At 36.1% G+C, this 55,201-nt stretch overlaps 6 protein-coding genes, 1 non-coding gene and 1 pseudogene across 23 annotated transcripts; 6 read left to right on the plus strand and 2 right to left on the minus strand.

Moving 5' to 3' along the window:
* Nucleotides 1-2,229: 2,229 nt before the first annotated feature.
* Nucleotides 2,230-7,357, plus strand: LOC133869824 (scarecrow-like protein 13). Its single transcript, XM_062306902.1, has 2 exons — nt 2,230-2,388; nt 5,250-7,357. The coding sequence occupies exon 2, from the start codon at nt 5,503-5,505 to the stop codon at nt 7,138-7,140; it is 1,638 nt and encodes a 545-aa protein (XP_062162886.1). The 5' UTR covers nt 2,230-2,388; nt 5,250-5,502; the 3' UTR covers nt 7,141-7,357.
* A 2,580-nt stretch (nt 7,358-9,937) lies between these two features.
* LOC133868707 (uncharacterized) lies at nt 9,938-13,445 on the plus strand. 12 transcript variants are annotated; one of them, XR_009900375.1, is made up of 7 exons: nt 9,938-10,258; nt 10,902-11,317; nt 11,434-11,595; nt 11,783-11,944; nt 12,054-12,160; nt 12,291-12,399; nt 13,063-13,093. XR_009900375.1 is itself a non-coding variant. In XM_062305687.1 (5 exons), coding segments are annotated over exons 2-5 (681 nt in total). In that variant the 5' UTR covers nt 9,940-10,258; nt 10,902-10,962; the 3' UTR covers nt 12,293-12,383. The 12 variants fall into 12 exon arrangements, 2 of the variants coding, with proteins under 2 accessions (XP_062161671.1, XP_062161669.1); XR_009900376.1 differs by having other exon boundaries at nt 9,939-10,258; nt 12,054-12,133; nt 13,063-13,090; XR_009900384.1 differs by having other exon boundaries at nt 9,940-10,258; nt 12,057-12,160.
* Nucleotides 13,446-17,937: 4,492 nt separating this feature from the next.
* LOC133868184 (pumilio homolog 18-like) lies at nt 17,938-19,357 on the plus strand. The gene is made up of 4 exons (XM_062305007.1): nt 17,938-17,949; nt 17,994-18,157; nt 18,247-18,496; nt 19,001-19,357. The coding sequence occupies exons 1-4, from the start codon at nt 17,938-17,940 to the stop codon at nt 19,121-19,123; spliced, it is 549 nt and encodes a 182-aa protein (XP_062160991.1). The 3' UTR covers nt 19,124-19,357.
* A 2,327-nt stretch (nt 19,358-21,684) lies between these two features.
* Nucleotides 21,685-21,773, plus strand: LOC133869961 (small nucleolar RNA SNORD96 family). The gene has a single exon (XR_009900590.1). It is a non-coding gene; the product is annotated as a small nucleolar RNA SNORD96 family (small nucleolar RNA).
* Nucleotides 21,774-25,769: 3,996 nt separating this feature from the next.
* LOC133868327 (probable serine/threonine-protein kinase WNK11) lies at nt 25,770-26,706 on the plus strand (annotated as a pseudogene).
* Nucleotides 26,707-27,233: 527 nt separating this feature from the next.
* On the minus strand, nt 27,234-36,691 carry LOC133868326 (pentatricopeptide repeat-containing protein At5g64320, mitochondrial). 3 transcript variants are annotated; one of them, XM_062305175.1, is made up of 3 exons: nt 36,187-36,691; nt 31,585-31,682; nt 27,234-29,566 (listed from the first exon to the last, which is right to left on the minus strand). In XM_062305175.1, exons 1-3 carry the CDS (start codon nt 36,519-36,521, stop codon nt 27,468-27,470), a joined length of 2,532 nt encoding a protein of 843 aa, XP_062161159.1. In that variant the 5' UTR covers nt 36,522-36,691; the 3' UTR covers nt 27,234-27,467. The 3 variants fall into 3 exon arrangements, with proteins under 3 accessions (XP_062161159.1, XP_062161157.1, XP_062161158.1); XM_062305173.1 differs by lacking the exons at nt 31,585-31,682; nt 36,187-36,691 and adding an exon at nt 29,857-29,940 and having other exon boundaries at nt 27,234-29,734; XM_062305174.1 differs by lacking the exons at nt 27,234-29,566; nt 31,585-31,682 and adding an exon at nt 34,447-35,850.
* Nucleotides 36,692-42,158: 5,467 nt separating this feature from the next.
* Nucleotides 42,159-46,586, plus strand: LOC133868360 (uncharacterized). Of its 4 annotated transcripts, none has more exons than XM_062305240.1 (6): nt 42,160-42,407; nt 42,526-42,643; nt 42,767-42,793; nt 42,953-43,175; nt 44,241-45,438; nt 46,031-46,586. In XM_062305240.1, the coding sequence occupies exons 4-6, from the start codon at nt 42,954-42,956 to the stop codon at nt 46,042-46,044; spliced, it is 1,434 nt and encodes a 477-aa protein (XP_062161224.1). In that variant the 5' UTR covers nt 42,160-42,407; nt 42,526-42,643; nt 42,767-42,793; nt 42,953; the 3' UTR covers nt 46,045-46,586. The 4 variants fall into 4 exon arrangements, with proteins under 4 accessions (XP_062161223.1, XP_062161224.1, XP_062161225.1 ...); XM_062305241.1 differs by having other exon boundaries at nt 42,770-42,793; XM_062305239.1 differs by lacking the exon at nt 42,767-42,793 and having other exon boundaries at nt 42,159-42,407; nt 46,081-46,586.
* Nucleotides 46,587-48,686: 2,100 nt separating this feature from the next.
* On the minus strand, nt 48,687-51,754 carry LOC133869448 (inositol transporter 4). Its single transcript, XM_062306453.1, has 5 exons — nt 51,547-51,754; nt 50,729-51,135; nt 50,534-50,641; nt 49,652-50,257; nt 48,687-49,333 (listed from the first exon to the last, which is right to left on the minus strand). Exons 1-5 carry the CDS (start codon nt 51,680-51,682, stop codon nt 48,860-48,862), a joined length of 1,731 nt encoding a protein of 576 aa, XP_062162437.1. The 5' UTR covers nt 51,683-51,754; the 3' UTR covers nt 48,687-48,859.
* Between the last annotated feature and the right edge of the window lie 3,447 nt (nt 51,755-55,201).

Consider the following 55,201-nt stretch of genomic DNA (forward strand, 5'->3'; position numbering starts at 1 on the left):
GTACGTTGGAAAAGTATTTTCTTACAAACAAATATTTCCTGTAACTTTTATTTATTTATTTATTTATTTTTAGTTGTTGTCTTTTTTAAAAATTAATTTGATATAATATAAAACTAATCATGGTTTGTGTTCACGTGGTACTATAAAATGAGATTTGAAAAACTTCTTTTATATATATTTTTGACTTGTTAATATTTGGGGTGCCATGAGTTGAGTCCGAGAATGTTGAAGCTTTTATTCAATAAGCTGATCATAGCTCTTGCCTCTTACCGCGTGCGGCGTGCCTGTGGAAGAAAAAAAAGAAAGAAGAACGTTGAAATTTGTTTATGTTAAAATATTAATTTTAAATAATTAAATATTTTATTTTTTATCCACACTTGAACTTTTTGAAATAATATGTGATTTAACATATATAGTAATCAGAGTAAAGATTCTAATTAAAACTTTTTTTTTTTTTTTTTTGATGAATCAAATAATTTTATATAAGCTCAACAAACTATACTTGCTAGTAAACACTAGCCCAGAAACACCTCAAACAAAGGACAACTACTCAGAACAACCTATACAGCCATTACTACATAACAAAACACCAAAGTGAACAAACCTTATAATGGCAACTTCTGTAAATTTCAATTAATTACAAGTTCTATACATTTATCAAGGTTCTTAAATGATCCCTTAGCCAGGATCCAAATATGAACTTCTTACGTTATCTGTTGAACAATAGCCTCCTCAAATATGAAGTTGTTGTGCACAAAAGCATTCATCTGCTGTTAAAGATGATAAATGCATGCACCTAAGCAAAGTTTGCCAAGACTAGCCTGTAAGCCATTCTCCCAGAGCTTAGCAATGCACCAGGTCACAACCTTTTTCCAAATCAGATGGAACTTCAGTGAAGAGACACATAGAATCAGAGCCCGCCATATCCGCAAACTAAAACTGCATCGAAAGAAAATGTGCTCCTGACTCTCATAACAAGCATGACAAAACAAACAGAGCATATTTTCAGAATACCCCCAACTACTCATACGGTATTTAGTCACTATGGCCTCTTTAAGTACCAACCAAAAAAATAATGAATGTCAATGGATGGCCAGAGAGTGCCAAACCAGCTTCCACCACATAACAACCAGAAGTTTAACCCTCAACTGATCCTAGGTTGTTGCACAAGAATAAACATCATTTGGAGAATGCAAAACAGCCAAATCAACACCTCCAAAAGGAATCTCAGGCCGCCTACATTAAATATCCACGATTGAATTGGATTGAGCAAAGGACCAAAACCAATCCCCACCCTTAATAATAGTAAATAACTTAGTATCAAAGGGAATACCTGAGTTATGCATTACACGGGAGCCATAACAATCCAGCAGACAACCGGCAAGGTACCGCTTATTATGCCAAAAGAAAATCTGAAAACCAATTCCTACTTTGAACCTCAAAAATTGTTTAGTAACATTTTGAAGTTTCAGCAACTTCTTCCAACACCAAGAACAATCATCGGGGATAGGAACCTACCAATTCAAACATCATTTCCATAATTAACCTTTAATACAATTAAGTATTTCATAAAAACTAAATCTCTCTCGTATATATAGATAAAGGTTTTCATATGTCCTAGTTCTGTGCTCTCACCATCCTTCTTTACTTATTCTTCGCTATAACTCAAAGACACCTCTTTAATGTCCATTATCTCATTACTAGAGTTGTACATACCCTTCCTCTAAATACTATACGAGTCTTATCCTTGTGGGAATAAGATTCTCTTTATTTTTATGTAAAATAAATATGATTTATTTTAGATAAACGTCTGGTTTTTATTTTTTATTTTATCTATTTTAGAATAAGAGATGATAAGAAAAAATTTACAGGGTTGAAGAAACCTAATCCAAAGTCCCAGCAAGAATTCAACCAGACTTACGAAACTACCTGGAGGCTAGTTGTCCAAGAAGGTTCTTAAGTGTATATTTTGGTTTCTTCATTTGTGTTTGTTTGTTTGTTTGGTTTTTTTTTTTAAAATTATTTATTTTTATAATTTTTTATTGACTAAGTTGTATTGTATCCGTTAAAAGTCTACAAAGCACAGTGGTCAACGTTAACCGAGTAGAAGAATATTTTACTAACCACAAGTTGTGAATAAAGAAGGGTCACCTTCCCAACAACATAGCAAACTTCGCCAAATTCCAAGCACATCGTGCTGAAAGTGGCAATATTGTCATTAGAAGATCATCTTAGGGCACTTGTTATGTAGATATTGCTATATAACTCATTTACAAACCCCACAGATGCATTTCAGGAGAAGACAGAACGTTAATTCTGTGATGTTCACTGGGGAATCTTCTAGGGGGCAGGAAGAGATATCCCGAGCTCTGAGTTCTTCTTCTTAAGGTATGCTTAAGGACTAAACTACTTATTGATTTATGATTAATATCCCAGAAGAGTTCTGGTTTCAGTATGGGTTTTGGGTAATTCATTAATTTATTGATATTTTAGTGTTCTGGGTGGCTATAGATTGTTCTGGGTCATTGTTGGGTTCTTGTTGATTTGAATTATTGTTATTTGATACTTTGGATTAATTTTGAGGTTTTGGGTATAAGAATTTGTAGAAGGTGGGTTCCCCACACCCCCCCCCCCCCTTCCCCCCCTTATTCTGTTGGTTTGAATTCTAGTTTGGCATCTGAAAATGGAATTTGTATTTATTTCCCCATTTCTTTGTTTCTTTATTTTGGTTGAGATTGAAAATTTAATTCCTTTATTGAAAATCTTGTCATGGCTATTCAAGGATGCTTATTATACCTTAATCATGGAATTTCTAGGCTTTAGTGCGTAGAGAATGCTTGGTTTATTGAGGAGTCTGTTACTGTTTTATTTCTCAGAAAAAATGAAATGTTTTGGTTCACAAATGAGGTCGATCTAGCGATTGATTCATTGTTTGACTCGAATAGGGAAAAAAAAAAATGAAGTCTTTTTTACAAATTTGATTACTTTGAACTTGGTAACTGAAGGATGGTCCTTTCTTTTTTTAGGTGGCATATAGGATTTACTTTCTCTTTCCAAGTAACTCTTTAGCGTATAAAGTGCCTTTTTTCTCTGTAGTTAATGACTTTACATCCTTTTTCACAAGATGGAGGTCTGGCGTAGATTAAGATTGCTATGGTGAATTTAAGATTCCTTTACGGTAAATGCACAAACACACCGACAAACACAGACTATCACACACAAAATAAACAATAATTCATTGTTTATTGTTGAGTGGACAAGGCTAAATTCTTCATCAACACTCATCTGATATTGAGGCGAACAGAGTAGATTTAATTAGAGTGATGGACTCTATTGTTTGGGTTTCAATTCCGCATGTTTCTGAAATAGGTGTATAACATAGAGGTTGTAGGTGCCGTTTATGCTTGTGAGTTTATGATTAGGACCTGCAGGCCTTGTTGCATTGTGTTATAAAAATCCACGCATTTCTATTGGATCTGCACAATTTTTTTTTTTTTTTTTTAATTAAAGCTCTTAAGAAGTACTTTGCATAGTATGTTGGAAACAACTTACTGCAGTTTAAAGGGGAAGGCAGATTTGGGATTGTTAAAGTTTGCGCAGTTGTAGGTTGTGGCTTAGTTGCAGGAAACTTTTATGGAGTACCTCTTACCTTTTCTTTGATCTATTTACTATGTAATATTCTGTTGAGTTGGTGCCAGTTAGTCTTGTGTATAGCAACTGCTTTCCAAATTGTTTGTAGAGATGTACCATAAATCTAAAGCCACATTTTTCTTTTTTTTCTTCAGTATTGTCATCACTTTTCAGTTTTATGCCCATTACAGTGAAAGTCAATCATCTACTGTATCTGAGTCAGTCCCAAATGAAATTTATCCCATTATCTATATTGATTGACCAACTCCTTGGTCAAATGTTTTAGTTGCTCTTAGTGTCTCCTTGGGAAATATAAGACTACATGGCCAAATAGTCAAAAAGAAACAAGAAGGAAAATTCTCATTTTATATTTTTATTGGGTTTTGGTTTTTGTCCTGTTCCTATGCACACAGGACACAAGTTGGGGGTGCAACGCGTCCCCCAATTACTGATATGGCACCCCCAACTTGCATGATTGCATCCTGTGTGCACAGGACACAAGCCTTACTCTTCTTATTGATGTTGGCAGCAAAATTTTAAACAACCTGCTATCAATGTGATCCAATGGCCAAGATTATGAATGGGGACTTAAACTCTTAGGAAGGGCTTGGCCAGGGCAAGATTGTCATGGGGCTGAAAGTTTAGGGCGGGCCTGGACCAGGGCAACTATTGCCTGAGCAGCAAATGAGAACTAAGAGGTCATGGTGCAAGAGCATTTATATATGTGGCCCTTAAATGGATCTATCATGATGATCACTCCTGATGAAGAGTGAAGAAGAATTTGTTGAATGGTCTTTGTAGAAAGTTAGGACAAGAATTATCTTTTAGGAAAATCTGCCCCTACCAAAGTTTGCGACTTGGGCTGGAGAGGCTGGTTATATCTTTTATTATTTTGAGTTGTAAATGCTGAATCAAATTAAAGTTGAACTGTAATCTTGTAGTGTCCTTTCTTAATTCATTCGTTTTTTTTTTTGTTTAAAAAAAAAAAAACTCTTATGATTGTCTTTTCATAGCATTTGCATGGAGTGACTGGAGTCAACTACATCTAGTATGCTGTTGAGGTAACCATACATGATATTGCCTGTTAGGGGACCTTTTACCTATAAAAACTTCATTGAATCAACGTATAGAATGAAGAGAACTATGTGTTGAATGCAAATCTGTCCTACAAGGCCCGTGGATATTGCAATTGAGTCAGTCTTGTACTCTTCAGTAATTCAGATAGGACTTCCACAATCTGTTGGAGGAATAGTGAATAGAAAGTTCATTGAATATGATCTTTTCTCCTCATTTTCTAGGTAGGATTACACAAATGTCAATCTGTTTGATATTATACAGTCAATGAAAACCAGCATCTTCCACTATGTGTATCCTGAATCATTTCTAAATTGGTATTCTTGTGACTTGGGTGTTAATGCACCTTAGTTGTTAGTTTAGGACTCCTTTACACCACAATGCTTGGTTGAGTTAGTTGATTACAGGTGTCATCATTTTCTTTATGGTATTATGACCTTGCTGTTCTTGTGATCCTTGCATGCTCTTGCTCGATCTCATTTTTGTGATCTTTTTTCTTCTACATTGACATTGCAATAATATTTTATCCTTTTTTTTTTTGGCAGATTATATTGGTTTGAAAATTTACTTCTTGCTGATAGCAGAGGTATTCCATGACTGAGGCAATTGCTGACAAACAAATCATCTAGCTGTTTTTTGAGTCTTGATGTGCACTGGATTGCTTTTCAAGACTCACTTTACGATTGCATGCTGTGCTTTGATAAATGAGTGATTTAACCAAGTCCTGGGAACACTTGTAGCGCCACCAGCAATTCTCCTCTTTGTTTCTTGGCTAAGCTAATCATTTCTTATTTATAGATGCAAACATCTCAGGAGCACCATGGTTCAGCCAGATTCCATGAGTTGTACAACCAGCCTTTGCAAGAAATTGATCCCTATTATTTGTCTCAGTTCCAGGTTTTAGAAAACAATGCCTGCCCAGATATTAGCAACCAAGGAACAAGTGTTTCCTTCGAACCCTCTAAGGGACAATACTTCACCCTGGAATCATCCCCAGCAACTGCTGGTTATATTGTCTGTGATTCCCCTTCTGTCAGTAGTGGCTTGTCTAACAGAAGTCCCTTTTCCCCCCAAGTTTCTCCATCGTGCATTTCAGATCCACATCACTCCTCTGATAACACCTATGGATCACCAGCAAGTGGCTCTTCTGTTGCTGATAATGGCAATGAATTGAGGCACTGGCTCAGGGAAGTGGAAGTTTTATTGCTAGGTTCTGAATCAGATACTGTCAACAGCTGCTATAACTGTCTCAATAGTGGGATCCCCCAAGCCACCTCCATGTCGAGGTGGGATTGGAATCAACTAGTCAATTTAGATCTGAGAAGCATGCTCATTTGCAGTGCCGAGGCAGTATCCTGTAATGATGTCTCAACAGCAGTTAATTTAATGGAAGTGTTGGGGAAGAAGGTGTCAGTCTCTGGGGAGCCAATCCAACGATTGGGTGCTTACATGTTGGAGGGGCTTAGAGCAAAGTTAGAGCACTCGGGAACTGTTATCTACAAATCCCTGAAGAAGTGCGAAGAACCAACAAGCTCAGAGCTAATGTCATACATGTCTATCCTTTATCAGATTTGCCCTTATTGGAAGTTTGCTTACATGTCTGCAAATGTTGTCATTGGGGAAGTAATGGCAAATGAGCCCAGAATCCACATCATTGATTTCCAGATTGCGCAGGGCAGTCAGTGGATGCTTCTCATGGAGGCTCTTGCAAATCGGCCTGGTGGGCCCCCCCTTGTCCGCATCACGGGTGTTGACGATTCCCAATCAGCTCATGCTCGAGGTGGAGGACTTCATCTTGTAGGGCAGAAGCTGTCGGAGTTTGCAGAGTCACGCAAAATACGATTTGAATTTCATGCTGTCCCCATGTCTGGTTGTAAGGTTGAACTAGAAAGTCTGATTATTCGACCTGGGGAAGCCCTGGCTGTTAATTTCCCCTACGTGTTGCACCACATGCCAGATGAGAGTGTGAGCACACAGAATCATAGAGATCGACTGTTGAGGCTGGTTAAAAGTTTGTCTCCCAAGGTTGTGACCATTGTAGAGCAAGAATCCAACACCAACACTTCCCCATTTCTCACAAGGTTCAAGGAGACACTGGAATATTATACAGCCATGTTTGAATCAATTGATGTGGCTCGCCCAAGAGATGACAAGCAGCGGATCCGTGCAGAAGAGAACTGTGTGGCTCGCGACATAGTAAACATGATAGCTTGTGAGGATGCTGAGAGGGTGGAACGGCATGAAGTTCTAGGAAAGTGGAGGTCAAGGCTTTCAATGGCAGGGTTTACTCCATATCCGTTGAGTTCCCCTGTGACTCACGTTGTTAAGGATCTGTTGAACCAGTATAATGAGAATTATAGGCTTGAAAAGAGGGATGGGGCTCTCTACCTGTTCTGGAAGAACAGACCTATGGTAACCTCTTCCGCTTGGAGGTGAAAATGGTTGCTCTGCAAAAATCTGTAAATCTTCTTTTTACCCTTCTTTTTATGACTTCTAGAGATTGAGAGGCACTGGTATCTGTAGTTCTGTAGAATTGAGAGTAGCACTCTTTCCAAAAACACCTATTTTAGAGCATATAGCTGAATCTCTATATTCACTGTACATGTCTGCCTAAAATGAAAGAGAAAACAGGTCTAATTCATTCTGCACTTAACATGTTCTCCCCGCTGGGCTGCAATATCTCAGCTAACATCAATTCAATTACGCATCAGCAGTGTCTTCTTACCTTGATCAGATTGTTTTAGGAGTGTGCCATCTGCCATACTTACCGAGTTATCCATGGCAGCACCATAAGAAGATGTCTTTCACCATATAGTTTGAACTGAGTCTACACATAGCTGATCAATTTAAATTTGCACCAATTAATAGATTTGTGGAATTAGCTCAGTGGTACCGTTTAGAATTGTTGCAGCTTGAATGAGTATTGCTATTATCCAGGGGGCTTTTAAGTTAACGGATTAGGATCTCGAACAATTGATTGTCTGAAATACGGTCAATTTGGGCAACCAATTGACAGAGGGCTCCGATAGGTCCACTCGTCCGGGTAGGTGGGCCCTATACTTTGAGCTGTTCAGGCACCTATTTGAAGTAGGTTAGCCCCATTAAAGCTCTCTCTTCATTAGTCACAAATGACTGAATTGCAACCAAGGTGTTAATCTGACTAGGTCCTCTAAGGCCTTCAGGAACAAAGGTTCATTCTTCCTTGAATCCGATATTACAATAAAAATGGACTATAAAACATGTGTTTTACAAGTAAAAGATAAAGTGGGTCCTCCAAGGTCTTCAGGAACAAAGGTTCATTCTTTCTTGGATCCAACATTACAATGAAAATGGACTATAAAACATGTGTTTTACAAGTAAAAGTTGAAGTGTAACTTCACGACTTAGTGAATTCTTATACACAAGGGAACATGTTATCATATGCTGAACTTATTTGTTTAGTAAAAGATTTATAAATCACAGGCAATAATATAAAAAGAAGGTCGTTGTTTAATGACAAGAATATTTATGACAATACATTATAGATATAGTATATGATAATTTAAATTGAATATGTTATAGTTTAACTACATATGGTCTACTTAAGCACTTAACCCTTCTTGACAAGGATGGTGTTGTCCCGAGGGACATATAGTATGATACTTGTGCTCGATGAAACACGCATACCTTCATCGCTAGTGGCCCAACCGGATTAAAATTACAGGTGATCCACACACCAACAATGTCATCATTGTGACCATCACCCATATATGGTTGTGCCGGTCACCTATAAAACTATTAGATCTAAGGCCAAACATTAACATAAATCTTTGGACCATAGGGTCAACCTGTATAATGATAAGCTCATGGTCGTCATTCGCATATAAAGCATCATGTTATACGATGCAATTAACCTTTATGTTTTACATGCATGCTTTTATAAAACTTTAAATAACCCATTAGTCTACATTTAAGCTTTCAAACAATAGGTTATTCATGCAAGACTAACAAGATAACATATGCTTATCCATAAACATAAACTACCCATACATTCTCTAACATCAATCCTACCATATTAAATCTGTAAGTTTAAATCTACAAGCTAAAATGTTAAATCATGAAAATGCAATTAGACAGTAGCTAACATTATGATAATAGGCTAATATCAACAACAAAAACGAATTTAGGATAATGGGTTACAGGTAAGGTTCTATGGAATTTCATTCTCTTTCTCTCTCTCTAGGGTTTTTTGAGACAATGGGTATCTAAAATGAGATGAATGATTGTAATAAATCTTAAATGGACTTGTCATGCATGTACAAAAGGGATGAGGTGTCAAAATTAATTGCATGCTAGCTAGCATCAATCGTTCGATGCATGCATTGATCGATCGTTAGAGTTGATTTGGTATCGATTGGCCGTTCGTCACCTACATCGACCCTTCGATCTTTCCTTCAATCGTTCAATCCATGCAGGTTTCTACTAAGTCCAAATCTCTCACTTCTCTTGCTAAGGATCAACCCTAACTTACCAAGACAATAATTAGAGCATTTTTAATCCTAATTAAGGATCGAGATATTACAACCTATGACTTTAGGACAAGGTTGAAGGAAATTTTTTGAAACGGCAAGGGGGAGGGGCTTGGCCCCATGGATCCATCCCTGATGCCTAATACAAGAAATTCATTACAAAGAGAAAATAATATTAGCATGTCCTATATTCATGTCATTGTGTTGCCATAAATGGTGACTGATAGAAGACCCAAGAGACATGGCAAATCACCCATTTTCTTGTATCTTCTAGCACCATCCACATCCACATCCACATCCACATCCACATCCACATGACTAGCCTCTTAACAAATTTTCTTTGCATGACAGAATAAAAAGCAAAGCACCTTACAGCCATCCAAAATTAACAATTAAGATAAACTAGAAAGGGAGGCTATTTTCTGGATTTTAATTTTACACGACGACGTTTTATTTCTGCTTTTAAAATCTTAATCATTTTTTTGTAAGATTTTCTTATCACGGTATTTATCATCCCTAGAGATAAATAACTTTTTTAATTAACTATATCCTGCTAAATTATATCTTACGATATTAAAATTTTAATTACTTTAATTAAAAAATGATAAACTCTATTTCATAATTATCTTAAAAATTTATTAAAAAAAAGATTTCACAACTAATTACAGAATTATATTGTACTAACGCATTAATAAATTATAAGCACTTATTCATCCCCCCAAACAAAATTATAAGCACTTGATTTTATCGCGTCCAAACACCAGTCGGTAAAACAATTCAAACTGGATCCGATTCCGATTTTGCTGTTGAAAGGAAAAGCACCAAAAATGGCATTATACGGGTAACGGGTCCCCCCTTAAATCCAGACCCAAAATTGGGTGTCGATCAGTGATTAGGCGAAAATCGCTGACGAAACGGTTACAAAGGTCCGCGAAACACAAGCACACACGCACGCACGTTGTGTGTTGTGCGATGACATTCATATGACGATGCAAGTTGCTCGGTCGCCGACAGACAAAAGCCACCACCACTCGGAGGAGTCGGAGGTACAACACTATTCTGTTCCCAATCTCCAAAATATTCATATTGCAGAATGGAGCCATTCTTAAGCTGAAATTGTTCATTATTGCTTGATCAATTTTTGGGAAAAATAAATCAGTCTCTCTCTCTCTCTTTTTTTTTTTTTTTTTTAAAAAAAACAAATTGGTGTGGGTTTTTCCATTTGATTGATGTTTGCGTATGGGTTTGAGCGCGAATGACTTTAGAACTTGGTAGATGGTGAATCGTAGGTAGGTTTTGTTGCAAAAATTGCTTCTTTGATTATGATTTTTGAGAAAATGAGTTGCTTTATGATAATACCCTTGACATTAACGAATTTTTGTTGTTATTTGATGTGTATCTTAAGAATGTTCGTGTTAAATATTGTGGGGAATATTAATTGGTAATGGCCTTGTTTTGCTGAGAAAATGGTTACGGTCAATTGAGGTTGTGTTTTTGGGTTTTCTAGAAATAAATTAAGAAAACGAATCCCTTTTAATTATGTATTTATATTCTTGGGTTTCTATAATCTGTACCATGTTTAACGTTTTGCACGGTGTGAGTTATCTGTTTGGTGTTGGAGATGTTGAATTTTGAAGGTTAGTAAATACTAACATTTTGTGTGTGTGTGTGTGTGTGGGGTTTATGCAGTAGCTGAATGTGAGGTGAGTTTGTCGATCTTTTGAGTGTTCAGTAGGGTTTTGAATTGAGTATGGAAGACGTATCAGAGAGGTCAGAGCTGCGCAGAATGCAAAGGGAGCAAGAAAGAGAAAGGCGCCGAATGCGTGACAGGGAAAGAAGACAGTCAATGACTCTTGAGCAGAGGGAGAAACATCTTGCTAGGCGTCGTAGAAACTATCAATTGAGAAGAATAAGAGCTGAAAGTGCGAGATCAGGCTCTCAAACTGGACAAACAAGTATGGTGACTGGAGGTGAAACCATCACCGGTGATGACCATCCAGCAGTAACTTCTGTTTCAGGACTTAGTGTCAAGTGTAATGGTATTACTCATGTTGGAATTAATCAAGGCGAAGAAAAGCTAGATGTGGAATGCTTAGAGTCTGAGGGTAAGTGTTTATATACTCTTAGCATATGGTTAGTCCTTAGAAAGATATACATAAGGACCTTGCTTTTGCGTGAAAATGATTATGTACTCACAATACTTTTCCAACTACTTCTATAGTTTTGCAAGCTTTGGTCCACAAATCAACTAATTTCCCAGGAAGGTTACGACTAAGTCATATAAGACATCTTGCAAGATCATTAAATAATTCTATAGATGGGCCTGCTGGCAATTACCAAATGGTGGCAACACTCATAACCAAGGAGGATGCTGCTAGTAACTGTAAGTTGTGTAATTTTAACTTCACATTTTGATTATTTAAAGAATTTTAAGTTCATGTGCATATAGTTATGGTAAAGTGCTCTGTTTAGCAGAGTTTTGAGTAAAATGTGAATTGTGGTAGTATTTACTGTGATTAATGTGGTTGTAAAAGAACTTCCTTATATGCAGTTCCTTTTCCATTTGATAGGTTTGCAAGTTGGAGACTCTGATTCTTGTAGATCACCGCAGAGTTTACGTTTAAATCGTGTTAAGCGTCTTGCTCGTACATTAAACAATTCAGCAAATGCTGCTATGAAAGAGGCTACCGGTCAAACCACCGAAGTGGCAAAGAAGGTATGGAATAACCTATGTAAGTTTTCTATAATTGCAACTATGTTACAGACTCAATGATATATTTTTTCAGCAAAACCTTTTTGCTCTCTATGAATTTGCTTCTAAGCATGATAGTTTTACTCCAGCAGAGCAGAAACTGCTGTGGGGAGAGCTGCGGCTGATATGTAATGATGACCCAAAACTTGTATGACCTATTATAGAAGAGGTGATGATAAATGAACTTTCTAGGATGGTATGACCATTAACTGTTTGATATACTTAGACCAATAGTTGATGTTTATGATGGATTTATCAGTTGGTTTTTTTTTAACAAGAAAATTGTGCATGGAAGAGTTCAATAAGCTTTTGGTATCACCTTTCAGGATGAACATCTATCATTGGCTATTGAAGAGAGGGGAAACCTTTAACTTGGTCACATGTGAGAAATGAAGTTTGCTTAGCTTTTCTTAGAAGGTTCAAGACTGAATATACGTAAGTTTATAATAGATTTTCAATTTTTTGTTGGCCATCATGTCTACCGATCACCATCCATGTAATTGGCTTTAAAACAATGAAATGGCGTCGTATCCTTGTTACTTGGTGCATTTGTAGAAGAGAAATGCTACATGTACTTAAACTTTTACAAAAGAAGCCTTACTAAGATGATGTGGAAGTTATTCATTGGTACTCGTAGCATTTCTTTTTGTTAATTGTTTTGATTATCTCCAATGAACAAGCTCCACATCAGTTAGTAAAGCTCTATTTGTAAAAGTTTAAATACATGTAGCATTTCTCCTTGTAGAAAATGACGTCTCGTTGGCATCTTACTTGTCATTGTCCATCGTCTTTTCATTCAATTTGGTTTTCATTTTTCCTTAACAAAAATGTTTTAATTAGATTCTTGGCTACTATTTTATGGAAGATGAAAATTCTTTTCTACTCTTTAAATCATTGTAGAAAACGGATTCAATTTACATGCATGTTGAAATTTAGACAGGCTAGCTCCTCCCACGGGGAAGCAATGTCAGTCAGCCTTTGGTATATATATATATTTAAACAAGGACTGATTTGCGCTGTCATATTAACACGGCGGGATAAAAGTGTGATTTTTAGCGTGCTATTCTCCACACCTGATAAAGAATTCTATTGCTGCAGGACGGAGAAAACGAAAAGGAATTACTTCATGGGCATGGATTAACTGTTGGACAAGGCTGTGTGATGTTTAGAATTACATGACCGTAGGAATAACCAGAGAGACTGAAGCTTGATACTGCCATTCAGCAGCTAGGTGAATTGTGTCGGCGCCTTTTAATTAACAATTCTTTTAGGATTTTCCCAAGCATTGATTACACACATTTACTTGTATGCAAATGTTTAATTGGTTTTCTGGGTTAGTTGTTGCTCGATGATTTTCTGTTGAGTTTAGTTGGTATGAAGATTAAGCTTGAGTACTATTTCGGAAATTCAATTGGTTTTCGGTAAGCAATTAATATATTCCATGTAAACAGTTTTTTTTAATTTATTTATTTTTATTTTTATTTTTATTTTTAATATGAGACTCTAAGGTCAAAAAAATTAGGGACATAAAGACTCTTTAAAAACTATGTCAGAGACTTGAGGTGGAGTTTCATCCAACCATATTGAGTCCCTGATATGAAATACAACTGCCTTTGCTATAACATGAGGGACTCTACAAACCGGTTTGTAAGAATTTCATATAACCCACATATAAGATTGACATGTAAAAAGCACATGTTTTAATAGTTTGTGCTTCACACATTTTTTTTTTTAAATAACATCAATATAAAAAAAAAAAAAAAGATAATTGCACCACTGGTTCCTGGGGTATGCCATAATTACGAATCATTCCTTATGATTTAAAAAGTTCATGAAAGGTCCTCGTGGTAAATTATAATTACAAATTGACCCCTGAAGTCAAATTCTGTTAAAAAATTTGACAGATTCTGTTAAATGCCATGTCAACGCCACATCAAACCAATAAGATGGTGATACGTGTCCATCTGAATAAAAGAAAGAAAGAACTTATTTAAAAAGAAAAAACGAAAAAAGAAAAGAAAAGAAAAACAAAAAAGGAAGGGGTGGCTCGGGGGTGGTGCGCGCCCACCTCTGGACCTTATAGGGGTAGCCCGATGGCCACCCCCAACCTCTAGGGAGGTCGCGACCACCCCCAGAGGTGGCCGGGGGTGGCGCGCGGCCATTCCTTCCTTTTTTGTTTTTTGAATTTGAATTTGAATTTTTTTTAAAAAATAAGTTTATTTATTTATTTTTTAATAAATTTATATTTTTTTATTAAGATGGACACATGTCGCCATCTTAATAAAATGGTAATGTGGCGCTGAAGTGGTATTTAACAGAATATGTCAAAAAAATTAACAGAATTTGACTCCAGGGATCGATTTATAATTATAGTTTACCACAAGGACCTTCCATGAACTTTTTAAACCATATGGAGTGATTTGAAATTATGGCATACCCCAGGGACCAGTGGTGCAATTATCTCAAAAAAACATGTATTTCTCACATATTTAAAGGACACATGCCACTCTTATAAATGGATTGTATGAAATTTTTTACAAATCAATTTGTAAGAAATTTTTGTCCGAGCATAAGTAGCAGAATTTGCCTATCTTTTCACATGAATTGCACGAGAGGAACGAAAGGAGCTCAGTTCTTATCTAATATCATCAATAAAGTGTCCGAATTAATATCAACAGTTTAATTGGCATGAAGAAAATTGTATGATCAATTGCTACTTAAACAATTTTGATACTATTTCAGCAAAATTTTTAATTGGTTTTCAATAAACAATTAATATATTCCACTAATGCAAGGTGGCAGCACGAGCCACCCTCTTTGCTTGGCTTGGCCGAACGAGCCATTATGTCTGTTGCGGATGGTCGCATGAGCCACGATTATTGTCGGAGATGGCCGTTCCTTTCTATTTTTTTTTCTTTTAAAAAAAATAAAAGATTTTTTGATATATTTTTTTTCAACATGTGGTATGAGACGTGGCAAAATTGCTTACATTGCATTAACCAAGCTCGTTGTTAGTAAATATTCCTAATAGTAAGTAAATGAGCAACTTTAAAAGAAGTCTAGAAATATCTTGGAAGCGTCAATCTTAGGAAATTAGGGTTGTACAGATCCCGAGTATGTCGAAAAGAAATTTCGGAGTCAGGTGATCAGTTCCCGTCTGATCTGGAGTAAATGGTTAAAATCACATCTATAAATAAGTGCAAACCACTATATATAAGATAATTTATTATTATTATTATTATTATTATTATAAAGACTTGATCTGAATTCTCTCCAAAAGATTGATTTAGGCATCGGAGTTGGTCCGTCTGACACCCCCGATGAGCTCCTTAATTTGTTGATATTTATTTTTTTACAGGAGTGAACGAAAGATTTTACAAAAGCTTATACCTAAAATTGTCTCAACACTGACGAATGACATGTAAGCAATTTTAGACAAAAAAAAAAAAAAAAAACCCTAAAAATTTAAAAGTTGGATTTAAAAACTGAGGGAAGTGAAATGAAATGGTGCAAAGACTAAAGAATTTTTTACCAAATTTTCTGATAACAATAAAAGCAAAATAGAATTCAGTAAAAGGCCAGGTAACAGTCCAATTAATAAAAGGTAGAAGAAAAATTAATTTCTACTTGGCTTCCGTAAAATCTTGTAGGTTAAAATTCTAAGATAATATTGTACGTACGTACGTATATTAATATTACAATCAGATCAGATGTAATATTAATATACTTGGATTAGGATTAGGATTTCTAATTGTCTCTTTCTAATTAGGTTAACCTTGTTTCTCCATGACTGGCATTACTAATATTCCTAATCCTACCAGTGTAAGTACGTACTTCGCAACCCTAATTAATTATAAAACTATCCAGGATTGTTATAAATAGCGCCCGTAGAAAGCCTACTCTGGTACGTAGCTTCTTTTTTCTTGGGATTCTAATTCCTGTTCTTGCAGTACTTTCTTGTTCCGCAAGCAACTTTCATGGAGTACTCAACAGGCCGTAGTAACGACGTTGAAGGTCTTTCTTTCAGCCTTGAAAATCTTCAAGTTAACACGGCCGGTACACTACTTCAGAGCTCCCGGCAGTCTACGAACGAAAATTCTTTGCGTTCTTCTTCCATTAATTCGCCCTTCACTCAGACCCGACTCTCAGAGGCTCGTGGTCGTCCGTTCTATCCACAAATCATCAATGGAGGTACGTACGTACGACTGATGTATATGAATTCATTATTTCAATTTTCATATATGTACGTATAGCATGTATTAATTCTCACGGCTATTTTTAATTGATTAACAAATCATATAATTGTGCGTTTGAGATTGCGATTTCGAAAATAATAAGTGTGATTTTAAACCAAATCGCATAACATAAATCGTTTGGGAATTGCGTTTTTAAAAATTGTGATTTGAAAACGCAGAAAATCTGTTTTTTCAAATCGCAGGTAAGACGATATTTTTTTAAAAAACGCAAAATTTTAAAGGCTAATTTACGATTTTAAATGTTAAACTGCGATTTTACCAAACGTTTAACTGCGTTTTTAAAAATCACTTTTTTCAAATCGTACATTTTAAAATCGTGATTTAAAATCGTATTTTTTGAAATCGTAAACCCAAACGGACCCTAATTCACATACTTAAACCTTAAAAGTATAACATTGTACGGAGTACCAAAAGCAATAGGATTTTTAGTTGTACTTAGAAACTCTATTTTTTTTATTTTTTATTTTGATAATTTGACAAAAGAGTATCGAATTATATGTCGTTTTGAGATAAGGATACTGTACTAGCAAACGACTGTTAAATTCTGTCAAAATTTCTAAAATACCCTTATGTTTATTTTTTTTAAAAAAAAAAAAAATTAAAAATTCAAGCATGGGTGTTTTAATTTTGCAAATTCCGTTCAAGTCTTTCTTTGGGTTCTCCTTCAAATTCTTCTTTGAGTCAACTTAATACTCCTACATTAATGTATCCGCAAAGAATCGATGGAGGTATATATTGATATGCATTGATATATATATAGATGTATATATTTATAGGTACATAAGTTCATATGTGTGTATATATATATATATATATCAGTAATTTTCTTCTTTGCTCTGTATAAAATATATGATTGTTTTTGTAGGAAATCAAATATTTGGAGATTGGCGTTTCCTTGAGTATCAACGATGGCTCATTGAATCAGAATCTGGTTTAATTGGTGAACCATCCACATCTATTCGGGCCAACCAAAATAGCCCTTTTAGATATAATGCAGCCAGTGCTCATGTGTCAAGAGGAGGGGGACTTAACGTAATGAGTACTGAAAATCTGAACTTGAACTGTGGTGTTGTGGGTCAAAATTCTTTTCCTGGTTGGTACCGAAATTCCAGGCTGTTGACTCCTGATGGCCTAAATCATGAGTACTTGGACAAGTTACAGGATATGTTGTCTTCAAGGAACCAAGAGGTTATAAAAAAGATATTTGAAGGAGTTCTTGAGTTTATATTCTTTGTGATGATTGACAGACATGGCCATCAATTCTTCAATAAGCTAATTGAGGCAGTCAACAACTATCAGTTGCAGCTGATTGTAGCAAAGATAACCTTGCAACCTCAATCGTTTATCAGTGTGCTGCTTACTCCATATGGGTAATTTATTTTAAACTTAAAAACTTCTTTAGATCTTGGTTGTTGCAGTTGTAACTTGTTTTTCTTGCTTACTGTCATTAATTCATTCATTCATTTGGGCAGCTCAAAATCAGTTAATAAGCTCATCAAAAAGATTGGAAAAACGACCTTGATTACTGGGGTGATATCAACTCTATCTACTGGATTCTATAGGTTGATGACAGATCAAACAGGATCTTCAGTTATATTAAGGTGTTTGAATATCGCTGAAAATGGGCAAAATGAGGTAATTCGAATTTAATATATGTTGAATTAGAACTCCCATTTAGACATTAATTAAACTCATTTTTCACATGTTATGTCTTATGATGTCTTCTAATGTACTTATTCTGCAACATTAATGTGACTTGTCTTCTCTGATCAGCTACTATACCTAGCAGCCCTAAGGCACTGTCTCGACCTGGCCGAACATGAAAAGGGATGCATATCTATAAACAAGTTCATCACAAACAGCAGAGGACCAGGCAGAGATAAACTCCTACGCTTAATTGCAGAACATTCGGTGTACCTCTCTCAAGATCCCTCAGGGTATCTTTTTCTTCCCATCCTATATATAATTCTAATTGCTTTTTCACATTTTTGGGGTTAAGTTTGTCTAATTTATTGAGTGTTTGCAGGAACTATGTTCTGCAGCATGTCATAGGACTCCATGATCCTGTCTCTACTGAGAAGATATGCTGTCTTTTGAGGGGCAACTATGTGCTTCTCTCTTCACAGCAAGGTGGTAGTCATGTGGTAGAGAAATGCTTAAACTCTCCTTGGATGGATTATGTGATTCTGGATTTTTTAAAGTGGGACAGACTCTGGCAACTTGCTCGAGATCGATATGGGAACTATGTGATCCAAACAGCATTGAAAGTCACAAAGGTACACTTTTTGAACCGCATACCCTTTGAGATTACCAGATTTTATGCATCCACAGCACTGAGGAAAATATATGCATAATTAACAGTCATCACAAACATTGAATACATTCTTCCTTAAGCATAGAGGTCTTGATTGAAGATCGAGATTCCTTACAATTTGGGGGCCCAAATTGTTGCAATTTCCCACAATTTGGGTGTTCGAGTCTCGTAGTACCTCAAATTGTCCAAAGTAGGTGGGCCTTGTAACTCTCACTATGTAGGCTGCTCAAATTGCAGTGCAATTCGATCAGGCACTTCAAATTGTAGGCTATGCATGTTAATTAATTCCTTGATTGAACTGAAAACTTGTGCATGAGCATTTGTTTCAAATGCAAATTTCAACAACCTTTAGCATGTTACAAGTGAAGTATATATGCTTCCTTAGTGGAATTAATTTCAGCATTAGCTTAATTAATTAGCTTCCATATTAAACCTCTTTTTTTTTTCCCAAATTTCTATCTTCCAGCGTGCAAATATTCCACTTCATCGAAGGCTTCTAGAGAAATTCCAAGGGCATTTGGATGCTCTCCGTTCTGGATATGGAAGGAATGTCATCAATTTGATTGTCAGGGGGGTTCCACTGGACTGATCAGCCCAACCAATTCGGATTGTGAAAATGGTGTTTGTGTTTGACATCCTGAATATATGTTACCTGTTTTCCATGAGTAGCTCCTTTGTTTCTTCTATGAAGTAAAGTACCAAGTGTAATGAATAAGGTGCAGTGTGAGTGTCGTGAATAGAAAATGTAAGGATTATATGATTACTATGTAGGTTATGTTTGTTTACATGTTTTAGGAGGTATGTTTTGTTTGGAAATTTCATGTTTTAGGAGATACGTTTTGTTTGGAAATTTAAGTGTTTTGATTTTATATAAAAGTGAAAACAATTATTGTGTTTTGAGAAGTGCTTTGTGTTTTGGGTTGATTGTTAATGTATTTGACACGAGAACGACAAACAATTTTTTGGTGAAATTGGGCTTGTTTCAATTTCCAAAAGTTGGAAATATTTTCTAAAATACATAGGCCAAAACTAGTACACTTACAATCTTATGATATCAGGCGATGAGGCAAAGACTTAAAGCTAAATCAATTATGAGTCCGTTTGTGTTTATGATTTGAAAATGTGCGATTTGAAAATATAATTTTTAAAAATGCAATTTAGTTTTTAAAATTGTGTTTTAAAATAAAAAAAACTCAATTGCATGCGATTTTAAAATGCAATTTTTTTTTCGTTTTCAAATTGTAATTTTTAAAAACGCAATCCCAAATTATTCATTTTTTGTGATTTGGTTTAAAATCACACTTATTAAATCATGTCTACACAATGCCAAATGCACCGTACATTGTATAGAACCCGTACAATTTGGCCCCATCCAATTTTCCAATGACAAAAAAAATAAACTTTTTTAGTCCATGAAGTTTTAGCTGTTATTGGGGTTCTAAATTGATCTTTAAAGTTTAATCCATTATCAATTCACTCATTCCGTCCTGTATTCATTAATTTTTTTTGACGAAATGCCACATCATATCTAATAGTATGGCGACACGTGTATACATTGCACAATCAACTTCACCGAGTTAGTCACATGCCACGATGGATCACCACTTCATTAATAATGCCACATGATAAAATGTCACGTCAATTAAAAAACAACAATGATGTAAAAAGTATTATAAGGAGAAATATGAATTTTCTAAGATTGAAGATCTTAACCATAATCTTTTTTCATTTTTACCTTCTTGTCATTATATAGAAAAATAATATTATATGAAAGACTCATATTATCCTCTTATCCTCAAATGTGGTATGACTATTAAAATTATCATTTAATCAAAATTTAATAGCGATTTATCCAAAATTCAATGTTTATTTTAAAAGTCATGTCACATTTGTCGTATATAGAATAGAATAATTCATGAACCCGTATTTTGTTAATATTGCACATCAATTTCTGCCGAAAAGATGTTATTAATTAATTTATTGCAGGTACTCTAGCATCACTTAAAATGTTATTTATTTATTATTTTTATATATACAAAGGTGAGCATGTGATTTTAAATCAAAACAGATCTCCAAACTTAACAATGAGGAGATCCACATATATTTGGAGTAGGTGAAATGGACGTGATACATTTTACAATTAAGATTTTTTTTTTGTTATATCGAATGATGAGACATGTTACATATATATTTTTTATACATATTTTTTTTTAAATCAATCATTAAATCTGTAGGACTCACATGTAAATCTTTGTGAGTTCTAAAGATCTAATAATTAATTTTTTTTTTTTAAAAAAAAAAAAGAAAAAAAAGACGTATATATAATACCACATTATTTAAAATTTTAAATAATTTATTAAGTCTTCCATATTTAGTGCCATGTTCGTAGTACTATGAAGGAAAAGATATATTTTCAAAAAAAAAAAAAAAAAAAGGAAGGAAAAGATATGGTTATAAAGGTTTTGGTCCGGTTTAGGCCCATATTTGGTTAGAAGAATTTGGGCCTCCTTCCAAGATGGACGCTTTGCGGGCAACGCCCATTAGCCGAGTTGATGACGTGTAACCTTAAAAATAAAACCCTAATTTTCCTTGGCAGCTACCAAGCAGCCCCAATAAAACTATTCGCCATTATCAGCCGTCTGATCCACGCCCAACGACACAGATCAAACCCAATAACCCTATAAATAACCCTCATAAACCCCAAACAAACACAATTTGGGGCTTAGGGTTTCTCTCTCCTCTTCGCCGTTATCTAGGTTTCCCTTCGTTCTCTGTTCTATGTCTTAGATAGCAGTATCTGTGAACTTTGTTTTGAAATGGGTTATAAATTTTAAGCTTCGATTCTGCTTTCTTTTAACATGTTTTGGATCGGTTAGAGTATATGTGACAGGGGATTATTGATCCAATCCCTTACTTCATGAGGAGCAAACTTTGCTGTGTTTGCATATTCCGAAGTTAATGTCACAAAGAAAATCCTGTCGACGTTGACGGTTCTCCCAATGGGAGCTCCTCCGTTGACGGGTGGTGCTCATATTCCATCGCTTGTTGTAGCAGCGTCGCTGCCATTACCATTCTGGAATTGCCATGAGACCTACATTCATTGAATCTTGCAATAACACGTTTGATTTGTTTTTGTTTTTGTTTTAAGTATCGCCGGTGATGATATCAAACACCAAATTACCATCTTTCGGGACTGAATGGCTTTAAAGCCTTGCTGTGATTTTGCAATTCTGAGGCGTTGATTCAAAAAAATATCACCTTTGCAATTTTGCTTTTGTTATTGCACTGTGTTGTCTTTGTTTTGATTTTAACTGTGTTTTTGGGTTGGTGTTTAATGTTTTATTTCTTTTAAAGAGCAAGCATAAAGGCAAAAAAAGATTTGCCTTTTTTGCTTTCTAATTTCAAAGCCCTTAAGCTGATCTGAAAGGCGGGCTGCCAGGCTCTCTGTTCTGGCTGGTAGGCTCTGCCAGAACGGAGGACCTGGCAGACCTCCGTTTAGGCAGTCCAAATTTCATTGAGATTTCTCCAGCTTAATTTCTGAGAACCCAATCCATTTGCAGGTTTCCCAGGAGGCTACAAATAAAGTTTTGAGTAATCGAATTTCTTTCTGGATTAGTTTAGGCCTCAGAAAAATTCTTTTGTAAATCAAAATGATCTATTGGACTTGTTCGACATTTATTATTGGCTTAGATAGTGTTATCTAAGCTTGACGCACATGGCTGAAATCCCATTTTCGTCAATCAATTTTCTTTTAGCAGCAAGTTTCCACATCGTTCCCTAATGAATGAATGTCCCAAGATTTTGCACGCATCTTGTTCTATGCATTGAACGTTTTGTGGTTTAAAGCCAATCAGTTTCGTGCTGCTCATCTGTTCTACATCAAAAAAATGTGGGATTTATGTTGCCAAGAGAAACATAGCTCAGAACAAACTTCTTGTAGTTTAGGGACGACATAAAATCCAATTACAAGTCGTTTTTGGCTGAATGACATGTAGCTTGTATGAATGAGATTTACATATGCTATAATATAACCAATAATTTCCGTCGTGAGCCCAATCATTTTTTATTTTTGGTGATTACTTCCGGTGTTCTTTGTGAATTATGGTAATTATCTCGTATTGCAAATCTTGATCCTCTTTAAATTATGCATAAGGCCATTTAATGTATCAAGTCTAAGCACTAAAGCACTATCAATTAATTATCTAAAAGATACGGGTAATAATTATTTTATATAGAGATTACATAAGAGAAATAGACTTGAAATGGAATACGCAAATACAAGATAGCTGCTAATAGAACTACTGGTCTTTAATGAGATAATATTTCCTTTATTTTGAATTAACTTTTTATTCGGATTTAAATTGGTGTAACCACATTGACTTATTTTGTATTTTTTGCTAGAATAATACTAAGATGAGCCCATCTCGCCCTCCTCCAAAAAAAAAAAAAAAGTGTTGGGTTGGGGTGGCCACGCATGCCCCCTCCCTAAGGCGCATTGGTAGGTTTTTGCCTACAACCTCTATAGATAGATGTCCCACTTGCCATTAAAGGAGAGGGCATGGGTCACTTTGTCACACTCCATCCACTGATGAAGGTGTGATCCACAATCCACTCATACACGACCTCAATGGGCATGGGTGGGTGGGGCAATCCTCTTCTCTCCCGTGGGGCAATCCTCTTCTCTCCCTGCCCTCACTGCAAAGGAGCAGAAAAGATAAAATGATAAAATCATCATTCTCTTTTCGTATGGGTGGCAACTCACCCATCCATTAAGGGCATAAGTGGATGGAACAACCCCACACCCTCTGTGGAGTAGTGGGTGGCCATCTCACCCCGTGAGTGTTTACTATTATTTTCGGTTTTTTCAGTCGTGTCATTTGTCAAGTTGAGATGACATTTTCTATTATCAATGAAGTACAAATGTTCAAAAAGTTACATTTTGTTCACTGATATTTTTTCTTGTGTAATATTTATAAAGTGTATAATATCAACATCACATATAAACATGTGGTTTAATTAATTAAGAGAATTGTTAAATAAGTGTGTTTTGATTGGTGGAACTCACGGAATCAGTCCATTAATTTCTTTATTTAGTCAACACATGAATCAATAATTTGAATTTTTCCTCTCAGTATTTGACAGCATAATAATTTATATAATAGGCTTCGTCCAAATAACTCTCTTGAAACACATGTTATTTTAATATCACGTATATCTGAGAGAGGAGAGGAAAAAGTCTTGAGAGCTTGGTTTTCGCCTGGAGGGAGTGGTTTTCTTGCCTCCCCTCTCAGTGGTGATTTCCCTCTTACTCCTCGTGAGTAGAGAGTTTTTTATTCCCCCTGAGTTGGTTCAGTGGGGTTAGTTTTTCTCCTAACCTTTATGGTTGTGGAGTTTTTGTTCCTCCCGGCTAGATTCGGCGGAGGCTGGTCTTCCCCTAGCCTTTCTGGGCTATGGTGGCTTTTATGTGTTGTTATTTGTTTGTTTTTTTTTGTTTGGCAGGATTTCTCATCTCAAGTTGTCTTCTTTGGGGGATTGGCCGAGCGTTCGTGTCGTCGGCGGGATTTTTTTGGCCCTTTTTTTTTTTTTTTTTTTTTTTTTTTTTTTTTTTTTTTTTTTTTTCCAGATTTTGGAAGCTAGATCTGCTCTTCCTCGTCCTCTTCTGACTGACACGCACCCCCCCAGCCGCGTTCTCCGTCGCCTTCCGACCCTGCCGCCGCTAGATCAGGTCCTGTCGGTCGCCGGTGACCGGCGCGTGGTACCCACGCTCCAGTAGGCTCTCCGCTGTTTGGTGCGCGTGTGGGACACGTGCCGCTTTTTTTTGGCCGATCTCTGCGGTTTTCGGTTGTCTAGCTTCGGTCCTCCGTCTGGGTGGCGCCGGTGTCGGCGCGTGTTCCTCACGCGCCGCCGTCCGGCTTCTTGGCCCTTTTCCTCCACTGCCAGCAGCTTGTTTTTGGGTGGTCTCTACTTCAGTGTTGTGTGTTTTTTTTCTCTTTTTTTGAGTCACAGTCTGTTTGTGTTGGGTTCAATTTTTACGGGAATATTTGTTGGCTAATTGTTAGATCTGGTCTATTTTCTTTAGAAAGTGAGCGTCAATGTAAAGAGGCTCAAATGGCTTTCGTGTAAAAGTTGTATTTCTGCTTATTGTTTTTGGGTGGTCTCTACTTCAGTGTTGTGTGTTTTTTTTCTCTTTTTTTGAGTCACAGTCTGTTTGTGTTGGGTTCAATTTTTACGGGAATATTTGTTGGCTAATTGTTAGATCTGGTCTATTTTCTTTAGAAAGTGAGCGTCAATGTAAAGAGGCTCAAATGGCTTTCGTGTAAAAGTTGTATTTCTGCTTAGGCAGCTGTTTATTAAGCCAGATCCTTCTGGTTTAGAGAATAGGGGGCTTGTCCCTTATTTTCAAGTTATAAGCCTTGGGTTGTTCACCATATCAATGATAGATTACCGTTTCCGTTCAAAAAAAAAAAAAATAACTCTCTTATATAACATAATAATAATAACATTATTGTTATTATTATTATCAATACTTATTTCAATTTTCTTGGTTTGTTAATACCTTACGGTATTTATTTTAACTTTAATATATCAATTAAACAAATTAACCAAAGGTACAGCATATCGGATATTTCCCCTTCTTCTTCTTTTTATTTTTTTTTTTTAAGAATAATTTTCATTTTCCCTATATTCATTTCTTGTTCTTCATATCTATTGACTGCTGATGCATATTAGTCTCATAGTCTGAACTTTTTTCCGAAACCTTTTTAAGATTATCTACAAGCGAAAATTCCAAATTGTGAGGGAATCGAGTTCATATCAAAATAAGATAATCATCTAATATGGTTTACTAGAATCAGTAAGAATCTCCTCACTCCTCCAACTGCCCGGCCAGTCAAATTCCATTTAAGAATATGTATCCAAAACCAATTACAATTTCTGCTGAATGAAGACCTTTTTCCTATAAGAATTGGTTCAAATCTTTCTATACATAAACTCTCTTAGCTATTCTATTCTTCTTCTCGTTGATCTCCTCAATATGTTTTATCAGAATAGTTTATATCTAAAGGAAGCTCGCACTGCGTACTTCTTAGTAATTTGTTCCGCCTCTGTTTTCATTTGATCGTCATCGACCCTTTTCCTCGTTTTCTTTGTTTCCTCGTCCGTTGTCTCACTTTTTGATCTCCTCCGTTGCCTTCTCATCTGGGGTTTCTTGTCGATTTTCTTATAGGTTTGGCAGCATGTTAATTTTTGACCATCAAATTAGCATGTCTTATCTGAACCCAGACCTGTCTGACAAGGACGTTGAGCCATTCGTTGAGATTTCTCCGAGAGGACGGTACAGTAGGTACGGTGACCTGCTCGATGCCGAAGCGGTGAAGAAGGTGTATCAAGCTTTTGATCAAGAAGAGGGTAGAGAGGTAGCTTGGAATTAGGTTTCCTTGAAAAGGTTTCTGTATGACGAGGCAATGATGGACAGATTCTGCTTGGAGGTTTGTTTGTTGAGAACTTTGGAGAACGAAAACATCATCACCTCGTTCAGTTCGTGGACCGATCATAAGCACAAGACGTTGAACTTCATCACTAAGGTTTGCACGTCCGGCACTGAGGGAATATAGGAGGAAGCACCAGCACGTCTCGATTAAGGCCTTAAAGAAATGGTTGAAACAGATACTGAGGGGTTTGGAGTATCTCCATTCGCATGAGCCATGCATAATTCATAGGGATCTTAACTGTAGTAACGTGTTTATCAATGGCAATCTTGGCCAGGTTAAGATTGGAGATTTAGGGTTAGCGGCAAAAGTGGGGATGAGCCAAATGACACATTTGATGCTGGGGACGCTGGAGTTCATGGATCCGGAGCTGTACGACGAGAACTACACGGAGATGGTGGATATTTACGCATTTGGGATGTGCGTGCTTGAGCTGGTGACACTAGAAATATCATACAGTTAATGTGACAGTGTGGCCAAGATATACAAGAAGATGTCCTCTGGGGTGAAGTCCCGGGCACTGAACAAGGTGAAAGATTTGGAGGTGAAAGGGTTCATTGAGAAGTGCCTTGCGCCAGAGTCTGAAAGATCGTCTGCCTCTGAACTTCACAACGAGCCCTTCTTTAATGGACTTGATGATGAAGAAAAATATGATACTGGTTTCGGTTTCGATTTTTCTTTTTGAATCGTTTTTGCTTTCAGAAATATGTAGGTATAAACTGGTTAGCTTTTTTCCCTTGTGCAGTTCATGCATTGTAAATAAAGGATCCATAGTTTCTTTGAAGTAACAAAGTTGCAAAGTACCACACACTGCCCAAATTAAACCTCAACCCTCCTAGGCCGCACATATTGGATTTTACTCCAGGCTCCAGTGCTGCACGAAGCCGCTGACGCCGAGTTGGCTCCTACGGCGCTAGCTATGCCCTGCTTGGTCTCCTAGCACAGTGGAGGTTCCGGAGCACGCCATGAGCAACTCTAGTGAACCGCCCTACCTTACTTCAACAGAAAGCAAAGTACATGGCAAGACTTGGAAATTTGCTTAAGCTGCTTTTCATTTCATTTCGTCGATTGGATCGGAATGTACAGAATGAAATTTCACCACCTCTTTTTGGGGTGAGTCTGGAATGCTGTTTCCCACAAATAACATTACAAACAAAATCACCACCTTCTGCCATTTCTGATTACCATTAGTACAATTGCCCCCGGAGAGCACACATTTACATCCAAAGAATTGAAGTGACTAGTGACCACCAATCTGAAAGGGGGTCCAAATAGCTCAAAGGATGTGCAATCCAAAATATCCAAAAGCAAGAATCAAAGGTTAATCAGCGTATATTTGTATGAGAATAGAAGATAAGTGTAGATGTCAACTAAAACTCTTTCTGAAGCTTAACTCAAGAGGACAAACGAAGAGATAATTTTCTGAGCAAAACTACCTTCTAGAAGCTAAAACTGCATTAAGGAAAAGATCTGACTCTCCTTGTCACTTTCTTTAACAAAATTGGTGGCCAATAAATACCAAGTTGTGTTGTTAGGTATGAAACCATTCTCCACACCCTTATGTAGAAGTAAACAGGCATTATCAAACATGTCCTCTTTGCAGTACCAACTGATTAAAGTGTTATAAGTAATAGCATCAGGACAGATTCCTTCAATTTGTAATCTGTCAAAGAGATTTAAAGCCTCCCGAAGATGGCCCATCTTGCATAAACCATTTATCAGGCTGTTATAAGTGACTATGTCTGGTGTCAAACCTCGATGAATCATATCCCTTAGAAACTCGAGAGCATTATGTACTTTTCCAACTTTACAAAGACCATTGATCAAAATATTGCAAGAGATATTATTGATATTCAGTCCCTTACTCATCATTTCTTCAAACAATCCCAATCCTTTCTCAACTGCTCCAGTTTTACAGAGTGCATTTATTAGGCCATTATAGGTGATTGTGTCAAGGGGACATCCTCTAAATAACATTTCATTTACAAGCTTAAGTGCTTCTTGGATCGCACCTCTCCTCAGGAAAGCATGAATCAAAGTGTTATAAGTTACAGTGTTGGCAATTACACCCTCCAGGAACATATCACGATAGACTCCCAATGCCTTTTCCATCTTATTGACCTTGCACAGTCCAAATATTACAGAATTAAATGTAAATACATCGGGCTTACATCCTTTCCGAGACATTTCACCAACCATTTCCAAAGCTTCATTAACTTTTTCATTCTTGCACAAAGCACATATAAGGCAATTGTATCCCACAGTATTCAGGCTAAGCCCCTTAGCTGACATCTCATTTAAAACATCACCAGCTTCCTCTAGTTGGTCTTCTTTGCAGAATCCATCTATCAATATTGTGTATGTTACCACATTAGGCTCACAACCCCTTGCCACCATCTCATTAACCAATTCACAAGCTGAAGTCAAACAACCCTTCTTGCAAAGTCCACGAACCAGTATGTTAAACGTAAAAACATCAGGTACACAGCCGGTTTGTAGCATGAAATTATAAATAACAGCCTTGGCTTCATCAAACCGTCCGCTGGTCACATACCCATTAATTAAGGTATTGAAGAGCACAACATTTGGAGCAGGCACTTTGTTCAACAATGCCCTTGCTTCATCAACTTTCCCCATTCTACACAACCCATGCATTAAAAATCCATAAGTTATATTATCAGGAGAGAAACCCCTAAGAAGCATCCGATCGACCAACTTTGCTGCCTCATGAATCCGATTGAGCTTAACAAAGCCAATGATAACATCATTGAAGGTCTGAACATCAGGTGTACAACCCATAAGAAACATTTCGTCCAAAAGTTTCAATGCTTCCGTCACTCTATTATTCTTAGAGAGTGCATGTATCAGAGTCTGATAGACCACCGAATTGGGCACGCACCCATGCTTCATCATGTCTCTAAGGAGAGAGCACGCAGAATCCACCTCATTAACCATACAAAGTGCTTTCATCACCACCCCAAATGTGTGAACAGCGGGAGAAACACCCTTACTCAACATGTCATAGAAAACATTAGGTGCAAATTTAGGACAATTCCCAGCCACCAATATCTCCAATACAACATTATAAGATCTAAAAGTTGGTTCACAAGAATAAACATTCCTCATATCCAGAAGCAACCTAGTTGCTTGCCCTGGCAAACCAGCTCTTCCATAATATTTCATAATCAGGAGGAAAAGGGACTCTCTGAAAACAATCCTTTCTTCTTTCATCTGCATCAACAACCTATCTATAACCTTAAACTCCCCAGCCTCCCCAAGCTTATCTATCAATGCATTATACACATCAAACGAATGGCAGTAGCCCTCCTGGGCACCCGCCCATTCAAATATCTCCATAGACGTGGGCACGTCAAGTGGGAGCTTAAGCAATTTACATAGCTGATATGGGCTAATTTGAATAAGCGACTTCCTAAGCTCTTTGAGGTCGAAAGGTTTAATTAACCTTTCCCACTCAGTCTCGGACTCTGACCCATTATTATCATTCAAGACTGTATCACTAAAATCTCCACTAACCCCACTTGAGGAAATTGCAAAATGGTGACCTTTTAACAAAGACTCTAGCTTTTTGCGCCCATGGGTTGAAAGCTTTGGTATTTTCAACATTACTCTATATGGGTAGCTCAGAATTTCCACAAACTAACCCAGCAATCAGAGTTTTGGAGTATCTCTGAAGCAAAATGGTCATGACCCTTCTGCAGATTTGGGTTGTTTTTCAGAAACAAAAAGAATGGTTTTCAATAATTTGAGCTGAAATGAACATGGTACCATAGAGATAGGATATACTGAAACTCTAAGAAGAAGTAGTAACATGTACCTGGGGTTAAAGAATGAGGAAACCATGGATTGAAACTCTCGGTGGAAGAAATTTGAACAATCAGCAACACGGCTTCAAATTTTCAATGCAAGTGAGTAGTAATCGAACTATCGAAAGGCACTCGGGTACGAATAACTAGTATCGGATCGAGTCGTTTCCGTGGTTCCGGGCCGGGTTAGTACCTAGCTGTGTCATATGGGTCGCGCTCTTGGGCCATGGTTATATTTTGACATCAGAAATAACGCTGTGGGCCTGTGGCAGAGCATGCTATGATTTTTTTTTTATTTTTTATTTTTTTTTAAAATGGAGCATGTTATGATTTTAATCGTTCGTGATGTATACATGTTGTATACTTGTATTACTTTGTTGAACTTCTAATGTGATCGATCTCAATTCTTTTTATTTAAATAAATAAAAATAAATGCAACTTGAGGAAGAATGGTGTGTTTATGATAAAAGTGACGTGCTCATTCCCTGTTGCATTTATCATGCTAAGTGTCAACCGCTAAACAATTAAATTTGATTATAGTTGACATGACAGTACTACAGAGACTATCATGTGAGTCAGTTTGTAAACTCACGTGACAATTACCACAAAATTACTAAACAGTTAGATTTAATTGTAGTTTACGTGGCAATATCACGTAAATTGTCACTTCAGTTTATGAGTTGGACTGGCTAACTTTTCATTACAATTATCGGCCTCAATCCAGATTTTGATGAAGGAACTAGGATTTTCAATAGGTTTGGCAATTCGGGTTATCGTGTCGAATTTGGGTCAACTCGTTTGACCCACCAACCTGATTATGCCAAACTGAACCCAACACCACCTAACTTTTTTAAGGATTTTTTGAAAATGGGTTTTGAATTTAACAAACCCAATTAAATTTTTGGTTTTTCCTAGTATTCCCACGATTTTTTTTTTTTTTTTTTTTGGTATTACCTTGTTAATTAATGTATTGCAACTCTTTTCTTTTCTTTTTTTTTTTTTTCTTTTTTTTTTGATAAGTGTTGCAACTCTTATCTTGCCTAAAACAAAAAAGAAAAATGAGTATTACAAACTTTTGATATATTTTTTTTTAAAAAAATAAATTATCGGGTTGACCTTTCGTGACCCGAAAACCAAAAGAATTGTAAACAGGTTGACAGGTCAACCCGCTAACTCATTTAACCTAAACCCTAATTCTATAACTTCATGTCGAATTCGCAAATCATGTAAAAATTGCCAACCCTAATTTTCAGTAACCGCCTTTAGAACTGAAGAAAGAATTGTAACGCTATTTTGCATAATCTAATGAAAAGAACTGAATGACGAGTAGAATACAACCTAATTCCCAACCAATTGGCAAGTGGTTAATATTTTCATTACTATACTTGAACACAAATCGCATCAATAAATCCAAATCACAAGAATCTTCTGTTTCCCAGCAGCAGATTCGACTATACATACATTCTTAATAGGGACCTAAGAGATGACATTCTTGACACCATTGCAGTTTCACCATCAAGTTGTGAAGACTAACATACAGGGCATGGTAGGAAAATCCAGATTTCCTACCAAGTAGTTAAGTTATGCATTTGAGACACACTGAACTTTCTGCGATTCCAGCACGCTCCTTGCAGCTTCTATGACCACTTGTCCGCTAACATAATGCTGCCGGCAAACAGGCATGTAGACATCAGCCCCGCCAATCAGTTCTGTTTGTGTCTCCTCTGTTTTCCTTAAGGTGAAGAAAGCACGTCTACGACAAAGTTCGCAACGAGCGGTTAATTTGGTCACAGAATCAGCAAGGGGAATTATGTCTAGAACAGAACCGAAGCTCCTCCTGCCAACAATATTCACATCCACCATTGTAATTCTCTTGACCCAAAAAAGAAAAAATCGATATGAATGGTGGAAGATTATAATTAGAGAAAAAGAGGAAAAAAAAAAAAAGAGCCATAAGCATAAGAAAGCTTCATGCAGATGGTGGCCTATACAAAGAAAGAGTACCTCAAATAGTCACCATCTAGTCCAGCAACTATCACTGTTTTGCCATCATGATCAGCAGCTTCACGACAGAAATCATAAAGGTCCTCAAAGAATTGAGCTTCATCAATACCAATCACATCTAACTGTCACCATATACAGGTCATGTCTTAGTAGTACACTCCAAGTGTACATGAAAAACTGAAGAAAGTAAAATGAACTAATCTTACCAAGAAAAAACACACGACTATGTCATTTCAAATTGAGATGTTTCTCAGCCACACAAACCACTAACTCATTACTGAGTCGGTGCCCATATACAAACAAAAATCAGTTTTGTTTTCATACAGCTAACAATTTTGTACTATATCACAAGAAAGTACAACTCTTCATAACACATAGCATCGTCAAATTGTGCCATTAAAAAGTACCTGATCATATGCATCAAGACCAATTTTTCGTCTGAATGATGACAAATCTGGTAAGGCCCAACATGGTAATTTCAACCCATCATGTGTCACAATCGAATCCAAACCATATCTTGCATCCTTATTTGATTTTACTATTGCCACACTTCTGCATTGCAGACATGCAAAAAAGAGTTAACAATTCATAACAATAATTCCAAAAGTACTTTTTGTTAAGTAAAGATAGTAGTTGAATATTTGCTGCCCTGAACTGGTATCAAGAAGCTGGGAAATTTTATTCCAACAGTATTTTTTTGTGTTTCGGAAGTTCACATGTGTGTGCAATGAGATGCTTCACATTCTTGAAATATCTCATGAAGCAATTTTGGTATTAACAGCTCCCCAAGTTGCAAATTGGCTAAATCCTAAGTTTTACAGAATATGGAAGACATCCAAAAAGAATACTGATCTCTTTCTAATGTTCAAAAAGCCAAATTCCAATATCCATATAGGATCCTAAGGTGCTCAAGAAAATAACTAAGAGGAGAAAAGGGATATTAGGCTTATGGTTCTGGCCCTGAAACAATATATACAGCATATAGTTGTTGTGTCCAAATGTAGTACAACTGTTAACAATAACAATAAACAACAACAATAAGAATAATAATGACAATAATAACAATAATAAAAGTCATAGTACTAACAACGACAATAACAACATTGAAGATGATGATATATAGAGTAATAGGTTATCATGGCAACATAATTAGGAAAAGTTTCATACTAATATCCTCACATAAATGTAAAGAAATCAAGTTGAGATGCATAATGTCCAACATAGTTTGGGAGATTACAAATTCGACGAAAAACAGATTCTGAGAGAAAATTGTGATAAGGATCTTTCAAACAATGTCTTTGGAGGTGTAGAAGGATAAAGCAGTTTTGGGAGGAGGGGACCATGAAGTTTCAAGATGGATGAGGACCGAGGAGGGAAGGTTCAAAAAGTGGGGGTGGGGAAGTGATTCTGCACTTTGCTTAAAATAACATGGGATTTGATGAGCTTCTGCTTCAATTTGAGGTTTCTTTTATATCATTATTATTCTTTTCTTCTTTGGGAACTTGAGGCGGGGGGGAAGGAGAAATAAATCCAGGAATAAACTGGATTTCTGATCTAAGCCACTAGTCTTTAGAAATCATATTATAGCATAAAAAATAAAAAAATGAACTTGTCACTGATCAAAATTGTCTATGTACCATCCCAGCAGTAGTGTTAGACAAACCAAAACTTGACCTTTATACATCATCACAAAGCCTGAACAGCCTAAGCACATAGATACATAAACAAGGTTCAATATGCATTATTCAAACTTCAATTTTAGCACCATCCTATCTTGAAGAACCACAATTGCACATAATCTCTACAGCATAAACAATCCATCAAAGTTCAACACCTGATACAGATAAGAATAGACAATGATCAATCCAAATGAGTTTCAAATATTGAATTGAATAAAAAGCACTAATTTTTCCTCTGCAAGTGAAAGGTAGGCCAAAAACTATGAATGGAAATATTTCTGCCTGCTTTATAACTTGATATTAATAGTTCTAGGCACACACGCAAATTAACTCAAATATTCAAACATGTTAAAGGTAGCCAAGAAATGAGATTGCAAACTCATTTCTGTCTCTCTTGCTTTTAATTTGTGATTTATAGTTCAAGACACACATGAAAATAAACTCACAGATCTGAAAATGCTTGTGGCTTGTTGCTTACCAGTCCTCTAGCAAGTAGAAACTTTTAACCAAGAAATTGTTGCCTTGAAAGCCTACTAGATAATGTAAGGGCTCTAGGGACTGACTCTAAAATATATATTTTTAGTAGAGACTTCAATTGTCATGGAAAGGTGCATCAAAAGAAGCATGGAAAGTGCACAGATGAACTCCGCATGCATGAGAAGCAACCATTATTGGGTCACTAAGCAGGTTCACCTATATGCTTGGACTAGCAAACATTTTAGACGTATTGCTGCTCTACATTGGGTTCATAAATGAAACTAAATGATTTTCTTTGGCACACATCAAAACTTTCTTTTAAATCACTGAAGAATGTAAGATATATAAATGATTGCAATGCCTAATTAGGTAATGTTCGGCACGTAAGATGACTGGTATGCATTCTGCCTTACCTATTAATGGGTCTTCCAGATTCTTCAATTTCCAGAAAACAGTAAGGTTTAAGATTTACGGCTCTTAAATGTCTCAAATAGCCCTGCTTTGCAATAGAGAGAAATTCACGGGCAATGAGCTTTTTTCCATAACTTGATTTAGTTATCACTAAAATCAGGAACATAGCCGACGTCTTTTAAAATGCAAGTCATTTCTCTAACCATCTTATATATCTCCTGAGATTGTTTATGAGATTTATCACCCTTAAAGAAGAAGTGAGCCCCATTTTGAATCTCTAACCTGCTATAACCAGGTTCCTTTATTACCCCCGATTTCCTCATCACAGCCCTAACCTCAGCAACGTTGTCCCACAACCCAGAGGTGGCATAAGCATTAGACAAAACCACATACTTTCCAGGATTTTCTGGTTCCAATTCAAAAAAATTCTTTGCCGCAAGCTTTACTAAGTCCATGTCTCCATGAATCCTACAAGCCCCAAGCAAAGCACCCCATATCACTGAGTGCTCCTTACAAGGTGACTTCAAAACAAACTCATACGCCTCTTGTAACCGGCCAGCCCGCCCTAAAAGATCAATCATAGCTGCATAATGTTGCCCTCTTGGCTGAATACCATAATCTCTGGACATAGATGAAAAATATGCCCAACCCTCATCAATCAAACCTCCATGGCTACAAGCTGAAAGAACTGCAAGAAAAGTAACATAATTTGGTTTGAAACCTTCATTTTTCATCCTATGAAAGGATTCCAAAACCTCTACAACTTTTCCATGCTGGCCATACCCAGATATTAAAGCAGTCCACGTAATAACATTCCTATTTAAAGACTTGTCGAATACCTGATGGCCATCAGATAAACTGCTGCATTTAAAGTACATGTCCATGAGGGCACTATTGACAACTACATTTTCCCTGATTTGGCACTTTATCATGACACCATGGGCCTGCTTCCCATGCTCAAGTGCTGCTAGAGTGGCACAGGCTCTAAAGACTGATGCGAAGGTAAACTGGTCTGGTATAAAACCAGTCTGTCTCATCTTGTAATAAAGATCTAACCCCACTTCTTCAAGCCCCCTTTGCACATACCCTGCAATCATTGCATTCCACGAAACCAAACTCGTCTCTAGCAATTTATTAAACAGAAAGTGAGCCGTTCCTAGATCCCCAGATTTCACATACAATATCAACAATTTAGTCTTCAAATATTCACTAGGATCATACCCGACAACAACCATTTGTGCATGGATTCTTCTCCCCTTCTTATACTCTTTCCTGAATATGCTTTCCTGCAGCAGAAGAGCATAGGTCCCTGGCTCTACTCGCAGTCCTGTAGTGCACAACAGCCCAACAGCTTCCCTCAATCTTCCCGACATACATAGACCCTTTAATGTTTTATCCAATTGGAGGTGACTTTTGTAAGGCTCAACCTGAAAGCTGGCGATAATCGCATTCTATCAATTGAGCAAATACTACTCTGAAATTTACTCTTTTCCCATTCTAAAGAATAATATACACATACCAATCCCCTTAAACATTGAGCTTTATACAATCATAATAAATTCATAAGCAAGCACACAAAAGTGGTAACATTCCATTCAAATAGTCAAACATTCAAATTACCCAATTCAATATTGGACCTAAAGATATCGGCTTTGGGACAGAAACAATACTACCCACCAAAAATAGCAACATTTTATCAACAGCCCACATAAATTCAAGCTCAAAATTAAACCACGCAACACAGAAAACAAATTATAGAAGGTCCCAAACCTGCCGTTGCTGCTCTCAGACTGAATCCTGCGAAGAAGCGCGGTGGTTTTTCCGGCGAACATGGGGCCGACGATAACGTGAATCTCTCCGGCCGACGACCGTGGAGCCACCTCCATATGCACTCCACGGTTTTGGATTGAAAGAAATGAGGATTTGGGTGAAAAGATTATGGGTTTTAGAGGGACGAAACAGGGGTTTTGGAAAGTTGTGGGGTTGCATGGCAAGGATTTGGAGGCAAACGAAAACAGCGCCAGAGGTGTAGCTTCGGGGAGGTGAGAAGAGAAGGATAAGAACGTTGGGGTTAAGAGAGACTTCATTCTTGAAATAGTTAGCATGTATTTTGCTCTAAGAGAGAGAGAGAGAGAGGTTTAAGGGTTTTGCTCGTTAGAGAGAGAGAGCTTTTGTTGCTATTTTGTGAGTTGTGAGGGTTTTACACTTTTACTCGGAGAGAGAGACAAGAGAAGCATCGGAGCGGAAAGGTGAAAGCTTTCTCCAACCTGGTTGGAATAAATTTGTATTAGATTGATTTTTGTCTTTATAACAAAACTAATATACATGTCTTTACATGGTTGTGAGAATATTTTTAAATTTATTTTTTTTGGCACATTTATTTTTTAAAACTAAATATATATATATATTAAGGGCATATGTCGTTTTTTTTTTTAATTAATTCTACTAAAAACACATGTGATAATGTAAATGCTTCTTCTTCCTGTAAATTATATGCACCCTAAACCCTTTTATCTTATCAACTTTTTAGAGAATTTTAATAAATAATTAAGAATCTGGTAAATAGTGAGATAATAACATTGAATGTTTAATTAAAAAAATAAAAGTTGATTTTAAAATATTTCACTTTAGAATGATCTAAAAAGTCTTGGCCGAGTTATAGTGTGTAGGCTTGTTAAGGATTTTGACCGTGAGAAAGAAAATGAAAATGCCATATGGGTAGGATATCAAGTGTGTACCAAGAATGGTTACTTTTCTTTATTTACGTGGAGTAATTTTTTTTTTTTTTTTGGACATATTACATGTACATTTTTTTTTTTTTTATATCTCTTATACATTTTTTTTAAAAAAAAAAAAAAATCAATAATTACATCTGGATGACCCACATGTGAGTCTTACGGATCCAACGAATAATTTATAAATATATATATATATATATAAAAGAGATGTAAAAAATCATTTCTCATTTCTTTTTCCAGTGGCACTATCCAAGTGTCATCCGCTAATTGGGCACAATACTAGCCAAGCGTCTTCTAATGAGGTACTTCAATTGACAAGGTGACACTTGCTATTAAGGTATAATAGCCTTGGCAGAGTAGTGGTGGTTGAATCCCTTGCCTCCTCCGACCATTAATGTAATAATGTTACGTGCATGCTTGCAGGTTTAGGGCATTGCATGATTCTTTGCCTAGAATATTGGGACAGTTAGGATGAGGTGGCAAACCAGTTATCCCAGCAATGCGTCTCTCTTCATTCTCTAAAATGCAGGTTGGTCGATTCACATAGCCCATGGAGATATGTGGTTTGGTCCTAATTACTTAGTCTAAATGGGTCTCTTTAGCTCGAGTGCATAAAGTGTATCAAATAGTATTAATTGAATTAAAGAAAATAATGAGATATCTTGATCAAAATTGATAGAATTCATTTTATAGTTTAGATTAAATTTCATCACATATCCAATGATTGACACTGTTTAGAACTACCATATATATCGTCGGATGGAACAAAACAAAATATTCACTATAAAATGAATCCTCTAATCCTATTTCGGACTAGCTAGATCAAGATTGATCTGACCATTCAATGTTGGACAAAAGTAGACAAATTGATATTTAAAGATATTATATATATATATATATATATATTGCACAAAGTGTCTCATTTTAGAGTGCATTTTTAAAAAAATTACAGATTAAAAATGTAGAAAAATTTTCGTTTTTTAAATCGTAAGTAAGAATGTCCATTTTTAAACATGCATGATTTTGAAAATGTCAAACTACAATTTTAAAGGTCAATTTATTATTTTACCAAACGCTAAGTAATTGTATTTTTTAAAATTGTATTTTTAAATTTCACATTTTAAAATTGCTATTTTTTAAACTGTACGTTTTGAAATTAAAAAACCATCAAACTGATTTAATTATGACCATAATTAATCATCGACTTTCCTGTTTTAAGTACAGCCGTTGGATTTCCCATTTTGGTGTTTGTACACAAAACATATATACTTTTGATAGAAAGCTGATGGGAATCAATGAGACATGTGAACCCCTCCTAAATCATTATTTTGCGCCCATGTGATTCAATCATCCATCTTTTAATTTAAGCCTATACATGTACATTATACGTACATGTCCACACATGGGTTATATATATATATATGCCAAGTCAATGAAGATCAAAGGATTATGCTTAAACTTAATTAATTAAATCAACAATTCTTTCTCACCTTTTTCAGATTCTGCAAAACAATTGGTACATTAACCCATCTGTTTGATAGAATACATATCACTCAAATTCTGGTTTTGTCAATGTTTAGAGCCCATTTGGGAAAAAAAATTCTTATGACTAATGCTATATATATATATATATATATATATTATTTGTGACAGTTACAACCAACTCTTAGATCAATATTTATTTTAGCAAAAAAAAAAAAAAAAATCTAATGGTTGTGATTGACACATCAGTATTGTGAGACAAAAATATAATATCTAATATTACTCTTTCTTTATTTGAATTTGACAGAGGAATGCTATATACCGTGCGTATTTTAATCTCATAATTATCTCACAATACTACTGCATTGAGGACTCCTGGATAGTGCTGCAAAGTTTGCAATCTTATGATGTTCGTCATGTATGGAGGGAAGCCAATAGAGCTGCTCATCTTTTAGCAAAAAAATGTGTTAATGTCTATGAAAGATACAGTCTGGATGAGAGATTATCTCTTATTTATTTAGAGTATTGTATTTGCTAAGTAAGGTTCTTCTACTTGATATGGAATATAAGGTCATTTTCTCAAAAAAAAATTTATCTCACAATATTGATGTGATAGTTCCAACAACTTTGTCGTAAAGAGTTTGTTCATGTGTCGTATATCTCATCCTTGCATATATAAATTTTATGAAGACCTTTTGCTTGGCATGACTTGGTGAACTTTCATCTGTACCTAACAAATGGGATAAACTCGACGCCATGTAGCTTTCATTGCAGTGTCTGAACCCACTGCTCATCAAGCTAGACGATATGGCTGACCATGCAGGATAGGGCTTATGGCCTTCTTGCCACGTTTTCCTGAGCAATGACCAATTGACTGAAAAAGAGAACTTTGCCAATTAAACTTATAACTGGTCTATCTTGGAAATTCGGTGATACAAATTTATCAAGCATTTATTTGAGCCTCGATCCATGTCATGAAAGGCTCATTCGGTCCTCGGACCTGACGAGATAAAGGAAAAATAGGAGTCTCATTTATTGAATGTCTCATTTATTTGAGACTCCTATTTATCAAGTTGTTTTGTTTTTTACGGAGACTTTTGTAGCCGGGGTCTTTTTTCCTTCACTTTGTTAGTTCTGGTTCGATTATGAGAGTGTCTCTTCTTCAACAACTTCCTTTTTATGGTTGTTATAGTTTCCTAACAAGGATTTGTGAAGGGTTGAGAGCCTTTCAAGGTTGATATCCCTTCCCGTGCACGCAGGAGTTTGGAAAGTGTTGAAAAATCTTTTGAGGTTCATGTCATTTTTCATTCCCCTTTTGTTTTAGTAACTAATTTTTGCAGCCATTTTCTTGGCTTTTTGTCCAAAATACATATGAATGTCACTTTTTTGCCCATTTTCTTTAATTAGTTTGTATTTTATATACTCTTTTTTTTCTTTTCTTTTTTTTAAGTCTTTTGTTGGGGAGCTCCATTTGGTTTTTGATTCCATGTAACCCATTTCCCTATTTGCAAAAAAAAAAAAAAAAAAAGCTCAAATTTTCCAAACAAAAATTTCCTCCAAACTATATTGGAGAAAACCCCACATTTTTTTTTTTTAAATAACCAACCCTGCATTTAAAGAAAAAGAAAAGTTTACCGCCTCTTTACTCTCAAATTATCCTACTAATAATATATTTTTCAAAACAAAATTTTCATCCAAATTTGGTTGGAGAATATTACTTCAATTCAATCTATTAAATAGATATATATATATATATTGTTAGAGCACTTGATTCTCAAGTTACATGCATTTTTAAAAAAAAATTAAATTTGGAGAAATTCATCCCACCTAATTTGAATAAAAAACTTTGTCCTAATTTTTTCATTTATGAATAAGGTTTCTTGTATAAAAAGGTTTGACCCTATTCATCGGTTTGTAGCCAGCTAGATATCATGCCAATTTGCCTCATAAGATATATATAAAAGCGTTAACAATTAACTATAAATACAAAATAATTACAAAATATCTAAAATTATTTTCACCTTCATATCGTATAATTTTTTATTTTTTTATTTTTAAACCCAAAAGGCAAAATTCATTATCTAGAAAGTTTTATCAAAACCAACATAATTAATATTATCAAGTAATTAAGCCTGGCCTGGGGTAGGATAATATATAATTCTAGAAGATTGACAATTGAAGGGGGGTATTAATTATTAGTTTCCAACTATTATTTGAATAAAAAAATGAAGAGGCTTTGGTAATGGATATAACGTCATGCATGTGCACCGTGCACCAAATGAATGTCGATGCATCTACCTGTTGTATTCTTTGGATGTGTGGGTGCACAAGCAATCCCTTCTGTCTTTCACACATCTCCCACTTTTTGTTGGTTTAATTTATATAATAAAAAGGTATTTTTAGCAATAATTATCTTATCTATTCTTTACTTTCTTTTTTTTTGAAAATAAGTATCTTTATCTATTCAAGCAATTGGCAATCCCCCCTTATTCATGTGATTTTGCAGGTGCTTATATCATTTATTTATTATTATTATTTTAAAAAAATATCTAAATGCACTATTTAGTAGTTGATAAATTCATTCAACTAGTCCATCCCTTTCCTCCACATCAAGCAATCATGGTATGTATGGATTTAGAAGATAATTACTAAAAGTCGACCGTAAAAAGTTTTAAAAATAAAACAAAAAGATAAAAAGTTTACTTTCAGATTAGACGGAAAGAAATTCTTCTAACTCAAGTTATTAAACTGATATATATCATTAGAATATGCGAAAATGATTAATAGAGTATACAAATTACATGCTCTAAGAACAAATGTAACACCCCATTCTCATATTAAAAAGATGAATAGTCTAGATACAGTGAGTTCATTGACGTTAAGCTTCACATTGAGTCCTGACTAAGTGAGATTGATTATATGGAGCTCTAATTACAATTTAACTAGGTTTTTTGGAGTGATAGCGAGAATGTAACTAGTGTTTTCCTTAGCAACCTAAATTATTATTGAGTCGAAAGAATTATTTAAATTTATTTATTTATTTATAGTAATTTTTCTAATTATTTAAACAAAAACAATGTAGATGTTTCTTTTCACCAAACATTGATGGAATTGAGGTGAGAAAGAGAAAATAAGAGAGAAAAAGTTAAACAATGTTGTTGTTCTATCTTTGAGCTTGTAATAAGACCAATTTGGGGGTGCCAATCATGAAGGACCTGAAAGTCAATGGCTATAACTGGGAAAAAACACAAAATAAGAGGCAGTACTGTGAGAATAATATGAGACCCCCAAAAAAAAACTATACACAAAAAAGGAAAGACTTTTAATATTTTTCGAAATCAAAACGTGAACTTGGGAAGTCACCGTCTTCTATTCCCATCGTCTCCGCCTTGTAAACTTTCTTACAACGAGAGGATAGATAGCCAAACCTCTCTCTCTCTCTCTCTCTCTCTCTCTCTCTCTCTCTCTCCTATATATATATATATATAGATAAATATGTATGTATATATATATATATGATAATACCCATGTGAGATGCAAATTCCTTTTCTCATACATATCTCTTGGTCTCTGTCTGAGACAACATAGCTTTGGTTCATTACACATATATATAATCTAATTTGAATCGACCATAATTGAAAGAACAAATAAAGAGAGAGAGGAAAAGAAGAAAAGAAAAAAGGAGGGCCTCTCGCCCTCTTCTTCTTATTATGCCTCCTCTCAGATCTTAGATTCTCTCAAACGTTCCATCTGGCTTGTCTTCTTTTGGTGGTAATATTTTCTCTGCAAAATGCTTTGCTTTTCAATTCCTTTTCCAAATATAAATTCTGGGTTTTGGATCTTTCGCTCGTTCATTGTTAAATTTATCTCCTTTTGCTTTGGTTTTAAGGAATCCCGGATTGCAAGTCGATCGGTGGATGCTCTGACGTTCCTGGATTCAATCCAAGAACACCCATTTCTTATCTAACAATAAGAGCATCCAAGTTTTCTGTGAATTCTGTGATGAGGTACAGCTTTTCTCGTTCAATCCGCACTATGATGTTTGTTACATGTTTTCTTTTTTCGATGTTACATTGATTTCTGTATTACCTGGAAATCGACTATTGGATTGTGTTTTACTTGGTTTTCAGTAGATTATGTGTTGCTGATTAGATCCGGTGCGTGTTCTTCTATATCATTCATTTATTGGTTGAATTTAGTTTGGCTGATGTTGATGAAGAATTTGATATTTTTAAAGCGATTATCGGCATATTGATTCGTTTTGTTTTTGATTGTTGGGAATTTAATTGATGGGCTTGTGGGAAATGGATGTGCAGGATGGAAATGGAGCCTGGCAAGCTTTTCATTGGTGGGATATCTTGGGACACAAACGAAGACCGTCTTAAAGAATATTTCCAGTCTTTTGGAGTAGTAGTGGAAGCTGTGATAATGAAGGATCGGGCCACGGGTCGTGCCCGTGGTTTTGGTTTTGTTGTTTTTGCAGACCCTGCTGTTGCAGAAAGAGTTGTTATGGAAAAGCATGTGATAGATGGTAGAACTGTAAGTTTGTACGTTTGAATTCACAGTTTTATGTCTGCTCGCTTTGACACTTTGAATTAGAATCATACTGTTATATCGATTTTCTCCTGATATTAGGAGTTCCACTGCTGATATAGGTTGGTGACTCTTATCTTTACAATTGGAGAATTTAAAAGTGTATCCCAATTCTCTTATGTGCATCATGATTCAATATTTTTAAAGTGGAATTTCAGAAACAACTTCTTGACATGTACTCTATTGATTGAGAAGCTTAAGAATGTAATGTATGTTTTTCTTTCTTTTTTCCTTTTTCTTTTCAAGCGCTTCGGTCACTGTAGATTTTGGGTTTAATTGGCTTTATGTCACTATTGAATTCCTCAAAATATGATTTAAGGAATTCCTGAGAAATACAGGACAATCAAAGTGTTGTCACTGTCAAGCGCCTTTTTGGCAACTTCGGGAACCTTTGGGAAATTGTATAGTCACTCTTACATGAATTCTAGAAAGACGATTATCAGAATAGCAATGCTAGAAAGAAGTCTTTAGACAGAAATGATTGGCGCCTAGGGATATTAAGAGGGATTCCATGGGGAGTAAATTTGTTTGGAAGGCGCATTCAGAGAACAGTGATAGCATGGTGCTCATTGTTGCTTGCGTATGTGTATAGCTCAGTAGATAATATGTGGAGTTGCTGAATCATTGTTTGGAACCTTTAGAAGGATAAGCCTAAGTAATATGAGATAAAAAAAATTTAGAAAGTAGTTTTTTGTCAATATACTTTCTCTGTTACTCCTATGAGCCTAAGCCTAATCTTCATACAGTTAAAGCATCCCTAGTAAGGCAAAATCACAATAATAAGCACACGAAAAAAAGTAATGAAGATCAAGATGATTGAATATTTAGTTTCCTTGACACAATTGATGGCATTTGCAGACCCCAAATTATTTTCCAATCTTACTCTTAACTGTGCCTGTTTGAACTAGAATTTATTATTTCTACATGTCAATTGTCAGGCACTCTTATTTGTATTTCAAAAGTGAAATTTTATTGAGTTCATTTTTTCATCCTCTAGCTTTCCATTCTCAGGTTGAAGCGAAAAAAGCTGTTCCTAGAGATGATCAGAACATTCTGAACAGAAACAATAGCAGCATTCATGGGTCTCCTGGTCCTGCCCGCACGAAGAAGATATTTGTAGGAGGCTTAGCATCCACAGTCACCGAGAGCGATTTTAAGAAGTACTTTGATCAGTTTGGGACAATTACAGATGTGGTGGTGATGTATGACCACAATACTCAAAGACCAAGAGGATTTGGGTTCATTACCTATGATTCAGAGGAAGCAGTAGAGAAAGTGTTGTACAAAACCTTTCATGAACTCAATGGTAAAATGGTTGAAGTTAAACGAGCTGTTCCCAAAGAATTATCTCCAGTTCCAAGTCGGGGCCAATTGGCTGGATATAACCATGGTCTGAGTAGAGTTAGTAGCTTCCTTAATGGTTACACTCAGGGATATAATCCAAGTCCAGTTGGGGCGTACGGAAATAGATTGGAGGGTAGATTTAGTCCGGTTACTGTTGGTCGTAGTGGATTTCCTCCATTCAGTCCTGGATATGGAACAGGACTGAATATTGAGCCTGGGTTGAGTCCAAGCTATGGGGGAAATGCAAACCTTAATTCTGACCTTGGCTTTGGACGGGGATTGAACCCTTTATACACTGGAAATTCAAATAGAAATGTTAACCACATCGGCTATGGTGGGGGTAATGGAGGAAGTGGTTCAATCTTAAGTTCAGCGAGTCGTAATCTGTGGGGGAATGAGAGTCTTAATTACTCTACTAACTCCTCAAACCCTAGTGCTTTACTGGGCTCTAGAAGTGGAAATTCAGGAATAGGTTCTTTTGCCAATATCGAAGCACTTTGGAGTTCCTCTCCTAACTCAGGTCAAGGCGGAGGTGCTGGTTCTACCTACGGTAGCGGCAATCTTGGTTATGCCAGTGGAGAAGTCAGTTTTGGTTCAGGAGCAGTAGGGTACGGAAGAAACAGTGGAACCAGTGTTGCACCAGCATCATCATATGCATCAAATGGTGGTTACAGTGGGTCTTATGATGAAATTTATGAAGGTGGTTTGTTTTATGGGGACCGAACTTGGCGATCATCACCTTCAGAGCTAGAGGGGTCTGGCTTATTCGGTCTTGGGCTTGGAAATGCAGCTTCAGATGCGTTAAGTAAAAATTCTGGTGGTTATGTTGGTGTTTACAGTGTTACCAATAGACAATCAAATAGAGGTAACGATCCTTTATTCATTTGAATATTAATACTTCTTCCCCTCCTGCTCTGTCTCACTTTTAAATCTTTCTTTAACCAGTTTTCCTTGGCACAATATAAATCTTTCTAGCAGTGTCATGTACACGCGCGAGTAATATTTTATTTATTACAAACATTTTGGCCAATTGTATAATCCTGTTGATTCAACTACCAGATATAGGACCATTCTTTATTTTGATTTGAACATTAGTTCTAGGCGACGGTCTGCTATGACAACTATTTACTACCCAATCAATTGGGTTCTAAATACAGTTCAACTGTTTGCTTGCTGGTTGTTTAATCTTGAGTGTACAGCATTTACTTCACATGAAATTTGCTCTACTAATGGAAAATATATATTTTACTCTCTTAGGCTCTTAGCCATCCTTGTCCCATTGCCATCTAATAAATTGGCGCTGACTGCATTCTATGTTCACTGAATGTCAAGCTTACGTTACCTTCTACACCATTTTTCTCAAGTACTTATTAGTTTGATCTTGAACAGACTATTTATGCTATGCTATGCAATGCTACTATATTGATTTACATGCTTTCAATCATTATTTGCTTCAGGAATTGCTGCATAGGGAGATTATGATTTGGATGTCCAAAAATTATTGTAGGTGGAGTATAATTGGTGAAGAAGGTGAAGTACTTTGAATCTTCGTACATTTTCGTCCTTGAGATACTTCGGTATATGAAAATATGATTAGAGCTAATTGGTTTACCTGTTTTGAAGAACACGTCGCAGAGAGCAGTTACAAGGGATTTCTTATAAGGTCTGAGCTTGAGTTAAATATAGGTTTCTTCCCTGGAATTTGATTCAGATGTATAATCAGATTGCTGGGTATACAGAGATTTATTGTATCCTGCATCTCTGGTGACATAGCAATACAGAAACAAGCAAGACTTTTTCTTCCTCGTTTTTTTTTTTTTTTGTTGTTGTTGTAATATCTGGCAAAGTTGCTGGTTCTTGTCAGGCATGTTGTTTTGCTTATATAACCCTTTTTCTGGGGTTTTGGTTTTTGGTAGATTGTACGTAATGTCTGGTTGATTTAAGTGCAATACTCTGATGGGATTGTCATTTGGTTTCCCAGAAAATAATTTACAACATAGTAATTCATCTCCAGTGCAAATTTTTCCTTAGCAGGTATAAGCTTTATTTTTCTGTTAGAAATTGTTATCTACTGCATGCAGCTACTCTTGCTTCATCATATCATTTTAACAGTTTACTCCTTGGAGGTCATATTGTTAGGAATTGGTTAATTTGGTTGGGTGCAAAGTGAAAATTACTAGCTGTAGAGGGAGTTTGTCTTTCCTTTAGGGTCGATAATTTTTTATACCACCCGTGAATCTAACACAAAATTAACTAGTTAGGATTGATATGTCTGACTTATTTAATTAAATGGGTGCATGGGATTAGGCTTGACCTATATAGTCTTATATTTATGCTTTATTGCCTCGAAATGACCCAAATTTGAAATGCAACGGCGTTGACAATTTTTTACGCGATTCACGAATCCAACACGAAACTAGTGGGTTTGGGTGTAAATATTTGATCTGTTTAATTAAATAGGTCGGGTTAAGATTAACTTATATAGTCTTATACTCATATCTCGAATTGACCTATATAGTCTAATACGTATATCTCAATACGGTCCAAGCCTGACATACAAACACGAATTTCACTTTAATTCTCTTATCCTTTGATACGTATGCCGAGACGACCCAGATGCACATTGCTATAATGTTTAAGTGGGGTGCTAAAGGCCATAATGGCTGAGAACATGGTCTTGGGGTCCCTACTCCCCCTACCCTCTGCGGCTGTGGGAAAGCACTTCCAATGTTAGAAATTTAAAATGCCATGAGTGCGAATGAAGTATGAGCATGTGCTGCTACATGATATAAGACAACTTTATCCTTCTGCACTACCTTTTGTTAACAATCTATCGCTTGATCGAGAAAAGAAAACAAAACCCTAATATCAAAACGAATTACTTTTATTGATCACCATTACTTGACACCCAGTTGCTTTATTTTTTTGTTAAAACACCCATAATGCAAGCAAGGAACAGTATTTCATTAAAAGCAGCCCAACTGCCCAAGCCAAACATCAACTGCTTTTTTGAAAATGCTTTTAAGTACTATAGTTTTTACTACAATTCTCTCACAAATTCACTTGACAGTTCATATGAGTGTTACGTGACACAACATAGTGAAAAAACTAAGCAACAAAATTTGACACGTAAATTTAATTATTTAATGACTGACGTGATAAATGTCACGTGAACTGTCACGTTAGCTTATAAGGAACTTGCTAATTGGGCTGTAATACTCTTAGCAGCAATATGCTTTATTTGTTTTTTGTTTTTTGTTTTTTTTTTTTTCGTCTTTCTTCCTTTCTCCTCCGCACATAAAATTGCTTTATCTGTTCTATTGAAACAAAAGTACTGCAAGCTCTAAATGGATAATAATGAGGGCATAGATACAAATTTGATCCGAGTCATAGATCACATGAGTTTGTGAAAGAGACTCATTCACACCTAAACATGTGGTTTTTTTTTTACTTTTATCCGTGTGAATGGGACTCGATCACACCTAGTTCTTGTTTGATCGAGCTTCCAAATCGCTTTCTATGGAAGCTTTCAACCCCAAAAATGAATGTTGTTATTGTTTCTCCATTCTCTCAAATTCCCAATTATCATGTATTCCCATAATCCCATGTGTCAATTAGGTAGAGGGTTCTGCGAGGCCCTTCGATAGGACCTCCTATCCAAGAAAAAGTTCACATTTTCTAAGCACTGTTCGGGCAAATGGACCCTATTTGAGGGCCTATCACAATCCACTACAATTCCATACACTATGGGCAAAAGATTGTAGAGTATCCCGATCCGTTAACTACTTGCTCCGTAACTTTAAAAGTTATTTACGATTACAAATTAAGGTTGCACGAAGACTCCTATGGAGCTTCTTGTCCAAGAAAGAGCCCACCTGTTTGAGCAGTGTTTGGGTAAATGGGCCTTATTTGAGGGTCTCTCACAATCCACTACACTTCGGACAAGAGATTGTAAGGGATTCTAATCCATTAACTAATTGCTTATTTGACCAACTCTGAAAATTTTTAGTTCTTGGTTTTCCTTAATTAAACTTCTGTGGTTAAAACAATATATAGAGGCTTACTTTGTTTCCAGTCCTGATCATATATATATATATATATATAATAGGCATTCTTAATATGCAAACAATATAATCGTTTCGGAAAGCATAACAAAACATGGTGGATGTATGCTGATTGTTTGTAAACAGATTCTTGAAAAGATGTAAAGACAAACTAGACGCTCGAAGCAGAACTATAGAAGCAGCAACCGTTGTTAGATTTACAGCTTGTCTTGTTTTGTCGTGTCAAGCAGCTTCCCCATTATCAGTCTTCTTCTCTTTCCTACCAAACGGCTTGAACCCTTTGGCAAGCATGCTCTCAATCTGCTCAAGCGGCAGACTTTTCGTTTCAGGCACCAACAGAAAGATAGCAATAAGGCCGATAAAGGAGAAACCAGCATAGAGAAGGAACGTGGCCCAGGAACCCAGAGCCTCTGTCAAAGACAAGAAGGTCATGCTCACAATTAGATTGGCGGACCAGTTGGCCATGGCTGCCACACCTCCCCCAAAGCCTCTGTATTTGAGCGGATAAATCTCCGAGTTAACGATCCACGGCACGGTCCCCATGCCCGGAGCGTAAGCTATTATGTACAATCCGAGAAGCACGACAGCCAAGACTCCCAGTTTACTAGGACAACCCTTGTCGTACCACACACGACTTCTTCCTTTACATACATTTCCAACTTCCTTCTCATTAGCTAAGCAAGCCCCAGGTCGAAACTGTTCACAGAAGAACAAATGAATAAACGAAGGTCATGAATCTATAAATATTTGATTCGAAAAAATGCCTAGTATGGAAGTACGTTTTTATAAATCGCATTTTTAAATCGAAGAAGCTAAAATGTTATGTTAAACAAAACAACGAAAGAGAACTATGTATTACATAGCTCTGGTACCATGTAAAATTATTGTTTATAAATTATTATCATATCAAAGCAAAGGTTATTAGTTCACCTTATTTCAATTAAATATGTGTTGGACTTTGAGAGTTAAGCAAACGTGAAAGTGAGCGTTGGAATATTAATTAAATGAACTTACTTGGTTGACGCCGTTAGCGCAGTAGCCACAGTCCCGCTTGAGGCAGGTCATGCAGTTCCAAGATGATGGGTTGGGGGCTGTTATGTAAGCGGAGCAGCTACCGTTGAGTGCAAGGTGGTTGGAATCGAAGTCATCAATGCGCGGTGCATTCTTAGATGACGTATAGAACACCAGGGAGAGAGCAACGAGGCCGATGATGATGGCAACCAAAGAAACAAGCATCAGTCTTCTTCTGCCAAATCTGTCGACGAAACACATGCTGACCACAGTGCCTACGCAATTCAGACCAGATGTAACGAGAGAAAGGCCTAAAGCCACCACCTTGGAAGCAAAGCCAGCGAATTGCATGATGCTGGGGCTGTAATACAAGACGGTGTTGATGCCAACAAATTGCTGCACAACTTGGACAGTAACGCCAGCATAAAGAGCCCTTCTGACTACGGGGTTCTTCATAGCGTTCCTAATCTTGGACATGATATCGTGTCCTATATCCTCCTCATTCGCCTCGTCTGCTTCAATAGATGCCTGCAATAGACTTATCTCTCTTTCAACTTCATCGGCCGGGTAAATTTTTCGCAAAATTTCCTTTGCGTCTTCTCTCTTGTGCTGTAAAGGAAAGAAAAGTCAAATTCATCATCCATGGAGAAAGTCATGGTTCTATATTCCTGGCAGTGTGATTGTTAGAAATTCGAGTAGTAAATATAAGAGACTCATTACCCAAATAAATGAGTGGGTTGTCCAAGACTTTTTTGAATAGATGAGTTCAATATTAGCTCTCTCACATTTGCTGTTCAAGTTGTTAACAATCCGGACAACAAAATTGCTAAAATCTCTCTCCGAAAACTATAACATAGAAATTTATGATACAAGGTAAATGCTCACCATTCGGTACAACCATCTCGGCGACTCTGGAAGTCCCAACATGAGTATAAACTGAACGAAAGGTGGGACTGCCGCGACTCCAAGCATGTATCGCCAAGTTCCAGGTACCTTTATATCACATCATAATGCTTTAAAAAAAGAAAGAAAGAAAAAAAAAAAATCCCCCAATACATTAAAGCTAGAAATGTATAATACCTGAGTAAAGCCGAGATTGATAAGGTAGGATAAGAATTGTCCAAATGTGATTAGGAGACCATTCATACTGACAAGTGCGCCCCTAATTCTAGCCGGAGAGGCTTCAGAAATATATAGCGGAGCCGTCATTGAAGCCATCCCAACTCCTAGACCAACGAAGACCCGTCCAAGAACAATCACCCAAGGAGCCGGAGCAGCAGCCATCACAATCGCACCCACAAAAAACAGAGCGTCTGCAGTTAAAATGGACTTTTTTCTCCCGAGGCTGTCGTTCATCCATGCCCCAATGGCTGCACCTACAATGGCTGCTCCAACTGCCATACTCACAATCAATTCCTGGAACCATGTATTCCTGTCAACGGAATCGAAGTCGTCTCGGATGTATAGCAATGCTCCCGAAATGACACCTGTTGAATGTTCAAATTCACCATTTTATCACGTTACACTTTCATTTCACAGAAAATTCACCTGATCCGTTAAGTCTTATATGCATGTTTTCGATACGAATCCAACACGAATTGTCACCCATAGTATCAAACTCTTGGTATGTTCGGCATATACCCAGAGAAAATGATAAACTTAACTATTCAAATAAAGAGAAATATCTCCATTCCATCCGCCAAACTTAATCATATGATTTTGGCTTAAGACACTTTCAAACTTGATGATTAATTATTCTATCATCAGGGAAACTAACCATATGAAAGAAAACAGCAGGCTATTTATCCCTCCTCCAAACTCCATGAAAAGTGCGACAGACAGACACTGAAAGAAAGACAAACGAAGAAAAACAAATATAGATTTCCGGGTGTACGTACCGGTGTCATAGCCGAACAGGAGCCCACCAATGCCAGCCGTGGCAGCAAGACGCAAAATGTATGGTGTTTTCCATGTGGTCCGAAAACATTCCAGGAACTCTGTCTTGTCTGCTGTTGGGAAACCCCCCTCCACCATTTTCTGCAATTAAAGCAGATTGTTATCTATCAACCACTGCGAAAGGGTGAAGGAGATAAAGTCTTCCAGAAAAAAAAATAAGAACTAAAAATTAATGAAAACACTAATAAGAATCCCAGCACACCTCTAACAGTTAAAAGAAGTAAATGGGTACCTAATTAACATTATCTAGGAGCTTATGGATAAGCCTTCAACTGATCAGAAAATTGAAAACACTAATAAGAATCCCAGCACGCCTCTAACTGTCGAAAGAAGTAAATGGGTACGTAATTCACATTATCTAGGAGCTTATGGATAAGCCTACAACTGATCAGAAAATTGTTCATAACTGATCGATGTACATGCGTGTACACGTGGATGGACAACCATTTCATCCACAGGGTCCTAGTTTGTAGGATCCGAGCCGTCGGAGACCGTCCCGAATTCAGAGGTAGTTTGATCACCTCTTCATCTTAAAAGGTGGTTCGACCAATCTAAATATTTCTTGAGGCGGTTGACTACTCTTTAAAATGATAAACAGTTCTAGTGGCGGAGCCACTAAAGAGCTTGGAGGCTGCCCCCTCAAAGCCCCAAATTTCTCCAAAAAAAAAAAATAATAAAATTTTTACCCATAATTTTTTTTTCTTCTAATTTTGGCCCTCCAAATTTTATTTTTTATTTAATTTGGCCCCCAAAGTTGGGGAGGCTGCCAGGCTGGTTCCGCCCCTGGGCCACTCCTCAATGGCTGACAGTCTTAAAAGCTAATTTGGTTAGTATTTTTATCTAACAATTATTCAACAAAGTTAATACGACAGTCCTAACTAATTATTGATTTTTTTTTTTTTTAACACTATTATGAGTGTTGTGAGATATCTGTAGCTTTTTTTCTCTTTGAAGGTTGATGTGGCTCGATCCAAGCCTTTGAACGGAATAGTTGTATTTGATTTTCCTTTTTAATTTATCTTTAATAATAAAGTTCCAAGGTACATTCAAACAAGCTGTGAATTGTATTGTGAAAAAACGCATGCCATTGAGGAAACAAAGTCCTTCTTAACAAAATTAAATTCAATATTCCTAAAATACAGAAAAATCCCTAGCAAAAGAAATATAATTTTACCATCAATTCTCAACTGCATGCACGATCAGTTTATTTTCTGTTCTTAAGTCAAAGACATTAACAAACAACCCAAAACACAAAAAAACCGTTTTCAAATTTTTATCACATCAAAACTCTTTTCTAGGCAAAAACAAAAAACAGCCCCAAAACACATGATTAACAAACATAGATTTTAGGTACAAAGAGCATGACAAAGAAGTTAGAATTAGAAAACTTTGCTATTGCCAAGTTGCTTTGTCCTGATGCTCTCTATGTTCTTCGATCGATCGGTTGCCCTTTTCAAATATGAAATTATATTTGTTTGATTAATCAAGAACTCTGCGATCGTACGTACGTACCTTGTGCAGTAATGGTAGTAGGAGGGGATTTTGATCGTTGGACTGGGATTTGTCAATTCAAGTAAATCCAATTATGTACGTATGCATGCCCTCCAAACCCAATTTATAATACTATTAATTAGACACAAACATATCCAACGTTTGAGGATGAACACATTTCTCTCCCCCAATTTTCTATTTACTTCTCATCACCTTGGCGGTTAGTGCGCAGCAACAATAGTTAGGTAGAAATCCAGCTAATTATATAACAAAAAATTAACAAAAATAAATCCCTCACGTATTTGAGTTAATCCTTTCTTGTGGACTACAAAGATGACAGATATAAGGTCATGTCAACTTCCTAATTCTGGCAAAATGATGATGAGAGGCTCATCCACAATTAAACAAGATGGTAATGAAGATAAACATGAGGATATATATAATGAAAGATAAACCTTTGAGCCCACAACCACTTCTTATCGTCTTAAACTTTTAAGATAAATGATGATGTAATAAAACCAACCAAAAAAAAAACTATAAGAAAAAGATGACACGTCATTATTAGTGCCAATTCCAAAGCAATTGCTATTGAAATTGATTTAGTCTCTCTCTCTCTCTATATATATATAATGGTAAATGGTTGTGGTTTATAAGTTAGTTAAGAGAAAGTGTCAATCTTAACCATTGTTATACTTGGATGGTCCAACTGTTTACAGATAGTGATTTTACCCGCCTTGAAATTTTTGGACAATTTTTCATAAACCCAATTCCATAAAACCCCAACGATAAACAATTCGGAGCATCTCAAGTCCATTTCATGGTTCATATTAAATTTTACAAATGTAATGGTATATAACTATGCCACATAAAATCGGGTTGAGCAAGAAAGTAAATGGTACTTAATGAAATGATTAATGGAGGGTGTGACTGGCTTGAAAGGGAATAAGAGGACCATTTTACAGTCTAAGACTTTATTTTATTATATTTAATGGTATAAATGAGATAGTGTCATTTGGATACTGTTAAATTCAACCAAATAAAACCTTAGCTGTAAAATAGATCTCTTATTCCCTTTCAAGCCTATCACAACCTCTATTAATCAATAAGTATCATTTACTTAATTTCTTGCTCAACCCATCGATCCTTGTAGAATATATAAGATTCTCTCTATTCTCCATTTCAAGTGAAATGGAGAAGAGTTCTTTTATGGTTAATATCAAATTTTACAAATTTAAAGGTATATACATTGTTATGTTATTTAAAATTTTTAAATGACATGGCATTATGTATATCGTTAAATGCAATAAAATAAGATCTTGACAAAGATCGAGAAAGGCAAGGGTGATGTTATGAAAGTAGAATTCTACAACAGATATAAGACGTTGGTATGACTCACAAGTACATATCTTATGAAACTCTTGCAGTTATCTTTGTTGTATCTTATCTTAGAGCAGTCGTAGTTTAATTAAATAATGATAGATATAATTATCTTTTTAAATTAGAGTCTTTTAATTATTTATAATACCATGGTGCAAAAGTTATTTAGTAGTAAGTTTTTATTGTTTTTTGTAGGAGTTAATTTATTTCCAAGTTAGAGTATGAGTTTATCTCCAAATCTTTTAGTTTGATTCAGTTTAAGTTGTGCATGTAGTTATGTAGTCTCGGGTGATCAATTAATAAAGTGAAAAGCAGAATTAATCAGAAACCTTATATTTGAAAATATCTAAGTTTTCTTAAAATCTAAAAGGTCTAGGTTTCTTAAAAATATAAGATTTAAGTTCCCTCAGAACCTATGAAATTATCAGGTTGCGTATTCGATAAACCATTCACCTATTAGGTGATTGTTGTTAACATTTTGGCCCCAATACAATAGCTCAATGTAGGTCAATCTAGAGTAGACTCCAAATTGAATGTTCATGATTGCTTTACATTTTCACATAGAACAACACCTCCCGCCATTGATGCTCACTAGAGCTCCTCATGAATGATGTTTTTGAAAATTGTTTTACTTTTTGTTTTGATTTGAAAATTCTTTTTTATGGAATATAAAGTGGAGAAGCGTTTTTTATTTTTTTTGTGGTGTTAATTTAAGAAATGAATTAAACA

Source organism: Alnus glutinosa, chromosome 5 (genome assembly GCF_958979055.1).
Source record: "Alnus glutinosa chromosome 5, dhAlnGlut1.1, whole genome shotgun sequence".
NCBI classification, from domain to species: Eukaryota; Viridiplantae; Streptophyta; class Magnoliopsida; order Fagales; family Betulaceae; genus Alnus; species Alnus glutinosa.

What these genes read in the sequence shown, in the direction of transcription:
- LOC133869824 (XM_062306902.1), top strand. Translation starts at nt 5,503, where the DNA reads ATGCAAACATCTCAGGAGCACCATGGTTCAGCCAGATTCCATGAGTTG.
- LOC133868707 (XM_062305685.1), top strand. Translation starts at nt 10,963, where the DNA reads ATGGAAGACGTATCAGAGAGGTCAGAGCTGCGCAGAATGCAAAGGGAG. An exon ending in GGAGGATGCTGCTAGTAACT is followed by an intron (nt 11,596 to 11,782) that starts GTAAGTTGTGTA and finishes TCCATTTGATAG; the next exon opens with GTTTGCAAGTTGGAGACTCT. An exon ending in CCACCGAAGTGGCAAAGAAG is followed by an intron (nt 11,929 to 13,062) that starts GTATGGAATAAC and finishes CTATTGCTGCAG; the next exon opens with GACGGAGAAAACGAAAAGGA.
- LOC133868184 (XM_062305007.1), top strand. An exon ending in CTCTCTCAAGATCCCTCAGG is followed by an intron (nt 18,158 to 18,246) that starts GTATCTTTTTCT and finishes GAGTGTTTGCAG; the next exon opens with GAACTATGTTCTGCAGCATG. An exon ending in CAGCATTGAAAGTCACAAAG is followed by an intron (nt 18,497 to 19,000) that starts GTACACTTTTTG and finishes TCTATCTTCCAG; the next exon opens with CGTGCAAATATTCCACTTCA.
- LOC133868326 (XM_062305175.1), bottom strand. Translation starts at nt 36,521, where the DNA reads ATGCTAACTATTTCAAGAATGAAGTCTCTCTTAACCCCAACGTTCTTA. An exon ending in TCTGAGAGCAGCAACGGCAG is followed by an intron (nt 31,683 to 36,186) that starts GTTTGGGACCTT and finishes TATTGTTGGCAG; the next exon opens with GAGGAGCTTCGGTTCTGTTC. An exon ending in TCGTAGACGTGCTTTCTTCA is followed by an intron (nt 29,567 to 31,584) that starts CCTTAAGGAAAA and finishes ATTTTGCAATTT; the next exon opens with CCTCAAGTGGGGTTAGTGGA.
- LOC133868360 (XM_062305238.1), top strand. An exon ending in ATGTGATAGATGGTAGAACT is followed by an intron (nt 43,176 to 44,240) that starts GTAAGTTTGTAC and finishes TTCCATTCTCAG; the next exon opens with GTTGAAGCGAAAAAAGCTGT.
- LOC133869448 (XM_062306453.1), bottom strand. Translation starts at nt 51,682, where the DNA reads ATGGTGGAGGGGGGTTTCCCAACAGCAGACAAGACAGAGTTCCTGGAA. An exon ending in CCTGTTCGGCTATGACACCG is followed by an intron (nt 51,136 to 51,546) that starts GTACGTACACCC and finishes AACATTCAACAG; the next exon opens with GTGTCATTTCGGGAGCATTG. An exon ending in CGAGATGGTTGTACCGAATG is followed by an intron (nt 50,258 to 50,533) that starts GTGAGCATTTAC and finishes TTTCCTTTACAG; the next exon opens with CACAAGAGAGAAGACGCAAA.